General features: G+C 41.8%; 1 long non-coding RNA gene and 2 pseudogenes across 1 annotated transcript; 1 reads left to right on the plus strand and 2 right to left on the minus strand.

The window, feature by feature from the left end:
- The first annotated feature begins 20,166 nt into the window (after positions 1-20,166).
- Positions 20,167-21,143, plus strand: LOC148024432 (uncharacterized). Its single transcript, XR_015693244.1, has 3 exons — positions 20,167-20,589; positions 20,688-20,809; positions 20,938-21,143. It is a non-coding gene; the product is annotated as an uncharacterized LOC148024432 (long non-coding RNA).
- Positions 21,144-37,347: 16,204 nt separating this feature from the next.
- On the minus strand, positions 37,348-38,130 carry LOC148024433 (transmembrane 9 superfamily member 12 pseudogene; annotated as a pseudogene).
- Positions 38,131-69,901: 31,771 nt separating this feature from the next.
- On the minus strand, positions 69,902-70,569 carry LOC148024434 (transmembrane 9 superfamily member 12 pseudogene; annotated as a pseudogene).
- Between the last annotated feature and the right edge of the window lie 1,520 nt (positions 70,570-72,089).

Genomic DNA, 72,089 nt, shown 5'->3' on the forward strand with positions numbered 1-72,089 from the left:
TACAAGATACAAGATGAATTCCAATCTGATCAATCCACTAGTTTTAGGCCACCCGATTTAATTCTGCAGCATTTGTAGATCCTTCTGCTATAATGATCGTATGGATCTTTGAAGATCCTTCTTACATGTTAGCATGTGAAGAAAAACATAGGCAGGATTTTCTTGGGGAAATAAAGACGAGTATTCGTTCCAACATGAGAGAAAGATGCAGGTTTACTGACACAAGTTGGTTTGTTTTTCCCTTTTGCGTTTCTTTAACGGCTGAGAACTCCAAGATTCAGTTGTCAAAGTTCCCTCCTTGAGGATACAGAGGATGACGATTAAGACTTGGAATTAGCACAAGCTCCATTCTACTGTGCAACAGTTAGTCTTCAACTTTTCATCTTCCAACACTGCTTGAACAGTATCGAACTGTTGCAACACCAACTTAAGGCTTCTGTACCCTTTCAAAGACCATCAGGCCATCTGCAATCTCTCAATTTTCTTCTCTTACATCTTCTGCTATCGACCCCAGGACCATGAACAACCAAGAGGTACTGTGTATTTGTAGAGCAGGATCGAGCAATTTCTCCCTGTTTGTGCCCTCCACTGATGATGAGCAAAGAAAATCCTCTCCTTCTATTAACATAAGAAATCAACAATGATAGGTCGACCAGCATAAAAACGCCCAGTCATCCCTTGCAAAGCAGCTGATGCCTGTTGTCACAATTGCGGTGGCTAACTGGACTAACACTACGAGACAAACTTTTACTCTAACTCGGACTTTGGGTGAGACTTCTCTTATACCTTGGTGGAGATCTCTTTATCGGACTGCTTCTGTAGTGTCTTAGAGGTGATCTTTCACAATATCTCCTGTAAGATCCTTATCTGTCGCGATCAATTGGTCTCCTGTTATATCTGATGGTGGGCTCCAACAGGACTAGGACTGATGCTTCTGTTGTAATGCCTATTCTTCTTCCTACTCTGCCTTCTGAACTCTGGAGCTGCAGTCGGAGAGCATTCGACATTGATTTCGACTTTTCCTTGATTTGATCTATTAGAGGTGGGCCTTCTAAGCTCAGCCTGTGGAACCACCCCAAACTCGATGGAGAAAGCGCGATAATCATGACAGCCTCGTCCGTTACTGCGTTTCTGGTGATGTATTCCAAATCTCTATTTGTCTCAAATAATATTTTCAATATGCTGGAAATCCACTCTGAAAGAGTGTGGACAAGCCATTGCGTAGAATCCTACCAGTCTGTTGTTAGCTAGACTGCATTTGGCATATTGCTCAAGGAAAGGCTCAGCCTCTGACAGATACATGTGATCGAAAATCCTAGCATTAAGAGTAGCCAGTGGATGCATGGTGGGTCTTAACCCACAGGTCGTAAGCCCCAATAGTGCTTGTCTTCCCCAGGTCTTCTCGAGATGAGGACATCTCAATTCCTCTAAGGGGAAGAGGATGTAATATCCCCCCCCCCCCCCCCGTACTTCCCCCGTGCCTCCCCCATGAGAACCCCCCTTTCAAAAAATTTTTACTCCCCCTCTCTCTCCCCCTACCGTGTGCATGGCGGGGAGAGAGTGTGTGTGTGTGAGTAATGAGTGGGGGGGCATGCATCCCCCAGGTGGGTGGCAGTGGACAACCGTCTTCTCCCCCCACCTTATAAGAGCCTCCCCCTTCCCTCCATTTGGACAGGGCCCCTCTCGTCGTTCGCAGGCAACAACAGTCCCCCCTTGTCTTGGTCAGCAATGCGCCCCTCCCTCGTGGCCTTGGACAGCGCAGCCCCCCTCCCCCCCCCCCCCCCCCACGTGCTGAAACGAAACCCCCCCCCCCCCTCGTGCTCAACGAAGAAGAGGGAGAGAGAGGAGAAGAAGAAGAAGAAGAAGAAGAAGAAGAAGAAGAGGGGGAGAGAGAAGGAGAAGAAGAAGGAGAAGAAGAGGGAGAGAGAAGAAGAAGAAGAAGAAGAAGAAGAAGAAGAAGAAGAAGAAGAAGAAGAAGAAGAAGAAGAAGAAGAAGAAGAAGAAGAAGAAGAGGAAGAGGAAGGGAGAGAAAGAAGGAGAAAAAGAGGAAGAGAGAGGAGAAGAAGAAGAAGAAGAAGAAGAAGAGGGAGAGAGAGAAGGAGAAGAAGAAGGAGAAGAAGAGGGAGAGAGAAGAAGAAGAAGAAGAAGAAGAAGAGGAGGAGGAGGAGGAGGAAGAGAGGAGAAGGAGAAGAAGAAGAAGAGGAAGAGGAAGGGAGAGAAAGAAGGAGAAGAAGAGGGAGAGAGAGGAGAAAGGAGGAGAAGAAGAGGGAGAGAGAGAGGAGAAGAAGAAGAAGAAGAAGAAGAGGGAGAGAGAGAAGGAGAAGAAGAAGGAGAAGAAGAGGGAGAGAGAAAAAGAAGAAGAAGAAGAAGAGGGAGAGAGAGAAGAAGAAGAAGAAGAGGAAGGGAGACAAAGGAGAAGAAGAGGAGGAGAGAGAGAGAAGGAGAAGAAAAGAAGAAGAAGAAGAAGAAGAAGAGGAAGGAAGAGAAAGAAGGATAAGAAGAGGGAGAGAGAGGAGAAAGAAGGAGAAGAAGAGGGAGAGAGAAGGAGAAGAGTTATGCACGTTTGAAGTCATATTGATTGGCCTTAGATTCCTTGTGAACCCTTGTATCACTTCCTTCTGCCAAGGCAAGAGCGGTCGATTTACCTCAAGGGTTGCAAGACCAAGAACACACAAGGATGGCACCCAAGAGGCGAGTTACAAGGAGCACAAGTGCTGAAGTTGCAAACAGAGCTAGGAACATATCCGATGCAAGCGGAGACATGAATACCACCAACCCTCTAGCAACTATAGCTCATATCCAGGTTGTACCAAGATTTAGATTCTTCTCACGCATCTTGAATTCTTAAATAGAGGTAAAATTGCATGCCTAAAATAGGTAAAAGTCAATAGTGTTACATTAGATGAGAATAGGAAAGGAGACTAAAAAGCAAGTAACAATAGATGATGCATTGAAGGAAAATTGCATCAAATATAACAAGAAGTGTGTCAAGGTTGCATAGGAAGATTGCATCAATTTTAACGTACATTGAAGTGCTTGAATTCAAGTTTTGTATGATAGCCTTGAAATTGTAGGATAAAGTTAAAAGTTGTCTTAGAGAGAAGATGGGCAAGTTAGACCCTAATCCAATGTATCATGAAAAACATAAATGCATGTATTCGCCATTAAAGGGCTTAAGATGGGTTGATCTTCTATCCTAAATAGGTAGCCTTGATTAACAAAGGTCAAGGTGAAATCACATAGATCATTAAAAAGATCTAGAAGATAACCATTAAAGTTGTTCCTTGAGCAACCCTAGATCCCAAGGGGGAGAGTAAACCCTAGGGAGGTAGTATATCAAGGCTGAAAATGATTTAAGTAGGGATAAGCTAAGTTCCAATGCAACGGTGGCTTAAGGGACTTGTTGAGATGGTTTACCGTTGATGTTTCTAATGAGGGTTGACCTTGTTTGAGATGGAAAAGAGGTTAGTAAGCAGAGTGGTTACTTGCTGGATTAGGAAATGATGTTTTCCTAGTTAAAGGATGTTAGGCTGGTTGTTTCAGCTTGATTGTTTCCGAAAGGATACTTAAGGATTGGTTGTGGTTTTGGATGAATATCCAAGTGATTATATTTTCATGGCGGGAACTGTAAGGATAAATTGCCATGGGAACAAAAGGGATGTTTCCCTAGAAAATGTTATTAGGCTCGTTGCTTCAGCTATGGATGATTTCCTAAAGGGATAACTAAGGAAGGATGGTGCTAGCTACCCCCCACGAACCGCCAAACCCTAACCAAGAGGGTTATGAATCTGCACCGCGAATGTGGATTGAACCCGCCGCGAGAGGTCTCTCCATGGAAATTACTTGGCGTAGGAGGATGCTTGGGTGCCAGGGGGCTCTGGCCATAAATCCCAATGCCTCCGGACCCTACACAAGTGTTCTACGTGACTCGAGATGGGATCTCGAGGCCTTGATACTAGTTACAAGCCGAATCTTGGTAGGATAATCCTTCGGGTTTTTATTTTCAGGATACGAACGGATTATTTCTACGGAGGCAGAAAGGGACACTTAATTCTCCTGTATGGACAGGAGACAAACATTAATCTGAAGATAAGTTAAGTGTTTGATCTTGTTTTATCTTGTCTTAGTATCTGTGCCCTAAATTGCGTAAAAGAACCTGTGATTAACGGGTTAATTAAGGAAGCTGCTTTTATGTGTCAAACATAATGTAGTAGATAATTAGATAACTAAAACAACCCCCGAGGGAAGCGTGGTGGATGTGACCAATGGGTCTATCCTACGGAAGGGTGGTCTCGATTAGTCGAGAGCTTTCTTCAAAGGAAATGTTAACGAGAAATGTTAGGAAAAGTAGGACGATGACCTTAGGCAATGTTGGTTAGAACCCTGATTCATACCATTTTAGGGGACCGGAATGGGACTATGCCCTATGGGCAGAGAGGTCGAGCAATGCATCCCTCTCGTTTCCCATTCTCTTTGAACCAAGTGCGGAATGAGTATGCTTGGGTCCAGTTGTGTCTACGCAAAGTGGAGCAATTGTAGACCGACATTAGAAGACTGTTAGGAAGACCCGACTACGAGGAACCCGGACTTCAAGTTGATCCTAGTGGGAACTGCCGGATACTTCCGCGCGGGGCAGACTCAAGAGACCCTAGTTGGCAAACCCCATGTCATTCCTTGGGAGTGCCGGGTGGCATCTTCTAGATATATCTCTCAATGGACTAGTAAGACGTGTCCCGCGATTTGAGGAGTAGACACGTTACACATGTTGCCATGAAGAAGAAGAAGAAGAAGAAGAAGAAGAAGAAGAAGAATAGTGAAGGAGAAAAACCTTCTCCTTCTATATCCCTCACTCTATTTCTTTTCTTTCAAACACAATTACATGATAACTATCTCTTTGAATTATTTTTCCCACCACTTGTGGACTTTTGGTACCTATGTTGTATCTTTGTTATTTCTAATATATATATATATATAATTTTCTTGTTTGGCACTCTTTTTATCTGCAACTAGCCTTGGTTGCTTCTTTTGGTGTGTTAGGTGGTCTTCTCTAGCTCCTTTGACTAATATTTGATTGCTTTAATTAGCCTTTTGACTTTTGACTTGTTCCAAACATTTTGCACCATTTTGCAACTTTCTCCATTTGGGGATAAGGTTAGACCATTTAAAGTGATCTAAGGCACACAAATATCATAATTCCATGTTGCCCACACGTGACAACAAACTTGTTGAAGCAACATAGTTGACCCTTTTGTAATATCCCAACTTGTGACTTTATGCTTTTGAGCTCCTAAATTTATTACTTACATTGAGAATGCATGATGTCTAGATAGTTAATTGATGAGCTCCTAAATGTATTACTTACATTGAGAATGCATGACCTTAAGTCTTAATTATCTAGACCTTAAAATAGCTTCCCTCTTTAGTGATAATAAAAAATGCAAGAAGTAGATAGTTTAGACAAGCTTATGGGACAAAGTACCTTATTAATGAAATTAGATTTTGAAGATACCTATATTTCCATTATGAGGGATCTTGGTAGTAAATTATTCATAAGGGTATTAATCATTAATGGAAAAAAAATCTCAAAATTTTGATTCTCGTTTATCATTTTATCCCATTAAGGGGCTAATATCAAACATTAATCAAATTCATAATGTTCGATAGCATATTCCACTAAAGAAAAAGAAAGTAGAGAATGTGTTCCATGCATAAAACTCATAATTAAGTCCAAATTTGAAATGAGGCTAGAGTGACACACCACTACTTTCTTTAAATTTTGTAAATTTCAAAATGCGAATGTGAATAACAAGTTGGAATTAAAATTGCAAGTAAAGTTGAGATATCTTTCTAAAAAAGGAAACTAAATAGAGAATTTGTTCACTTTTATAAAGTTTTAAGGTAAGCCATGTGTTTTAAATTAGTACCATCTTGTTGATATGTTAAATTCTAGACAAGTCCATATGCCAAGCTAGAAGAAGTCAATGGAGCTCCTACTAAACTATTTCTCCTCCTTATCTACAACTTTGTCAAAAACTTGTTTAGTGTTAAAGAAACATTTTTGTAATCAATTGTTCTTGAGTCGATTCATTCATAACACATGTTTAAAGACTTAAGAAATATGTAATTCAATGTGTGTAATATTTTTTTGCTTACACAAATCAAGATTAGCAAAGTTGAGATATCTTTTAATAATTGAAACTAAATAGATAATCCATTAACTTTTATAAAGTTTTAAGGAAAGGGATTGCTTGTGAGTTAGTACCATTTGCGTGATCTTAAATTCAAGAGAAGTCAATATTAGTATTAGTTCATACTATAGGATTCCAAGCCAAAAAGTAGAATAGAGCTCCTTAGTCATTACTCCTAAAGTATTTCCCCTCTTCATCTATAACTTTGTTAAAATCTTGTTTAGTGTTAAACAATCTTTTTGTAATCAAGAGTTTTACATTAATGCTTTCATCACACACGTTTTAAGAACTTAAGCACTATATATTATGTGTATACGGTATTTTTTGCTAGATACTTTTTAAATCTTTTATTCTTATAGTACGAGTTGATAATATGACATGATATGCCATCATACTCCCACTATATACTATGTGTATACGATATTTTTTGCTAGATACTTTTTAAATCTTTTGTTCTTATAGTACGAGTTGATAATATGACATGATATGCCATCATACTCCCACGATAGAAAATAGTACAATACTATGATATGAATATGAATGTTTCAAATTAAAATTGTGCAAGATCACTATCCCCTTTAACTATATGAGTTGTTGGAGAGAACTATGTAAAATTCTATTATATTACATATGACTACGGTGGTTTCATGTGTTCGTAAATTCAGAGCTTGCATATCAATGTGCTATAAATATCTTTCTTCTACAATAATTGTTTTCCTCATTTTCATTTGTGATATGCAATTGGTTCTCTTTATATGTTTTTGTGTGGTTTATGATATGCAAGGAGTTCTAGTGGAACTTGGTTATGCTATTGCTACCAATAAGTGATGTCATTCGTTGCCATTATTACCAAGAGGCACTTAGACAAGGAGATGCACACCTTAAATGTTTCTCACGTGTGTGCATCATTGAATTAATGAATAGCTTAAATGGTTCTTCTTTAGCACACGGCGTATTCTTGAGGGGATGTGTCCATTCAACGATTCTCCTTTGGGATCAGAGTTGATGTGGACACATATACTTTCAAGTCGTCAAGGTTTATTTGTGTGTATGTGAGAGAAAACAAGTGCAAGTAATTCTATAAATCCCATATTAATTTAGTGATATGTTTACATAATTAAGTGTATATGCTCTCATCGAAATGCTATACTAAGTTTTATGGCTAGGATGTTTATTTTCACGTGTATTTTTTTGTGATAAAAATATATTTTATTTATTGATTCTCATAGTAATTGTATTTATGAATGAATTATGAAATGTATAGAGGTATGATGGATCTTGTCACCTAGCTAAGATATTTATTCAATGAGTTTTACTTGGCAAGCACTCTATATTTATAATTTTGCAAAGGTTCTACACATGACTGACTATTGGATTCAATAAGGTGTGTCAATTATTTATCAATCTTAAATATATATTCTTATTGTAAATTTTTATATTTTCCTAGAAAATTAAATTTAGAACTAATAAGAGCCATTGCATGAAGTTCACATTGTGCAAAAGATATCTGGATTATTTATAAAGGGTTGATTTGGGCAAGAAATCTAATCCATGTTAATTCCATACATAGAGGAGAGCACTGTCTATGCAAAGTGGGAAGACTATCCCAATCATGTATTTGTGCTCATATTTTCTTTTTACATCAACACTATTTAGCCTATTTTGAGAGAGAGAGAGAGAGAGAGAGAGAGAGCTTGAATTGATTGCCATTGTGCTTATCACATCCATTGCACACATTAGTGGTATCAAAGTTGAGCTAAGCTCTTAGGCTTCCAATCACCTAGCATTTTCTACAAAGGCAAGCCCTCTAGAATAATTGGGCTCTATGCTATCATCATTGCAATTAGTATGCTTCAAAACCCCAAAGCCCTTTGAATTATGTTAGATATGCTCAAAGACCACCCTCATAAGATCCATGGTGCTCAAAGTTGTAAGGCCCCCCATTTTGAGAAGAAGCCATATGCGAGCTTAGAAATGAGGTTTATGTGACTAAATGGCAAAAATATTACCTTTGTGGACCTAACATTTGGGTTAGATAGAGTAGTTAAGCTAGTGGCAAGTCAAGGCACATTGCAATGCTATACTCTAACTTACAATCATGATTTTGTTGGAGCTCACTCAAATTCCCACCTCTCAATTACCTGCCTATACTCCACCAAATATTGTAACGGCCCAACATGAGGAGAAACCATGATGGGAAATGGGCATTGGCATGTTTCCCAATTTAGACATTGGAAGGGGTCTAACCTTGAAGATGAAATAGTTGAGATGGCCTATGTGAACTTAACCATTAGGTCAAGTGGGAAAGAGTTAATGCAAGCAATGGTATACACTAAGTGATAAGTTATTAGATGCATTATGTCCATGGGGCTTGGGGTTAGCCCTACCTAAGGGTTCCTTGAGAAGGGGGGGCCATGAGGGGAGGGGAGGGTAACTCCCCTCCCCTCACAAGATACAAAGGCTGGAGCTGTTAAGATTGTGGGAGAGAAGGAAGGAGTCTCACTTGTAGCTTTCTTGCTTGCACAATGGGGGAATACACACAGAGGTGGAGGCTGAAAACAATTTTCCTCTCCTTAGTTTCGTAAGCCAAAAAGAACTCACATACAAAGAAATAGAAGAACCCTATATATGGGTCTCAAACCAAACTCAAATAACTAAGGTGGCATACTAACTGAGCCACGAACTAGAGTGAATAAGGATAGCTATCATCTAGCTATTATTCATGGGCGGTGTACCAACCGCATCTGCAACTGACACGTCGGTGACATAAATGCACAACGGTCACCCTGGCATATCACGAGTGGAGCTCGATATCTCAACACTCCCCCTCGAGCTCAATCCCAATTCATGCACACCAAGCAGGTCTCTGAACTTGTGCAGCTTCTCTGTGCCCAATGCCTTCGTAAATATGTCAGCTACCTGATCCTCTGTGCTGACATAAACTAGATCAATAAGACCTAGTAAAGCCCTCTCCCGCACATAGTGATAATGCACCTCAATGTGCTTTGGTCTAGCATGATAGACTGGGTTATTTGCCAAGTGTATACTACTCATGTTGTCACAATAAATGACAACTGGCCCATCTGTAGACTGATGCATATCATAAAGTAGCTTATGCAACCAAGCTACCTCACATGCAGCCATTGCTGCGCCCCTGTATTCAGCCTCTGTGCTCGACAAGGCAACTGTAGACTGTTTCTTGCTGCTCCAAGTGACTGCAGCACTCCCAAAAGAGAACACATACCCACTGGTAGATCGTCTATCAGAAATACTACCAGCCCAATCAGCATCAGTGTATCCATGCAACTATATATGAACCCCAGTCTCATAAAATAGTCCATACTGCAATGTGGACTTCACATACCTGAGTATGCGTCTAGCCGCATCCAAATGCGGTTTCCTTGGAGCCTGCATAAACTGACTTACCAATCCAACAGCATAGCTCAAATCTGGCCTGGTAATAGTCATATAAATCAAACTTCCTACTATGCGTCTGTACATAGTAGGGTCTTCCAAAATCTCACCTCCATCTGCGCTCAGCTTCACATTCTGCTCCAAAGGAACTGAAATAGGCTTACAGCCTGTCATCCCATATTTGGACAGCATGTCCAATCCATACTGCCTCTGCAAGAGCTGTATCCCACTTGGTGATCTAATCACCTCAATGCCCAAGAAATAACGCAGCTCTCCCAAATCCTTCATCTCAAACTTTTGCTTCAATAGCATTTTCACATGAAGGATATCTTCATCATTGTCACCTGTCATAATCAAATCATCAACATAAATGACAAGCAGCATAATACCTTTCTCTGTTTTTCTCACATAAAGTGAGAAATCTGCCTTGGAAATCTGAAAGCCAATAGTGACAAGATACTGCCCTATCTTGTCAGACCATGCTCTAGGTGCTTGCTTCAAGCCATACAAGGCTTTCTTCAACCTGCAAACAAACTCAGGATGAACAACATGCACATAACCTGGTGGCTGCTCCATATAGACCTCTTCTTGCAAATCACCATGCAAGAAGGCATTCTTTACATCCATATGATGTAAAGACCATCCCTTTGATACAGCCATAGCAATGACTGCTCTTACGGTTGCCATCCTTGCAATCGGACTGAACGTTTCTTCATAATCAATGCCATATGTTTGTGCATACCCCTTGACTACTAATCTTGCCTTGTATCTGTTCACAGAACCATCTGCATTGTGCTTCACCTTATAAACCCACTTACAGCCAATTGCATTCTTACCTTTAGGCAAAGGTACCAATTCCCATGTAGCATTTGCTTCCAAGGCATCCATTTCTTCATCCATGGCTTTCTCCCATTTTTCTTTTTCCATGGCTTGCTCAAAAGAAGTAGGTTCTGGTTCCTGTATCACTTTGACCATATATGCATAGTGAATGGCTGTAAATCCATCGTATTTCAGCCTATCCACAGGATACCTAGCTCTCGTAGACCTGCGCAAAGTAGGTTCACTCCCAGGTGCTCTCAAAACATCCCTGGTCTTCCTTACTCCAGGTGTAACAATAGAAGGAATACCCAACTCATCATCAATGCTCTGTTCTGAGCCACTGGATTCACCATCCACATAAGAGTGACCTGCATTCACATCAAACATGGGCTGATCAACCTTCTCTTTTCCTTTTCGTGATACCTGCATACCACTATCTGCATTGCTTTGAGAAGATTCTCCTGATCTCAATCTGCCTGTCCATGGCGAAGAATGTGAACCACTACTAGAGGACGCTCCAGGTCCATTAATATTTTGTGACTGCTGCTGTGAATTCTGTGCAGCATTACCATTTTGTGCATCTACATCATCAATCACATTTACTGGTTTATACCAGCTACTCATCTCATCAAAAACAACATCTCTGCTCACTGTAAACTTACGAGTAGAAGGGTTATAGCATCTATACCCTTTTTGCTGCAGAGAGTAACCAATAAAGATGCACTTCTCAACTTTTGGATCCAACTTGGATCTCAACTCATCTGGCACATGTACATAGGCAATGCAACCAAAAATTTTCAAATGAGAAATATCTGGTTTCCTACCAATATACATCTCCTCTGGAGTCATCCCATGTATTGCTGCAGTGGGAGTCATGTTCATTATATAGACTGCTGTAGCAACTGCTTCAGCCCAATAAAAATCTGGTAGGTCTTTTTCATTGAGCATGGCACGAGATACCTCTCCAATATGCCTATTTTTTCTTTCTGCAATTCCATTTTGCTGTGGAGTATGATTGCATGAATATTGCTGCTTTATGCCATGCTCCTGCAAGAACCTTGCAAACTCATTTGAGAGGTACTCTCCCCCTCCATCTGACCTTAGGCATTTTATTTGCAGGCCTGTTTCTTTTTCAACCATAGCTTTAAGAGTTTTGAAATGCCCAAAAACTTCACTTTTCTTTTTCATAAAATACACCCAAACTTTTCTGCTATAGTTATCAATAAAAGTGACAAAATAATGACAGCCTCCAAGAGATGCAGCTTTAGTAGTCCACACATCAGAGTGGATTAATTCCAATGGCTTCTTACTCTCTTGAACATGTCTAGGAAATGGTCTCCTTGCCTATTTTCCAAATTGGCAAGCTTCACATACCTTATGCATTTCTGCAACCTTGAATTTAGGCAATCCTGCAACAATATTTTGGGCCTGCATTGATTTAAGTCGATGTACATTAACAGGACCAATGCGTTTATGCCAGATATCAATATCTGCAACTACACCGGTCCCATGTGCAAACATTGTTGCACTCAATTCAGATATGTCTGCATCCAACGTAAACATTCTGCCCTTCTTCTTTCCTTTTGCTATCAAGCGACCTTTATTTTTCATATCCTCAACAAAGCATCCATGAGGATTAAATCTGACCTGCAAGCCCTGCTCAACCATTTGACCAACAGAAACCAAATTCTTGGTAATATTCAGGACATGAAATACATCGGACATGTATTTCTTTTTCCCATCCTGCATAGACAAAGGAATTTTTCCAATCTGCACAATAGGATGTGCAGTATCATCACCAGTCTCCACAAATCCTGGTTTTTCCATTTTCCTTGCATCCTCCATCTATTCTGCATGACCTGTCATGTGGTTTGATGCACCTGAGTCAACATACCATACATCGTTGCTTTCTTCTGCACTTGTCACAGAATTATTCATGTGCTGCACCATAAACAAATGCTCATTTCTGTCATCACCCTGTCTACTAGAAGATGCATAATTCCCTTGTTGTAGTTTTCCATTCATGATGTCATTCTGCTTTTTATAGTAGTCTTTAGCCATATGACCCATTTTACCACAGTAGTAGCATTCAACATTACTGTTTGCATTTTGGCCTCTTTGCCATCCACCACGATCTCTTTGGCTCCCCCTGCCTCTAGAGTTACCATGTCCTCCTCCATAGGACTGGTTTTCTTGAGTTTGCTGCATATTCTGATTTCTACCACGGCCTTCAAATCGGCCTCCTCTACCTCTTCCTCTACCTGTTCCAGCATTTGAGTAGAAGACAGTTTCTTTTGAAGTTCCTCCTGAAGAAGATGCACCACCATTTCTTTGCTCCTCAGAAATTAGAAGAGCAATCAACTCCTCAAAATCAAGAAATCTTTCACGAACTGAAATGGATGTCCGAAACTGTGCATAATCCTTTCCTAGACCATTCAAGGTCACAGAAACTAAATCATCATCTTCCACTGGCGACCCAATGGAAGCAAGTGCATCTGCAATCTTCTTCACCTTCATGTGGTAGTCATTGATGCTCATACTTTCTCTTTGCACATTATGCAACTCTTGCTTGAGCTGCATTTTCCTGGCTTGCGTATTTGTGCTATACATTTTTGACAAAGTATCCCATGCCTCCTTTGGCGTACTTGTATCCTGAATATGCACAATCATAGGGTCTGAAATACTAATAGACAGCCAGTACATAACTTTCCTGGCTCTCTCATGCCATGCTTTGAATGCCTGCATTTGCTGTTGATTGGGAACATCAGGAAGAACTGGTTCCTCTTCATTTCCTGCAACAAATTCCCAATATCCTTTTTCCATAAGGAAATTCATCATTCTAAACTTCCATGCTTGGAAGTTGTTCTTGTCAAGCTTTTCAGTGACAATCTGTGAAAGAGAATCAGACGCCATTACAGAACACTGCAAAAATTCTATCACTGCAAAGAACACAACTTTAGCCTCACAAGGGCTAATCTGCAAAACTGACGAAAGTGGTATTTGACCACACAGTCACTTCCTAGTGACGATTTTGCATCAACAGGCAACGAGGATGATTCTGTAACTCCCAATGTCTCTGCGCACAGGTATACGATGCAATTTCTACAGTAACTTTTCACCGACCTGTAGAACAGTGGCTGCACAGTATAAAACTGGGCCTTTTCCTGAGTGCGTGCAGAAAACTTCCGCCTCCAAAACAAGCCCCGAAACAGGCATATACTGCCCTCTTGCTTCACCGCGAAGGGCGTCTCAACCTGAGACAATGCACTCTTGCAATTTCCGGCTGTGCTACCTGCAGAGATCTGCTCCCAAAACAGAAAATGAAAGCAACACTACTCCTCTTACCAGAACACCGCGAGCTTGGCTTGCTTTCTTGAGCTCCTTACCACGAACAAGGCTCTGATACCATGTCAAGATTGTGGGAGAGAAGGAAGGAGTCTCACTTGTAGCTTTCTTGCTTGCACAATGGGGGAATACACACAAAGGTGGAGGCTGAAAACAGTTTTCCTCTTCTTAGTTGTGTAAGCCAAAAAGAACTCACATACAAAGAAATAGAAGAACCCTATATATGGGTCTCAAACCAAACTCAAATAACTAAGGTGGCATACTAACTGAGCCACGAACTAGAGTAGATAAGGATAGCTATCATCTAGCTATTATTCATGGGCGGTGTACAACCGCATCTGCAACACGTTGGTGACATAAATGCACAACGGTCACCCTGGCATATCACGAGTGGAGGTCGATCTCAATAGGAGCATCTAGCTTGATGATATGGGGAATATTTCCAAGAATATTCCCTATTACCATACATCATATACATGGGTGATGTCTAGTGGGTTGGTTTGATTACATGGATTATGTGTCAAAGCAAATCATCCATGTGTTTTTATGACTAGTCAACCTCCAACATTATATGTGCATAGGTAATGCTACCGTCCTATATATAGTAGTTATTGAGACTCATACCTTCTACATTTCGTATCCTGCACATACCCTTTGTCTAGATTACCATGGAAGCTTTAGGATTGCATAGGCAAATAGAGCCTTTAGTCCCACCAGTCGTATCAATTTGGTAAATGAGAACATTTTTTGTTCTCTTCTATTCTTGTGTGGTTGTGTTTGCTATTATCTTCTTTTGTGTAGTGTTTTCTTTCATATTTCTATGGCTACCTCTCACATGGATTTTTTTCTTAATATCCCTCTTTAATCTCTTTCCAAATCTTCCTCTTAATACTCATTCTTCTTATACAAGCACCTATCCACATGTGAGAAGACTAGCAAGCCCAATGCCTTCAAAAAATTCATTAAGTCAAGCGTTGAAGCTATCTACCATCACTTGCCAAGTCTGAATTGTTGCTTTTAATAATCTCAAATTTCTTTTGAAAGCTACAAATTTTTCCACAAGCCAAAATTTCTATCATCCATTCCTCATCCAAATCATCATTCCGAAATTTTTGAATCTATAAAAAATATCCTAAATTTTTATTTTCTAGCAATCATTCTAATCCAATTCCATAAAGATCCCAAAATTTGAAGCTTTGTCAACTATTTTTTATTAATTCTTCATCTAGCTAATAAAATTTGATCCAACACTAAAGAATTTGGTGATATGTCCTCGATTTTGAGCACTAACCATGGATTAACATATGGATCTTTTGACCATGGAATATGAAGAAAGATATTGTCCATGAGTTCAACTTCAATAATGCATTTCCTCTCTCAAATGTTGAAGTTCTTCAATAATGCATTTCCTCTCTCAAATGTTGAAGTTCTTAACGATCTACTAAACTTGAGGACCCTCTACTTCACACCATCAATGCAAATCTTGCAACTCCAACACTTTGCAAGGAGTCTAAGCAAAAGTAAAATAACTTTTGAATTTTGCACCTATAATGGCACTAAAGATGGATGAAAAGTCTTCTCCTAGATAAGTAGGTTTGAAGGCTATTTGTATAATGAGAATTCTAAATAAAATCAAGTGTGCCTCTCATCACTTCATCAACAATGCTTTTTATGATGGAATATCACTTGTAAAGGTCTAGAAAGACCTCTCAAATGGAATGCATTTTTAAAAAAGGTATTAGAATGTTTCCTTCCCTTGGAATCCAAGCTCCACTCCTAATTGGATTGGGATACTTTCTTATCAAAAGAGAAACCGTTTTGCAATACATCAAGATATTTCAGAATTTCCTTCTACAACATCAAATGGTGGAAGAAGTGGCTGAAACTATCATCCAATAAGGATCTTTGACTAGTTTGAAGTCCTTATCTTCATGATAATATCAACATGTTCGAACTAACAATCCTTACTAATACTATCTCATTGGCCCATAATGTGAGTTCTAATAAAAGTTCCAATTTCAAATTCAATCGTGGTTGTAATAACCACCACCTTTGGTTTAGCAATAGAAATTTTAATTCATGGAAGAGGCCAACCAATTCCAGCTTTCACCCATATATGTTTGTATCTCTTGAAACTACCAATTCCAACTTTCAGCCATATATGTTTGTATCACTCGAAACTACCAATTCTAGCTCTAAGCCATATATGTTTGTATCTCTTGAAACTACCAATGTAAAGTATTCACACCCTGTGCTATGCAACACTTCTTCCAAGCCTATTATATGTTATTAATGTATAGCCATATTACTTTTGTCATTTGTCCTATAGGCTACAAGAACAATTGGAGGAAGCTAACTCCTCATATCAACTATCTTGGAGCAAACACATATGTTGATTATCTACATTATAGTCCAAAGCTTACAAAAGAAATATTCTAAGATGAGTATGCAAATATTACATATAATCTTAATAGATTTTCTATTTATGGTTTATTGAAAGTGCATTACAAAGTAAGTAATTGAGACATGGTTTTCTTATGTGATGGCATTATTTCTCATTATTTTATTATCAAGAATATTATTATAAATTTGATCTAGAAAATATTATATCTAAATAGGAAAATAATGAAACATTTTTGCACACATTATAATGGCACAAATAACTTAAGAATCTAGAAATTTGTATATTTTCTTATATAAAAAATGAATTTTCTTCTTGTCTTGTAATAAAGTAATTTTATTTTGGGTATGCCTTGGATCCATTCAGTCCACAAATAGATTACAATATGTACACGATATATATCATGCACAATAATGAGTTTATTTGTTTGGAGGAAATTAAGAACACCAACAATGATAATAATACATCTTTTTAAAAAGTTTTAAAATTTCAATACAAATTCTAGTTTTGTAACACATGGGATATTTTTTGCTGTTTATTGGGTTTGTGCTTCTAGTTCATGAGGCTCAAAAGATCTAGCAATCAGAGGTATAGATTCCAATTAGGAGGTTTGCTATTTATAGGGTCTATGCTTCTACTTTATGAGACTTGGAAGATTCATCAATAAGTTCCAATTTTTTGACACATAAGACTGGCTTCCTATTTACAGTCTTGATAGATTTGAAAGTAAGAAGTATGGCTCACACTCAATCTTGCTATGGGGGAAGGGACCCCCCTCACCTCACTACCATAGTATCATGTGGAGAAGGAACAATGAGTGGGGTGTCAAAACCCTTGATCTTTTGGCATAGTCTCAATATATTTTGTAAAGCTTTAGGTTCAGTAAAATAAATCCCACTAAAATAGGAATAAGGACACAAATCAAGGAAACTCTTGACTGTCTACTAAGGGAAGGTTTTAAGATCATAGAGCAAGGCAAAAAATTTAGATTCCTAGGGTATCCCAATGGGCTTTGAGTAACTCAAAAGTAGAGATGGGATTGGGTTTGGACAAAATGAAGAAGAAATTGACAAATAAAAAGGCATGTAAAGCACTAGGGGAGTTGTGTTACTCAAACACATAGTTATCCCTATATCCATATATTATGTTGCTTGTTGGAAAGCACCAATTGTAGCATTAAACAACTAAGCAACCTAGGTGAGAATAGTCAAAGTTTACAATTCCCAAGGTAGCCTGGTTCGTCTTCTATACTCTTGAACACATTGCCAACAAAATGGTAGCCAAATGGATAGCTAGAAGTTTCCTTCATGCTAAAGAAAGATGGGTAGAATTCCACACCACAATTGTTCTAGATTCCAAGTTGCACGTCACCCTAAATGGAAAGGGCTCAACTCCATCACTTTGGCCTTTAGCCAAGACAAAGTCATGATTAAAGACTAATTTGAGAAGGCAAATGCATTTGGCAAGCTTGATTCAAATATTCTCACCTATTAACCCTTTCATGGAATCCAAATTACCCTACCATGGATTTGGCTAGACTCCATTTGGTTTAGCTACTTTCACCCTAATAGACATGATCACTATGTAGTAACCCACAAGCTATTTAAGAAAGGGGTAGTAGACTTGAATGACATGTGGGACCATGATTGGCTATAGGCTAAAACTCTCAAAAACAAATTCCATCTCAAACAACATGAAGTGGAGCTACTTCTAAAGAGGATGACACTTTGGAACCAACATTTCAAAAAGGCAATTTGCCTTCACCAATACTAGTATGGTGAGACAACAAACTACTCCTCCCAATCCCATTGCTAGGAACCAAAAATACATAGCTCATCAATAATCTCAACTAGTGATGATACCTAGACTAGAATCACAAACAATGGGGGTATAAATTCCAAAACTTATGGGCCAAATACATATAAGGGAAGGTTGCCTGCCTCCAAGGGCTAATCCTACACAAAGGCATAGGTGTTAGATATGATCAATGCCCCACCCTCATTAGGTGCTACCAATGATCCATGGTGCTCAAAGTTGTAAGGCCCCCATTATGAGGAGAAGCCAAATGTGAGCCTGGACATTGGTTGAGTCCTGACTTGTATATCAGATGAGGTCTATGTGACCGGATGGCAAAAAGGTGACTGTTGTGGGTCTAATCTTTGGGTTAGACGGAGTGGTTAAGCTGGTAGCAACTCGAGGTACATTGCATTGAGTTGCGTGGTAAGGGAGTTAAAAGGGGCCCCTATTGTGGGGTCCGGGGGCCGCGGAAGCGGCCCCTGGCTGGGGGGTCCCAGGGGGGCCAGCGGCCCCCCTGGCGGGGGTCCGGGGGCAGCGCCCCTGGCCCGATGGTAAAGGGAATATTCCCTGGAATATTCCCTGGCCGACTAGTGGAGGCTCATATGGTAGGTCGGTCAATAGGCCGACCTAACGACCTTCGCGGGTTATAAAAGCTAAACCCCTTCGCAGCCATCATACACTCATCTTTCACCCAGTCAGAGTTGTTGTTCCAGCTAGCCTTAAGCTCTTCACCTATCTTCTGTCTAGATCGCCATCTAAGCTTCACACAGTGGAAGCGCACGGGTGGACAGAGCCATCTTTGTATCAGTTGTTTGGAGTTAAAGAATTTACTGATTCTCCTCTTATCTGTTGTGTACTCTCTATCTCTTTCTCAGATTCTGTTCGCTGCGCCGTGTAATATTTTACAATAGGGACCAATGAGATATCAACCAAGGTAGGAGTAGGTTTTGGTTTGTGTCCTAGATGTAGACACAAATTAGAAACTATTCCCCATCTATTCATCAATTGTAAAGCTAACTAGAATATTCTAAACTTTTTTAAAGATCTCGATCCATGAACATCACCGGACTATGCTGAAGATGTAAAGAACTTCAATAGGGGGGAAAGGTATGACATCCCCTTGCAATATGGAATTGGATAAAAGACTTATATGTATGGAATATTTAGATCTAGAGAAACAAAATTCAATTTCAAGATAAATTAGATGAACCAATGATTGGTTTAAGCTTGATGTCTCTATGCATGTTAAGGTTGAAAAGAGTAATCTGATAAAGCAACATGTAAAGTGGGTGAAAGAATGACAACACAAAGTGAAAGCATTGATGGAGGGAATGCTCAAACAAATGCAAGGCATGCTTGAAAGAAATTCAAAGGTAAATTAACAAAGAAAGAGAAGAGAACGAAAGAATCTCAAAATGGATGGATCAAAAAGCATTGGAAGTAGACCCCCTATATTATTTTACCAAGATGGGTTCATTCAAAAGGGGCAATAATATCCCTTGCGCGGACCTTCATACTATCACACAATTAGAATAGAATTATGAAAACCAAGCTAAAGAGGCCTTTAGTTCATAGACGTAGGCCTAGTAGCATATTTGCTTCATGCTTCCCTAGTGAAGCAATTTTTAATCCCATACTTTTGTTATATTGTTTATCACTTTAATAATACAATTTGTAGTTTCTTTGTTTTTGAAAAGCCCTCGATAACCATGATCAACCCTCTGGAAATGGAGGGGGCTATTGACGTTGTAGCAGTACTAAGATTTGGGGTTTCTTAACGAACCGTTGATCATGAACCAACAAACCAATCAACGGGATGTTTCTGAGATGTTGCCAATTGTGTCCTCTTACAAACTAGACACGAAATTAGGGATGGGCTGCATCTCTCACATTAGAGTTGGATCACGCTAGGGCTAACAAGGGGAGGGGAACCCTACTCCCCCTATTGGCCACAAGTGGCACCTTGGGCTTGCAAGGTTTGTGGGATTTGTGCCTCCCCCATCAACCCACAAACCCTCATGAAAAATCATGGGCTAACAAAGTGCTTGCAACATTTAAAAATGATATTTTGACATTTTTGCTTGTGTAGAAGGTTTTCCTATTATTATTCTCTCATGATGCCCCATTTGGTCACTTCCTTGTCTTTCATTTCCTCACTCCACAGCGCAACAACGATATTAGTAGGCGACGGAAAGCTCGCACTTATCCCTGGAGCCCCTGGCACGACCCAGCCCTTACGCTATGACCCTCGATGCGTAACAACATGACGAAGCCCACATTTCGCCGTGTCCCAAGTTCCAACTTGCGCTTGTGTGAGTCAGCCGTAAAGTACAAGATGAGAGAGTGATGGAGATGAGAGAGTGATGGAGTGTCTTGCATCGCTCGAGATGACGCAAAGATATAATTATTCTGAACTCTTCGGAGACAATAACCCAATTGGATGCGCACGTTCATGAGACACCACAAGGAAAGAACGACTGTAGTAGAAGAAGAAGAAGCAGCAGCAAGCAGGGGAACAATTGGAAACAAGCTTGGAGGCCAAGCCACAGAGAGAGAGAGAGAGAGAGAGTGTGTGACTTCGTCCCCACATTCCTTTTCGATCGTGGGTTCTTCTTATACGCACCGGTAAGACGCATTCCCTTGCTGACTTCACCTCACATTCGAACTCCTCCATCATTTTGAGTAATTCCGTGCTCTTGTATTCCCCTTTACTTAATTGGCAGCTACGGCCATGGCATCCCATCCATCAGATCGGCACAGGGCATTCTATCTTTCCTTCAGAGAGCATCATTCTGCAGCACAGCGTCATCAGCACACAGCAAAATGCAGATCCCTCACTTGCCAGGTGAAGTTTTGGGATTGAAATTTCCTGCATCTTCAAACACTGATGGTTTTCCATGGTTTCCCTTGTAATTGGATCAAGATATCGGTGGGTCCAATCAACATTTTCTCATGGGTTCAATGTTTTCTCAGATATGCAACGTATAACTGCATTTAATCTCGGCCAGAGTCTTCCATTATGAAATCTCCATTAGATGAGCAAAACTTCTTCAGTTAGCTTCATGAGAGCCATCGCCTGTGTATAGATGTCTGGAGGCATGCTTATGATTTCAGATTGCAAAAATGGCTGAAAGCAGACAGATTTGCATCTGCTCCAAGAAGGGTTAGTCAGCCCTATTCAAGGTTGGTGCCGTCATGATAAATATTTGGATGTGAACTCTTATGTTTACATTAATATGCCTCACCATCAATGACAAGGTGCTGCTTTACATTGCCGTGACACACTCTTGGACTTCAGTGCATTGCATACCTTTATTTCATAGAAGGGCACAAGTGTACTTGTACCAAGGAGTGTTGTCTGTTTTGTCAGCAGCACATTACACATTGTATATGTGAGCTGTAAAGACTTCTGATGTCGAAGTTATTTTGGTTCCATGGATGGCATCACTGTTATTAATCAGGTGGAGGTGTGGTGCAGGCAATCAACGGCATTTGCTCCAAGTTCAGTTTCATGGAAGCTGAAGAGGGGCTTACAGCAATGGGCCCATCTGCTGGTAAGAGCCCCTGTGGCAATGGGCAGAACAGAGTGCAGTGTCCTTCTGCATCCTCGACAGTGCTCATCATAGTGTTGGTGATGAGCGCTATGATTATTGCGGTCTTGATTGCAATTATCCTCCTATGTCGGTCACATTATACATACAGACAGACGGTGGAGCACCGACAGCAGCAGATGCTGAGAGAAGAACAAAGCAACAGGGCAGCAGTGGTCCCAGTAATTGAAGTGCCTGGCAGCGCTGACAACATGGTCTTGGTGCTGCTTCCAGGTGAAAAGGAGCCGGTTGCATGTGCACACATTTCCCCCCTGCATTCGTAGTCTGATGAGGAACCAATCTCAAGTGGGAAACATGTCAGTTCACCTGATACCAGTCAGGAGCATAGTGGTGATGTGACATGTGAAAGCATCTACGAGTGTTAGTTGCTGTTCCCAGGCTGCTGCAATCTGGGTAAACGGTGCAATTTGTTGATCCTTCAACAGCTCACCTGCACTGGATGAGAGGCCATGGACATGTTTTATATGTGTACTGCCATGTTAGCCTTTTCTGTTTACAGCGCAACTAAGCATAGATAGCTAGCTAATTGAAACAGCTACTAAGTAGAGAGAATGTCTTTGGCTTTCCTGCAAACCCATTGGCACAAGTTGCTTTTATCCTAAATTTCATTGGCACGAGCTTGTGTATATTGATGATCCATTGCACACCTTATTAACTGAGGTAGAATTGCTATTTGTTGTGTATATATGAACACTCATGCTATCCTTGTTATCACCATCTATTGCATATATATGAACACTTGTGCTTCTAGATTAGGCCTAATAGATGAACGATCGAACCTCAACCATGACCTTTCTTCTTGGAAGGCTTTCTTCATTTGGCAACTTTGATGCTGAAGCCAGCTGGGTATAGGAGATGTCATTGCATGAAACAGCTTTAGGGTGCTCAGACCAGTTTCCCAAAAGCATACTTTGTGCATGGCCATCCTTTAGTTCTGATGGTTCTGCATTCTCATAAACAAAACTGCCTGACTTAAGGAATCCACAATGTAAATGAGTGCCGGTGCTTTTGCTGTCAGCTCTTGCCGGATCGTTTGAAACTTTCTAAGCATGCTAAGCTTCCCAGTGATGGAGCCCAGCATCAAGTTCTTTGATGGTGATTCAGCAGCTTTAACAGATATTTCATCTTCCAAGTCCCTTCGTCATGCTTGCAGCATCGACAATTTTGAGCTTCTATTGATGTTGAGGTCGACGTGACTTGCTTCTCTGTACACTGGATCTCAAGTAATCAAGAATACTGCTCACTTCATTCTGCGAGGGTCCAACCAATTTTGTTCATTGCAGACCCCTAAGCTTCTTAGATGCCTCACACGATGATTCATTCTCCTTTTCGGACATAAAAAGATCTTAAATTTAGCTATATATATATATATATATATATATATGTATATATGTATGTATGTATGTATGTATGTATGTATGTATCACAGCCACAAAATGCCAGCACTGGAAATTTTAGCTAGCTCACTATCTTTGATTTTACCCATTTTACAAGATTCTTCCCAATACTATGAGACTTTGTACAGAATTTGTGACCAAGAAATCTGCAATCTGGACCCCATGAAGACTAGGTTGGTTCTTGCTTCCCAAAATGCCTTAGAGGGCACAGATTCTGACTGCATGGAATGCCAGCATTTCCTCCTTGCTTGAGCCATCAATACATCCAAAGATATATGCAAGGATTTTCCTGTGCTCATCCCCTTCGATCCTAAAGTGGCTTAACACTTGAATCCAAACATCCCTGGCTATTCAGCCATTCCAAAAAAGATGCATAAGGGTCTCTTCATTCCGACAATGAGCATTGACCATCAGCAACACCCCTTTTCTTCAATTTCTAGCCTGTCAAAATGGCTCCAACTAGTACTCTCCAGCGAAAGACTTTGTCCTGAAGTGGAAACTTCAACTCCCAGTTTCTTTCTAGGCAGTTAGAATGTAGATCATCTGAGCAATCAATGCCTCAAGCCTTCTTCCTGTAAGGGGAGACTTGAAAATCTTTGAGCAGATGTTTAATGAATTTGGTGTGTAGCCTTGTAATCAAATTCTCCCTGCCAATTACCAGGCTGGGGCCTTCCAACGAAGAGATAAGACATCCAGGGATGGAGGCTTGATAACTTATCAGCAACAGTAGCCACCCAATTCTAAGACAAAGAGAGATTGAATTCCTGTTTGATGTCATCCAAGGGCTTCCAACGGCCATACTCAATCCACTCCAGTACAGCTAAGACCCAGTCTTGATAAAGAAACGCCCCTCCTACCAAGCTGCTTTGCTAGTGGAGGATCAGAAGCCCAAAGCCAAAACACATTGGTGCTCAGATGCAAACACTTATCCATCCTAATCCTTCCCAATTTGCTTAGGATTATCTTCCAAGACTGATTTCAGCAAATACTCCAGAAGCCTTAGCAAATTTGATGGCTTGAGAGAGTAATATTTCCTTGCTTGATAGGTTCCACCTCGGCACAAGTGCTGATTGTTCCTCTCTAAGTATTTCTGACAACAAGTGAGACCAAGGTACCTCTAGCAACAAGCAGTTATTCAGACTTATTCAGCAACTTTGCTCTTAATGCATGCCCAGTCAAGTTCGGTATTAACAGTTGGAGACCTCCTTTATCTCTAGGATGCTTGAGAATCTGCATTAGTAGAGGAGCTATGTATCTGTTGGAACCTCGTTTCCCCAAAAGATAATTGCCTGATTGAGAGTTCTTGTAACGTGTCCACTTGCATCTTCAGGACACGTCTTAGCAGTCCATTGGAAAGGATGTCTAGAAAGCTCCGCCCGGCGCTCCCATGGAATGCTATGGGGTTTGTGATCTAGGGCTTTCTGCGTCTGCCACGTAGCGAAAGTATTCCGGCCGTTCCCACTTAGGATCGACCTGAATTAGGGTTTTCCTTATTGGTCATTTCCTAACGGCAACTAACGTCGGACCCAAGCGAACTACTTTACGCAGAAACGCCAGGTCCAAAGCGGATTCACGTTGCACTTGGTTTAAGGAGAATGGGAAACGAGAATGATGCAAGGCTCAACCTCTCTGCCATAAGGCATAGTCCCATTCCGTTCCCCTAAAATAGCGTAAATCGGAATCAATCATAACTCTAGGTCAACGCTTTTGTTGTTCGTGTTCTTTGACGATCTTCCTGTTATCCATCGTGATTTGAGAAAAAGTTCTCGGCCAACCGGGACCACCCATCTGTAGAACAGACCTATGGCCCATCCTCTGCACTTTTCTCGGGTTGTTTTAGTTATTTAATTACCTAACACATTTGTTGGACATGTAACAATCAGCTTCTTTAATTAACCCGTTAGGCACTGGTTCTTTCACGTAATCATATCACTTGACATAGAAAAATAATATCAGACAAGTTCCTTATTAAAATTTTTCATATTTATCTTTGAAATACAAAAAGTCCAGCTCGTAGGCTTATCCACAATTCGCCCAAAGGGTATCCAGCAATCCACAGGGATCACTAATCCAAGTTTCCACCTGTAGACTAGTATGCATGCCTGGAGATCCAATCCTGAGTCATGTTAACCTCTTGTGCAGGGCCCGGAAGGCGAGGGATTTACGGCCAGAGCCCCCTCTGGCACCCAAGCGTCCTTCTGCTCCAAGTAGCGCTCAACGGAGAGACCTCTCGCGGCGGGTTCGGTCCACTTACCTGGCGCGGTTAACAACCCCCTTAGTTAAGGTTAGGTAGGCAGTCGGGGGTAACTGAAGCTGTCTCTTCCTTCAGGCCTTCAACCTGAAGTATAGATATTCATTTATCTTTTAATTTATTGATCAAACAAAGCCAAACAGTGCTCTAAAATCTGTAGCAAGCACAAACATTTCCATTGATCGTTTTTGTTGGCAAACTGCTAAGGAATAAATCCTTCTTTTCGAATGCGTCCAGCACTCGATCTGGGATGACTTGCAACTTGGCAAGATCCCCTATATCCTGGGTTAGGGCGTACCCTATTAATCCGACTTAGTCAACCCCTTAAGTTCATAGGTTATTTCAATTTATTGGCTGGTCTTTAGCTTCCAATCAATCTTCTTTACTCAAGAAATATACTAAATTAGGATGATTATTCATCCTCTTGCAAGATAACTTGCGTAAGGACTTGCCAACCTCGTTGCGAGAATTTGGCCATTCCCTTGTGATCCAATCACAAGATCATATGACTCTACACTTGCTACGCAAGTGTCGCATCAAACTACGAGACTTATTCTACTCATTGAATGGAGTCACGAAACAATCTGTTCCTGATTACGTTAGGCTGACGTCGTCAGTCCTAGAGTTTCAAGTTCCATCTCGTAAGATTCTTAGGGACAAACCCTAGTTCACTTTCTAATTACATTTCACTATCCCTACATTCAGTGAATGTGGGCAAGTATTTAAGGTATAGGAGTTTCAGTTTTAGCAATACGTACGATTAGGTTACGTATTAATTTTCTAGTGAATTTCTTGGAATTTAACTCATTCTAAAAGAGTACTCCGCAGTTTAGGTGTTTTAGGTTTATGCCAATTTATTTAACTCTAGAGGATAATTACGTAATCATTTCCACATGACTCGTTGTCTATGCGTAAATTGATTTTTCAACCCTAACTTATCGATTTGAGGTCAGGTTATTCCAACTAATCTTCCTAAAATTTTGCGAACAAAATTCATGCTAAACAAGCAACCTTTTACTTGATAATTTATGTAGTTGACAAACGATAATTTCCTAGAGTTATGCATCGTAAGAATCATTTCATGCCTTGCACTTTCCATGATGATTCATTGCGAAGAGGATATGGGTTAATAGTGCGATATGCAGTTTATACTTCTAGGCTTAAACGAAGTATACTATTTTAATGGATATTAATCTAATTTTTAATTCATTTCAAAGCATAAAGCTAATTACTAGAAATGCATTTATGCTCCCTTTATTTTTCTTGTTCTATTGAAACTATTAATGACTAAATTCCTCCGTCGTGAGCTAATTTTTCTAAAGCCTTTAAGACGAAGAATGCATCCTATTTCCAACAATTATCCTTTGCATGATTGAATTATAACAATACCAAATAAAAATTAGGAATGAAAACCTGGACCTGGGTTGAGATGTCCACATGGACACCAGGAGACGACCCTCCCGCGACTACACCTTGGACTTTCTTGGGAGGCATCGCAACTGTAGTCTTTCCATCGTGGAAGCAGCTTTACAACTCCGTTTTGAAATTCCACCGTAGCTCCCTTTTGCAATACCTTGCACCGTCCGTTGAAAGTAGTTTTAGAAGGCTTCCTCCTTGAAGTAGGGAATTCGGAAGGGGATGATTCAAAATCTTTCACGACTAAGACCCATTGAAGCCATGGGAGGGGCTTAATGGCCTTGTAAAGACTCGCACAAATGGGGAATAAAAAGGTGTGGAATCCCTTATGAGAGCTTTTGAATGGGAAAGGGAGGTGTCAAAAGACTCTCAACACTCTCTTTTCTTTTACGTGTGGGGGAAAAAGAAAGCTCCAAGGGGTATTTTACATGGGGAAAGAAAAGGGCTAAGGGGGCCCTTAGGGGGGACTTGAGATACGGGGGGGGGGGGGGGGGGGGCGGAAATAAGGCCCTTTAAGGGAAAAACTTTTGGAGGGAAAAAGGGCTTAAGACCTCTTAAAGGCCCCTCCAAGGAGAATTTGGGGGGAAAAAAAAAGCTTATAGAGGCCTAAAGAGAGGTTTCCAGAGGGGGGGGGGGGGGAGAAAAAGGGTAGTCTAAAAGGTTATAGGAAGGAGGCTTAAGGAAGATTTAAATCACGCAAGGGGGTAAAATAAGACCTTTATGGTCAGTTTCCTTTTGGGGGGAAAGGGGGCTTATAGAGCTCCCTCCCTTAGAAGCTTTAGAAGCTTTTGAAGACACGTGGGGCAGGGGGGGAAAACACAACGCCGATTCGGCGGCGTTTGACGGCTGGGGCGCGGACTGTGAATGCAGAGGGCGACTGGCGTAGATCAGGCAGCTCCTTCCTTGGCACAGGCGGCGATTTGCAGGGTCTCCCCTCAACTCCTCCTCTCCCTCAGACAGTGGTAGCAGCGCCTTAACCTCTCCCGTCCTCACGACATCTCCGGCTCCATCTTCTCCATCTCCCCAAGCTACCCTAGCAGGCTAGCCTCCCATGGTTTATATAAGGGGAGGGGATAGGATCCTCCCCTGCCTGCATGTCAGCGGACATGCCACAACGCCCTGGCAAGCTCCAGCAAGGAGCTTACCTACTTACTAATACCCTCTTCGTCCAGCTCATCAGTCGGCTGGAGGAGAGGGAAAATTAAAAAAAAATTGATTTTATAAAAAAAAAAACCCCATGCCCTATTCACGCGTGAAAGGAGGAAAAATAGAATTAGATCGTTACATTCTCTCCCCGTTAGAGGAATCGAGATGTCCTCATCTCGAGATAAACTGGGGATATTGATGGTTGAGAGTGCCTTCATCTACCCAAGTGGCATCCTCTTCGGGATAATCTTTCCACTGGACGAGGCATTCTCTCAAGGTTCTGGATCTTAATTGTCTCTCCCTAACATCTAAGATCCTGTCAGGCCTTAGTTCAAGGACTTCTTGACTAGGCATTGCAACTTGTTGGTCATCAAGTACATGGTTAGGATTAGGTACATACTTCTTCAATAGGTTGATATGGAATACATTGTGAACCTTTAGGTTCTTAGGGAGTTGCAATCTATAAGCATTAGGTCCTAGGCATTTGAGGACCTTGTACAGTCCACAATACCTTGGACTTAGCTTCTTGCAATCACCTAAGGATAGGGAACTCTTCTTAGAGCGTAGGCAAATGAAGACCATGTCTCCTTTTTCGAAGACTCTATCTTGACGCTTCAAATCCGCGTAGGCCTTCTGTCTATCCTTGGCAGCTTGGATGCCTTGTCTTATTGTCTTTATTTGGTCATCCAACTCTTCCAACATCTGCCTTGAAGCTTCAACTCTCAAGGTTGGATTCGAGAAGTTTAGGGGACTTCGGCAGTCATGACCATATAATGCTTGGAAAGGGGTCATCTGAATGCTTTGTTGGTAAGAAGCATTGTAGGCAAATTCAACTAAAGGCAACTATTGAATCCACCTCTTCGGCTTACGACAGCAGTATGCCCTAAGCATATCCTCGATGACTTGATTCACTCGCTCTATTTGGCCATCCGTTTGGGGATGGTACGCGGTGCTAAAGCAGAGTTGAGTCCTAATGGCTTCAAAGATAGCTCTCCAGAAGTGTGATGTGAAGAGAGAATCACGATCACTAATGATTCTTCTGGGTAACCCATGTATCTTGAATATCTCCTTGATAAACAATCTTGCAATGTCTGAGGCTTTATAGTTTGTCTTTACTGGAATAAGGTGTGCAACCTTAGTAAGCATGTCAACCACAACCATGATGAAGTTGTATCCTCCCTGGACTTGGGGTAGGCCTACAACAAAATCCATACTGATGAATTCCCATTTCATTTGGGGAATGTCAAGCGGTTGCAGCTTTCTTGGCATCTTAACATGTTCGGCTTTGATACGTTGGCAAGACAAACACTCGGTGACATATTTGATAATGTCACCTTTAAGCCTCTCCCAATGGTAGCTCTTCCTAACTGCATTAAGAGTCTTGGCATAGCCAGGATGTCCTGAGAAAGGGGAATCATGAGCTTCCCACAATATCTTCTGCTTAAGTGACTGGCTTGCTGGTATACATAGCCTTGTTCTATAGTAGACAAGTCCACTATTGATAGAAAATTCATGATACTTAGCATGCAGCTTTTGATCCTGATCTTTGATAGAGATTTCCCTTAGCATCTTTTGATAGGCTGGATCATGGCATGCTTCCTCTCTAGCTATCTCAAGTATTGGATTGTTTGGCATAGATACTTTTGTAGCTAGAGATCTAGCTGTTGATGGATTCTGCAAGATTAGAGAATTAAGGAATGCCTTGCGACTGAGTGCATCGGCAACTACATTCTCTTTTCTTGGTCGGTACTTGATTTCAAAGTTATACTCCTCCAGTACTTCTATCCACCGATGTTGCCTCATGTTGAGCTCGTTCTGGGTAAAGATCCACTTGAGACTCTTATGGTCAGTTACTAGTGTAAACTTGTTACCCAATAGGTAGTGTCTCCAAAGCTTTAGAGCATGGATGACAGCTAGCAATTCCAGATCATGGGTAGCATAATTCCTCTCATGACTCTTCAATTTCCTTGAAGAGTATGCTACAGGATGACCTTCCTGCATGAGCACACATCCCAAGGCAAGTATGCTAGCATCAGTTACTACCTCGAACTCCTTATTGAGGTCTGGAAGTTTTAGAATAGGTGATGATACCAAACTTTGCTTCAATCTGTCGAAGCTATTTTGTTCGGGAGTTGACCATGCAATGGAAGTTTGCTTCTTCAGTAAGTCCGTCAGAGGTGCTGCAATCAAAGCATAGTTTTTTATGAAGACCCTATACCATCCTGTCAATCCAAGAAAGCTGCGTATTTCTTTGACAGATGTTGGTATGGGCCATTCTAGCACATCTTTGACCTTGGCTGGGTCCACTGAGATTCCATCTGCTGATACTATGAATCCCAAATATTCAATCTGACATTTGAAGAATGTACACTTCTTCATCTTAGCATACAACTTATGTGACCTCATTGTCTCAAGGACAATCCGAAGTTGGGGTTCATGATCTTCTTCTTGTTTAGAATAGACTAAAGTGTCGTCGAAGAAGACAAGCACGAAATCATCAAGATATGGCCTAAAGATATCCCGTATTAACTTGTCGAAGGTGGCAGGTGCATTCCTAAGTCCGAATGACATAACTAGGAACTCAAAGTGCCCATATCTTGTATTGAAGGCCGTCTTGGGGATAGCTTCTTCCTTGATTCTTATCTGATAGTAACCTGACCTGAGATCAATCTTGGAGAAGATCTTTGCACCTTGAAGACGGTCAAGAAGCTCATCTATTCTAGGAATAGGGTACTTGTTCTTGACCGTTGATTGATTCAATCCTCGGTAATCAATACATAGTCGAAGTGTTTCATCTTTCTTTTTCTGGAACAGTACTGGAGCTCCCCATGGTGAACTGCTAGGCCGGATGTAGCCCTGATCTAGCAGTTGCTTGAGTTGTTCCTTCAGCTCAATTGCTTCTGGTATGGACATTCTGTAAGGTCTCTTTGCAATTGGCGCAGCTCCTGGTACTAACCTAATCTCATGATCCACTTCTCTTTGAGGCGGGAGTTCTGTCAACTCTTCAGGAAATACGTCCACATATTCCTTTAGCCAAGAAGGTCCTTCATTAGACTTTTGCTTCTGATCTAACTTGTTGAGCTTAATTAAATAGACAGGTAATCCTTTCCTGACTCCTTTCATGATCCGAGATGCTTTGGCCAATTGGATTTTTGGCACTCCAACCTCACCTTGAGTTGTGACTAATTCCCTTTCAGAGTTTCGAAAGGAAACTTGACCCTTTCCACAGTGAATGTAGGCGTCATTAGGCTTAAGCCAATCCATTCCGAGTAGACACTCATGGATACCTAAATTCATGACTCTGAATTTGACTGAAGTCTTCTTTCCTCCCAGAAAGAATTCCACCTTAGCAGTTTGCCTGGTACAAGTAACCTCACAACCATTTGCCAATTCCACAAGCAAGGTAGGTGCTTCTACTGTGGCTATTCCTAATCTTTTTGCACAAGCTGGTGAGATAAAGGAATGTGTACTGCCACAATCAATCAAGGTCTTGAAACTTTTACCTTGATAGTCCGACGGTGTCTGAATCACCGAGAACTAGCGATTCAGGCCTTTCTTGTGTAGAGCGGCATGGACTGTCGCCCTTTCAAACTCTGCTTCCATGGTCGGATCTTCTTCTTCTTCTTCTTTGCACAATTGCCTATTGGCAACGCAGGCGGTTCTTCCTCTGCCTCGGGTAGCGGCTCCTTGACCACGGCTCGTTCCTTGGAAAGGTGCTTGGCGATGTCCTCCACCAAGCTTGGGACATTACCTCTTGAAATGACCGGGCTCATTGCAGTGGAAACAATGGAGGTTTCGGCCCTTACTTTGAGTAGGAACAAAGTTGTTGACGTTATTAGTCCTTGCTTTTTTTCTTTGTCCTTGATTATGACCTTGAACTCTCTTCATCTGAGGTCTGAATGCTCCTCTGTTCGGGTCATTATAAGACCAAGTTTTGTTACTCCTTGGTCTAGACTGCACCTCCTGAATTATAGGCACCGCTTGAATGAGTGCGTCCTGAAGATCTGATGGATGCATAGATTCGAGACGGGTGTTTACTGGTGGATTTAAACCAGCACAAAATTTGGACACCTGCTATTTCATGTCCATCTGTAGTGCATACTTAAGAAGTGAGACGAATTTAGAGTAGTATGCGTCAAGAGTGAGCCCCAGCTGTTTTAGCTCGTAGAACTCATTCATTTTCTGCGTGCGATATGCAGGTGGTAAGTATCTTCCCTGCACGGCTTTCTTCAGCTTTTCCCAGGTAACGGATCCCTCTGCGATCACTTAATCCCTGCACCATTGCTTCCACCAAAGCCTGGCTTCGTCGGTGAGCTTTAGCTTGGCGAGCATAGCCTGATTGGCGGATGCAGTACCGGCTGCTTTGAAGTAATCCTCCATGGATTCAATCCAAATTTCAGCATCTGCTTGGACGGACCTGCCTCTCCCGTCAAACTTGGGTGGCTTAATTTTCTTGAGAAGAAACTTTTTCTCCTGGATTACCGCAGTACTTCATATAGAAGGCGAACTAGGAACCTGTACTGGCATTGTGCATGGATAAAGGTTTCTTAACGTTATTATATGATAATCGTTATTGATTTATATTACATCTTCAATTCTGCTATCACGCAAGCAATGTAGCTACTTAACTTTTTATCAATTCTCATGCACAATCAGACATTGAAAAAAAAGAAGTTTTATTTGTATTTATATGGGCATAGCCCTTTCGGAATACAACATTTCTTGCGATGATAATCCAACTGTTACATTTAGTTTGGGGAGACCAACGTTGTATTACATTTATCTACAGGAATTGTATAATAGTATGGTTTCGAGTCATGGATCTTCAGGAATTGGTAAGTCATTGGAAGTTCAGGGTATCCTTTCCTTTGGAACCCATTCTTATCATGGCGCCCCAACACTTTAATCCTGTCGGCGGGGATTACACGGGTTACTTCCTCATATACATATGAGTTCATCTCAACCCTCCGACCTCGAATCTGTAAAGTTGAGTTTACTTGAGCTTCCACAAAAATGAACAGCTTCACGACTTTCAGGTCTTCAAACCACTTGATCCTGTTCAGGTTGGTTTGTAGATAAGCAAACCGGTGGGCGGCTATATAGTAGATTCCTGAGGCACCCGTCCATCTTCGTTCCATGTACAAAGGTGATGTATTATAGATTTTCTCCAAGATGTTCATCATCCCAACCCTTTGTTGATAATGTGGAGAATGCATTGCAGTCATAAACATGACTCGAAATACTAAGAACTTGTTCCACGCTTCGTAATTCTGCAAGATAGCAATGAAAGTAAGGAAATGTTTGGACAATAATATTTACTTTACTTCATCTTATTAAGATTTCATAAAAACAATTCCATTGTTGGTCGGCTCTGATACCAACTGTAACGTGTCCACTTGCATCTTCAGGACACGTCTTAGTAGTCCATCGGAAAGGATGTCTAGAAAGCTCCGCCCGGCACTCCCATGGAATGCTATGGGTTTGCGATCTAGGGCTTTCCGAGTCTGCCACATAGTGGAAGTATTCCGACCGTTCCCACTTAGGATCGACCTGAATTAGGATTTTCCTTATTGGTCATTTCCTAACGGCAACTAGCATCGGACCCAAGTGAACTACTTTACGCAGAAACGCCAGGTCCGAAGTGGATTCACGCTGCACTTGGTTTAAGGAGAATGGGAAACGAGAATGATGCAAGGCTCAACCTCTCTGCCATAAGGCATAGTCCCATTCCGTTCCCTTAAAACAGTGTAAATCGGGTAAGACATAACTCTAGGTCAACGCTTTTGTTGTTCCTGTTCTTTGACGATCTTGCTGCTGTCCATCGTGATTTGAGAAAAAGTTCCCGGCCAACCGGGACCACCCATCGGTACGACGAACCTATGGCCCATCCTCCGCACTTTCCTCGGGTTGTTTTAGTTATTTAATTACCTAACACATTAGTTGGACATGTAACAATCGGCTTCTTTAATTAACCCGTTAGGCACTGGTTCTTTCACGTAATCGTATCACTTGACATAGAAAAACAATATCAGACAAGTTCCTTATTAATAGGTTATCATATTTATCTTTGAAATACAAAAAGTCCAGCCTGTAGGCTTATCTACAATCCACCCAAAGGCTATCCAGCAATCCACAAGGATCATTAATCCAAGTTTCCGCCCATAGACTAGTATACGGGCCTCGAGATCCAATCCCGAGTCACGTTAGCCTCTTACTTATCCAAATTCTGTGTGGTGAATGGCTCCCAAAAGGACAGTAGCGAGAAGTGTAAGTGCCAAAGCTACCAATGGTACCGGTAATGCGGGAAAGGCGAGCGGAGCGACCAATGCAACAAATGCCCCTACGATCACGAATCAAACCCAGGTCCTTTTGATATCCTAAGCTTTATAATTAATTTTGGTTAAGCATATTCTGTATTATTTCAAGAAGAAGAAATAAAGGGGTAGTTACATGCATGGAACAAGAACAAGCCTTAGGATTTTTATTTAATCCAAGTGATAGGTTGCATGCATGAAATGGTAGAGCATGGAGTTAGCATAAGTTTATATGCATAGAATGATAACTTTTCCACACATAGAATGATATTCATAACCAGCAAGTCTATCTTGTTGTCCATGACCTCCTTGTGCTTCTATTTGCTATCCATCATCATTTGGCTAAAAAAAAACCGGCTGATCATCAATTTCAGCCTATGGTACAACACCATGAAGCTCATTTGCTAAAGTAATAGGTAGCTGCAAATTTTGAAATTTGACCTTTTTCATATCTTCATTAGAGGCTAAAGTACCTTTCAGCAAATTTTCCTCATTAAACACAACATTATGGCTGCGAATAATTTTCTTGGACTAAGGTAACCACACTCTATAGCCAAATTGTGAGAAAACCCAAGTTGTAGGCTAGACGATCGAATCTTTGGAAAATCGTTAAAAGTGAGAAAATTTTATATCTGGGAACATTTGAAATATATAAGAGCAGAGTGTGTTCGTATGTGCTTTATGTTAGAGTAGCGCATCTTGGGGCCAATCCTTGAGGTGTAGGAGAGGTGTAGTGGAGCCAGACATTCATCTAGAGGGGTGCCTCCTTATATTTGTATTACATTGGTGTACTACACCAAGATGTGTGGGAGTGTAGAGTGTTATTATGAGTATCTACATGCTCGAGTGTCAATACCCATATCACCCATTTTGTTTTGTAACTACTTGTGAGACTTCTCCCCAACATCACTCTCATTGGTTGTGGGGAGCCTTTAAAAGATGTTGTGGCACTATTGGCACCCAAAGAGGCACATGTGGATGACTATGCTCATACACATAAGGGATATTTCTATGACTTACAATATGAAGCTCATTTTCTCAATTCATTCTTTAAACATTTCTTCTTCCTTTTCCACTTAGAAGTAGATAAAGATCCAATGAAATGCACCTTTAGATCCACTAACGGCAAATTGTCAATCCAAAAATCCAACTCTTCACATCAACTATTTGGGAGCGACAAAAGATGAAGAACATGAAGAAATTGCAGATTTCATGGAAGACGATGACGATAACGGTACTACTTCAGATACTTTACCAGGTATGCCAAATCCCCATTCTTTATTAATGATGAAATGTCTTGTGCATGATAGAGAAAAGACTGTTTTACATGATGATGGGAGCACACACGATTTTATTTCTGTAAAATTGGTCAAAGAATTGAATTTACATACTGTTTCCACTCATTATCGCATCAAGGCTGCATTCTTAGGCATTAGATACAATGGAACACAAGAAGTGTACGACTTAGAAATTAAAATTGGTAATTATGTTGAATGTAGAAATTTCTTAGTTGTGCCTTTGCAATCTAGTGACATTATTTTAGGAATGCCTTGGCATAATCAGTATAATCCTGATATAGATTATTCCATGCATTCAATGAAGATTCAATCTAATGGGAAACAAATCACATTGCATGGTATGAATACTTTCAATAAATTTCCATTGCTTAGTCATACACAGGCTAAATGTGCATTACAATGTCGAAGGGTTTTCGAAAGCAAAGTCGCGTCTACAGAAGACCTTGACAAATTTCAAGATAGAAGATCAATCTAGCGAGATCAGATTCAATTTGAAAGCTCAATTTCAGATAATATGAGACATACAGTCAGCTACATCTGATTGGGAGCATCTCCAATAAACGTCTTGACAAAAATGTCTATTACTTCAGGTTCAGTTGAAGGCTTATATAATATGTCAACCTGCTGGTCATTTACATATGTTTTGTTTCTATATGCCTACTCCACTAAGATCTTTATGATATTCTCCTTTTATCTAAATCTATTAAACAGAAAATCTACCACATGATGCCTCTAAAAAAGGATACTCTATAGCAAGAAATATTGGTGATAATAGACGGATCAATGGATCATCCTATGTTAGATCCTTTCTATTCATAGCCCTACACAGTTCAGAAGCACGAGGCCTCAAAATAAATTCTCCCCAACTTGTCTAGCATCTCCAATCATTTCCACCCTGAATTGAGAAAGAAATAGTGCCTCAATAACACTCACATTAATCTCCCCATTTGATCCTGGTGAACCAAAAGCTACAGCTGGTTCTATTGGACTTCTTGTTTAACTGTTTTCTTTTCTGAACATTGTAGAATCAGAAACAGAATCACCTGTGATTCATAAACTCAAGGTCATCTTCAACACATGATCCCTATTTATCTCTCTAGATTTTTGGGACACATATACTCACTGTCTCTACCATGAACATGATCAACTTCCTCTCTGGAATACATATTGTTAGATGGGAATTGCAACCTGAAAAATCTGTCGAGTGCACATAGAAATTTGGCATCCTTTCTCTTTATAGTGATGCAGGAAGTCTCCAACCACAGGCACTTCAACAGTGGATCAACGACGGCTGCAACCTTAAATACCGTCTCAGAAGTTTCGTTGTTCAAGACCTTGCAGATGAAGGCACTTCCACTTTGCATTGCTTGCAACACCATCCTCGAAAATCTCATTAGAGTGTTCAGTGAGCAATGAAACTGTAGATCTTTGTCTTTCAGGAATAGAAGAGTTGCCCTTAGTCGGAGTTGTGCTGCCAATATCATCATGTTCTATTTCACCTCAGACAAACTTTGCCCCATTACATCCATCCTGTCGACTGACAGTCTCAATGCTTTTTGATCCATGTGTCCCTTTTACAAGATTAGGATTCAAAAACCTTTTTCCATCGATGCAAGCCTTGAACATTCGTTCAATCTGGAAAGTACTCAGCTCCCTCTCAGTTTTGCTGTTGTTGCCCATTCGAGCTTCCTTCCACAGTAATCCCCAAAAGCATCAGCTTCAGCTCCCTTTGATTATCCTATATCGACTATAAGCTGAGCTTTACTCTCTTCATCATGTCTTCACGAACATAGTCATAGTGCATAATTTGTTTTATCTTCTCGACGTTGTCCCAGGATTGTGAAGGAAAGGAGACAAACAGCGACTCGTCGGATGAATTTCCTGCCACCTCTGGTCACGCAGGCATCCCTACGATAGGTTAATGTCTTCAATATCCACAGAAGATGTCGATTACTCCTTATTATACGTTCCTTTTGTGATCTTCAATGTTCGTTCCTCTAAGCTGCAACCACAAGAGGGGTTCCTCCTTTTTGACCAGAAAAGTGGCCTAGTTGTTTTCCACATTGCCAAAATCTTGGCTGCCAAGTTCTCTGGCTGCCAATCACCACCGCCACTCCTCCATGCATAGATGCATGTATGTGAGCACCATAGAGACAAGAGCCATGGAGGGTATTTCTGTTTTGGGATTTCCCTTGGAATCTGATTAGTGCGTACGGGGGTACTGAATATGCTCTGCTCTTGTGCCAATAAAGCCTCCAAGTAAGGTCAAAGGGACTGAGATCCAAAACCAAAGGGCCAGAAGCCTGAAGAAAAGAGAGATGGGAATAGCACCCGTGCTCTTATTAGCCCAGAGAAGAAAGTTTAAAGCCATGAAAATCCCAAAAGCAATCCCAGGAAAAAAATCAAGCCACGCGCCATGCTATTGATCTCCAGCCAGATGTATCTCCTTTCATAGTCCTCCACAACCGCATTGCAACATACCCTGAAGCTATTCCAAGAATCAAATACAGCATAATCATCCCAGAAAGAAGCATTCCTCTTGAAGCAGGAGACAAATTCAAATGTTGCAAAGAGGATCGTTACAACTGCCATGCCAGTAATCTGAACCCCATCCCCGACCATGATACTCAATAGCTCAGCATGTGGTGGAGCCCTGAAAACATCCCCAACCACAAGTTTCCATCCAGAAAGTTCCTCTGTCATCTGGGCTTGCTCTATATAGGTTGAAAGCATTGTACTCCTATGACATGCTGTTTCGAGCAGACATTCCGTCAAACATATCTTCCGCTTTCACAATGCTTCCACACTTGTTGTACATATTCAAAATTGCATTGTAGAGAAACATGTTTGAAAGAAAACTGCACTTTTGTGCATCAGCATCTGATAGGTTTCCATACTTGGCATACATGCCAACTAGAGCATTACAGATAAGTTCCTCTTGCTCCAACCCCCTCTCCACTATACTGCCCATGCAAAACAAAATGCAAACACAACAACTAAGTATGTACAAAGTAACAAATGTCACACACAAAACTTTTTTTTGGTGGATTCCACACCTCGAATGTGCAGCAGTACGACATCCACCCCCTCTGATCCTGCGCATCCTCCGGATGGGCCAACTACCCATGATCATTATCATCAAGATCCACAAACAGATCAATCTCTTCATTGTATATTTCCTGTATATCAGCAAGATTATCTATCATATCATTTGTGTCTTCTACTGGAGTTTCTTCTCGTTGCTCTTCTTTTGCAAATTCCTCCAATGTATAATCCTCATCATCTCTTTTCTTGAAAATCTTGATTCTTTTTCCTGCTATAGGGACTCTAAGCATTGTCCCATCCAATTCTGTCAGCTCATATGTTGCATTGTCAAAGACATGTCTGACTATGTATGGCCTAAACCATCTTTTCACTATCTTCCGAAGAATCTGCAATAACTATCTTCCGAAGAATCTGCTGTGTGTGCAAAATGGGGTATCCAAATCATGTAAAACACACAGGCTCCAATGAATCTCCGTACCTATGAAGTGGTAGAACAATACTCCGTAATCTTGCCTATAGCATCCACCTTCTCAGGTGAAGGTTTCCTAGTAAAGATCACCATAGAGGCAACAATATCTAGATTCACACATCCAATCTCATGGGAGAAAAAAGCAAACCCCCTTCATGTCGCTCAAGCATATCCTAAAAGCACTGCTTCTCTGAGGATAGCAAGAAATCACCATTTCCAATTTTTAATTCAGCAAGAGTCTCTACTGAAAATTGATGGCCTATATGCTCTGGATTCCTCAAAATTGGCTGTTTGGCAGCCCTCTCTATTTGCTGATCACTGTCAAGTGGAAGTAGTACAGCTACTGGCTTCACCTTCTTATCCATAGTCTTGTATTTCGTGTCAACCCTAGCTTCATTATGATCCTCTACATTACTCAAATCTTGCTGTAAATCAGCAATTCTGCACTCTGGTTGGCTGAATATCCTCAGCCCCCTGCTCTATGGACTACATAGGAATAGCCCTAAACTCTGGATGCTGAAATATTTCAGCAGTAAACTCTGCTGGCTGAAGTTTTCAGCCCTCTGTGTCTCTGTAGGCTGATCATAATCAACCGGAAACTTTGTTTGCTGAATTTCTTCAACACTCAACACTTTTTGCTGAGTCACCTCAGCCTCTGACTCTATCTGTGATACAAAATCTGAAATTTCATGAAACATGTCCAGGGGCTGCACTGATACATTACTGTGACAACTCTGCATATCAGTTTTTAGCATATTTTCCATCTCTGTCATCGTATCTGCACAAACCATACTATCATACATCCCATCTCTATATGCTCATCATCCTCTAAAACACCTGCATTTTTCAAATCTTTCTCCTTCCTGCATATGTACTGCCTGGCAGCTCTAGGCAACTTAGAAGTCTTCTGATAACTCATCGAACTGTTTGCTGAAATTCCAACAAAATTGTTGAGATATCGAGCTCCACTCGTGATACGCCAGGGTGACCGTTGTATATTTATGTCACCGACTTGTCAGTTGCAGACGCGGTTGGTACACCGCCCATGAATAATAGCTACATGATAGCTATCCTTATCTACTCTAGTTCGTGGCTCAGTTAGTATGCCACCTTAGTTAGTTGAGTTTGGTTTGAGACCCATATATAGGGTTCTTCTATTTCTTTGTACTTGAGTTCTTTTGGCTTACACAACTAAGAAGAGGAAAACTGTTTTCAGCCTCCACCCTTGTGTGTCTTTCCCCATTGTGCAAGCAAGAAAGCTTCAAGCGAGACTCCTTCCTTCTCTCCCACAATCTTGACATGGTATCAGAGCCTTGTTCGTGGTAAGGAGCTCAAGAAAGCAAGCCAAGCTCGCGGTGGTCTGGTAAGAGGAGCAGTGTTGCTTTCATTTCCTGTTTTGGGAGCAGATCTCTGCAGGTAGCACAGCCGGAAATTGCAGGAGTGCATTGTCTCAGGTTGAGACGCCCTTCGCGGTGAAGCAAGAGGGCAGTATATGCTGCGGGAGAGGGCTTTAGCCCACGGCGACCTTGTTTTTTTGATTTGAGGCCATTTCGGGGCCTGTTTTGCAGACGGAAGTTTTCTGCACGCACTCAAGAAAAGGCTCAGTTTTATGCTGTGCGACCACTGTTCTACAGGTCGGTGAAAAGTTACTGTAGAAATTGCATCGTATGCTTGTGCGCAGAGACATTGGGAGTTTCAGAATCATCCGTGGTTCCTGTTTATGCAAAATCGTCACTAGGAAGTGACTGTGTGGTCAAATACCACTTTCGCCAGTTTTGCAGATTTGCCCTTGTGAGGGTGAAGCTGTGTTTTTTGCAGTGACAGAATTTCTTGCAGTATTCTGTAATGGCGTCTGATTCTCTTTCACAGATTGTCACTGAAAAGCTTGACAAGAACAACTTCCAGGCATGGAAGTTTAGAATGACGAATTTCCTTATGGGAAAAGGATATTGGGAATTTGTTGCAGGAAATGAAAAAGAACCAGTTCTTCCTGATGTTCCCAATCAACAACAAATGCAGGCATTTAAAACATGGCATGAGAGAGCCAGGAAAGTTATGTATTGGCTGTCTATCAGTATTTCAGACTCTATGATTGTGCATATTCAGGATGCAAGTACGCCAAAGGAGGCATGGGATACTTTGTCAAAAATGTATAGCACAAATACGCAAGCCAGGAAAATGCAGCTCAAGCAAGAGTTGCATAATGTGCAAAGAGAAAGTATGAGCATCAACGACTACCACATGAAGGTGAAGAAGATTGCAGATGCACTTGCTTCCATTGGGTCGCCAGTGGAAGATGATGATTTAGTTTCCGTGACCTTGAATGGTCTAGGAAAGGATTATGCACAGTTTCGGACATCCATTTCAGTTCGTGAAAGATTTCCTGATTTTGAGGAGTTGATTGCTCTTCTAATTTCTGAGGAACAGAGAAATGGTGGTGCATCTTCTTCAGGAGGAACTTCAAAAGAAGCTGTCTTCTACTCAAATGTTGGAAGAGGTTCTAGGAACGGTCTTATGCTTAGGTTACTTCTGATTCTGTGAATTCTCAGGATGTTGATTGGGAGCATAATTAAAAAGATCTAGAAGATAACCATTAAACTTGTTCCTTGAGCAACCCTAGATCGCAAGGGGGAGAGTAAACCCTAGGGAGAGGCAGAGGTAGAGGAGGCCGATTTGGAGGCCGTGGCAGAAATCAGAATATGCAGCAAACTCAAGAAAACCAGTCCTATGGAGGAGGACGTGGTAACTCTAGAGGCAGGGGGAGCCAAAGAGGTCGTGGTGGATGGCAAAGAGGCCAAAATGCAAACAGTAATGTTGAATGCTACTACTGTGGTAAAATGGGTCATATGGCTAAAGACTGCTATAAAAAGCAGAATGACATCATGAATGGAAAACTGCAACAAGGGAATTATGCATCTTCTAGTAGACAGGGTGATGACAGAAATGAGCATTTGTTCATGGTGCAGCACATGAACAATTCTATGACAAGTGCAGAAGAAAGCAATGATGTATGGTATGTTGACTCAGGTGCATCAAACCACATGACAGGTCATGTAGAATGGATGGAGGATGCAAGGAAAATGGAAAAACCAGGATTTGTGGAGACTGGTGATGATACTGCACATCCTATTGTGCAGATTGGAAAAATTCCCTTGTCTATGCAGGGTGGGAAAAAGAAATACCTGTCTGATGTATTTCATGTCCCGAATATTACCAAGAATCTGGTTTCAGTTGGTCAAATGGTTGAACAGGGCTTGCAGGTCAGATTTAATCCTCATGGATGCTTTGTTGAGGATATGAAAAATAAAGGTCGCTTGATAGCAAAAGGAAAGAAGAAGGGCAGAATGTTTACATTGGATGCAGACATGTCTGAATTGAGTGCAGCAATGTTTGCACATGGGACCGGTGTAGTTGCAGATATTGATATCTGGCATAAACGCATTGGTCATGTTAATGTATAGCGACTTAAATCAATGCAGGCCCAAAATATTGTTGCAGGATTGCCCAAATTCAAGGTTGCAGAAATGCATAAGGTATGTGAAGCCTGTCAGTTTGGAAAACAGGCAAGGAAACCATTTCCTAGACATGTTCAAGAGAGTGAGAAGCCATTGGAATTAATTCACTCTGATGTGTGGACAACTAAAGCTGCATCTCTTGGAGGCTGTCATTATTTTGTCAGTTTTATTGATGACTATAGCAGAAAAGTTTGGGTGTATTTTATGAAAAAGAAAAGTGAAGTTTTTGGGCATTTCAAAACTCTTAAAGCTATGGTTGAAAAAGAAACAGGCTTGCAGATAAAATGCCTAAGGTCAGATGGAGGGGGAGAGTACCTCTCAAATGAGTTTGCAAAGTTCTTGCAGGAGCATGGCATAAAGCAGCAATATTCATGCAGTTATACCCCACAACAAAATGGAATTGCAGAAAGGAAAAACAGGCATATTGGAGAGGTATCTCGTGCCATGCTCAATGAAAAAGACTTGCCAGATTTTTATTGGGCTGAAGCAGTTGCTACAGCAGTCTACATAATGAACAGGACTCCCACTGCAGCAATACATGGAATGACTCCAGAGGAGAGGTATACTGGTAGGAAACCAGATATTTCTCATTTGAAAATTTTTGGTTGCATTGCCTATGTACATGTGCCAGATGAGCTGAGATCCAAGTTGGATCCAAAAGCTGAGAAGTGCATCTTTATTGGTTACTCTCTGCAGCAAAAAGTGTATAGATGCTATAACCCTTCTACTCGTAAGTTTACAGTGAGCAGAGATGTTGTTTTTGATGAGATGAGTAGCTGGTATAGACCAGTAAATGTGATTGATGATGAAGATGCACAAAATGGTAATGCTACACAGAATTCACAGCAGCAGTCACAAAATATTAGTGGACCTGGAGCGTCCTCTAGCAGTGGTTCACATTCTTCGCCATGGACAGGCAGATTGAGATCAGGAGAATCTTCTCAAAGCAATGCAGATAGTGGTATGCAGGTATCACGAAAAGGAAAAGAGAAGGATGATCAGCCCATGTTTGATGTGAATGCAGGTCACTCTTATGTGGATGGTGAATCCAGTGGCTCAGAACAGAGCATTGATGATGAGTTGGGTATTCCTTCTATTGTTACACCTGGAGTAAGGAAGACCAGGGATGTTTTGAGAGCACCTGGGAGTGAACCTACTTTGCGCAGGTCTACAAGAGCTAGGTATCCTGTGGATAGGCTGAAATATGATGGATTTACAGCCATTCACTATGCATATATGGTCAAAGTGATACAGGAACCAGAACCCACATCTTTTGAGCAAGCCATGGGAAAAGAAAAATGGGAGAAAGCCATGGATGAAGAAATGGATGCCTTGGAAGCAAATGCTACATGGGAGTTAGTACCTTTGCCTAAAGGTAAGAATGCAATTGGCTGTAAGTGGGTTTATAAGGTGAAGCACAATGCTGATGGTTCTGTGAACAGATACAAGGCAAGATTAGTAGTCAAGGGGTATGCACAAACATATGGCATTGACTATGAAGAAACATTTAGTCCGGTTGCAAGGATGGCAACCGTAAGAGCAGTCATTGCTATGGCTGCATCAAAGGGATGGTCTTTACATCAGATGGATGTAAAGAATGCCTTCTTGCATGGTGATTTGCAAGAAGAGGTCTATATGGAGCAGCCACCAGGTTATGTGCATGCTGTTCATCCTGAGTTTGTTTGCAGGTTGAAGAAAGCCTTGTATGGCTTGAAGCAAGCACCTAGAGCATGGTCTGACAAGATAGGACAGTATCTTGTCACTATTGGCTTTCAGATTTCCAAGGCAGATTTCTCACTTTATGTGAGAAAAACAGAGAAAGGTATTATGCTGCTTGTCATTTATGTTGATGATTTGATTATGACAGGTGACAGTGATGAAGATATCCTTCATGTGAAAATGCTATTGAAGCAGAAGTTTGAGATGAAGGATTTGGGAGAGCTGCGTTATTTCTTGGGCATTGAGGTGATTAGATCACCAAGTGGGATACAGCTCTTGCAGAGGCAGTATGGATTGGACATGCTGTCCAAATATGGGATGACAGGCTGTAAGCCTATTTCAATTCCTTTGGAGCAAAATGTGAAGCTGAGCACAGATGCAGGTGAGCTTCTAGAAGACCCTACTATGTACAGACGCATAGTAGGAAGTTTGATTTATATGACTATTACCAGGCCAGATTTGAGCTATGCTGTTGGATTGGTAAGTCAGTTTATGCAGGCTCCAAGGAAACCACATTTGGATGCGGCTAGACGCATACTTAGGTATGTGAAGTCCACATTGCAGTATGGACTATTTTATGATACTGGGGTTCAGATACAGTTGCATGGATACACTGATGCTGATTGGGCTGGTAGTATTTCTGATAGACGATCTACTAGTGGATATGTATTCTCTTTTGGGAGTGCTGCAGTCACTTGGAGCAGCAAGAAATAGCCTACAGTTGCCTTGTCGAGCGCAGAGGCTGAGTATAGGGGTGCAGCAATGGCTGCATGTGAGGTAGCTTGGTTGCATAAGCTACTTTATGATATGCATCAGTCTACAGATGGGCCAGTTGTCATTTATTGTGACAACATGAGTAGTATACACTTGGCAAATAACCCAGTCTATCATGCTAGAACAAAGCACATTGAGGTGCATTATCACTATGTGCGAGAGAGGGTTTTACTAGGTCTTATTGATCTAGTTTATGTCAGCACAGAGGATCAGGTAGCTGACATATTCACGAAGGCATTGGGCGCAGAGAAGCTGCGCAAGTTCAGAGACCTGCTTGGTGTGCAGGAATTGGGATTGAGCTCAAGGGGGAGTGTTGAGATATCGAGCTCCACTCGTGATACGCCAGGGTGACCGTTGTATATTTATGTCACCGACTTGTCAGTTGCAGACGCGGTTGGTACACCGCCCATGAATAATAGCTACATGATAGCTATCCTTATCTACTCTAGTTCGTGGCTCAGTTAGTATGCCACCTTAGTTAGTTGAGTTTGGTTTGAGACCCATATATAGGGTTCTTCTATTTCTTTGTACTTGAGTTCTTTTGGCTTACACAACTAAGAAGAGGAAAACTGTTTTCAGCCTCCACCCTTGTGTGTCTTCCCCCATTGTGCAAGCAAGAAAGCTTCAAGCGAGACTCCTTCCTTCTCTCCCACAATCTTGACAAAAATTGGAGGAGAAAACACTGCTGCCAGGAGGCGAGAACTCCAATCTCCTCTGCTTTATACCACTGTCATCTCGCGGAACAATGGTACCTAATGAAAACCCAAATCCCTCACAGTGGGCAAAGGTGCATCTCGAAGAGTGTCCTTGTTTCTAGCATGGTTTACACATACAGTCATAAACTGGACTGCTCTCATACCACTTTACTGCGAATCCGTGCATAAGCAGATCCATCATCCATTACTTTCGTTTCCATACGCATCTCTGTGATGAATGGCTGTCCAAGAATTATGGGATAAGAGCATGAAGCCTGCACAAAGAAATGGAAATCCTCCTCTACATCTCCAATAGAAATCCTGACACTAGGACAGGCAGCATACAAATCACCTGCAGTGTTGTTGGGGGCTCTCATACGCCACCCATGCTCTGCATCCATAGGCCATCTATTACTTTCATAAACTCCACGAACTATGAGATTAATCTCTGAACCATGATCCACCAAAGCAACATAAGGCATCTGTTTCTCTCCAATTTTAACCATTGTTTCTGTAGTTGCCCTAGCCCAATGACTCCGCGAAAAGTGACTACACAGTACCAAGATAGGCTCATAAGTTTCAGCATAATGCATAGGCTGAACCCTCTTCTCTGTCTACGGAAAAACAGAAGCATTCTCAACCATAACCTCATCCTCATCCTCATCCAACTCCCCAATCAAAACTCCCTGTGTATCAGTAGTAGGCAATGCATGTCATTTTCTCTTCAGGACTTCTTGGAACTGATCTTGAAACTCTCTTTTCGAGATGCCCAAAACCTTAGAAATAGTGAAAGTCACCTCATTGCCAAGTATCTTGTCATTACAGATTTTCTTCATGTCCGTAGATGTCTCAATATTGGACATCAATCTAAACCCTGGCTGCTTTCTCTCTCTAGGCTCTTGCCTCTTTTCTTTCTTTTGAGCATATTCCATCTGTCATTCTGGCCCTGGTCTCAAAGACGGTCCTGTAGTAGGTGGAGTAACAAACTCACCCCCTCTAGTCTTTTTAGCTGCATTTGGATTCTCTTCATCCCTCTTACGCTTCTTCTCAACAAGTATATCTGCTCCCTGAGACTTAGCCAAGTAGGCATAAATAGTGTACCTGTCAACAGGCGAATCCCAACCTGTCTCACATCTGATGCTAGAACCTGCACTAGTCAAAACAATCTGTTGAATTTTCCCCTTATTTGCCGTCTCTATAGTGTTAAATGATGCGGATCTAGAACATGACACAAGCTATGGTGGATCAAAGATGAAGACCAAGTTCGTAATGACATGGACAAGTAGAGATAAACTATTACACAAGTGAATTAGGTTCTAAGATAGATTAGCTTGGACTCATAAACACAATCTTGTGTAGAATTGACAATGACAGACACTTAACTGAAAGTACAAAGCATCATGATATTGTGTTCATTTCATAGTCAAGTACAATGCTTTATAGGCTTTGAGTTGTTCCACTCTCCTCATTGTGCATATGGGATTCAGGACAGCTCCTCTTGGAGCATACATCATTTGTCTATTTCTCAACACCCCCCCTCAAATGATGAGTCCCTACACTTGCTGGCTTTTGCCCCCCATTCATGATGACATGGCCCGGAAGACTAGCTCATAGGCAGCCTAGTCAAGTTAAAGCTTGAGACTTTACATCTTGGCAAGGGTTGTACAAATCAAATTCACTAACATATGAGAGATACAATGAAAGTTCTTCAAAACAATCTGTCAGAGTTGTTGATGGTAGTGGAAGCATATTCTTCTTCTTCTTTTTCCTCCATGTATTGGTTCCGGTGATGATCACTTTGCAATTGTTGGGCTCTCTTCTTGTGGAAACATTCACTGGCTACATGGCCAGTCTTACCACAATAGTGACATGTAATCCGATCCTTGTCATTGTTGTTGATGAATCCTCGACCTCTTCCTTTAGGTCCAGCAGCTCCTTTGGTGTACAAAAGATTGTCGCTAGATGATGAGACATTGTCTTTTGCATTCTTGGTTTTTACTTTGCCTTCTTCATCGAGTAGTGAGTGTTCAATATCTTTAAGTGTGAGGCTTGGAACATTACTCAAAGTGGACACAAGATTTTCATATGGATCCTTGTTTACACTTGCAAGCAGTACGGCTATTGCTTCATCTTCCTCAGTATTCTTTTTAAGAGATGCAAGTTGAGTTTTTAAACTCTTAAACTTATTAATGTGTATGGTCATAGAAGCACTGTCTTTGATATCCAATTTATAAAACTGCATGAGAAGTTTTACCTTTGAATTCTTTGCTTGAGTACCAAACATTTTATCAAGTTCCTCCCAGGCGGTTTTAGCATTTCTAATGCCAGATATATGATGTAACACATCATCACTTAGTCCCCAGGCAATGATGCCTAGTGCCTTATTATTCATCTTCTTCCATTCTTTGGATTTGAACTGTTCTTCTTCAACGAACCCGTCTTCATCATCTTCCTTCTTGTTATCTGCATCATCTTCAAACATGTCCCACAAGTCTTTCCGCATTAGGTGATACATGGTCTTTTCCTTCTAGGCATGGAAGCCTTCTCCATTGAACTTTGCTATTTGCTCAAGCTCTGCCATGTTGCTAATCTTCAGTTAACCAGCAAAAAATTGTATTTTAATGTGTCAAGAGACACAAGAGAATCAGTGTCAAATTGACACTAGTTGAGTGTTAATGGATACTAGTCGGTACTTGATCTGCTTCCTCTTAGGAACTTCGTGGGTGGCTTCTGAGCTTCCTTGGACACTTCCAGACTAGTAATGAGATTCAGAGAGTATTCCTCAGTGATCAAAATCACTGTTGATGATGGTAATGAGAAAGAGGAATAAGGTTTCCAAGCTTCCAAATTTCTGGATATGGCTTCCTGGATTAGGGTTTCTATAGTAGCCTGGTTTTTTGGTTTGTGTGCATTACACACTTGATCATTCTCAGAAATTTTTACATGGCCATGAAGCTTATGTCATGGGCTACAAAATCCCTATAGTTGCTGCGTCGATTGCACTGCGTGTTGTGCGTGCAGCTGTACGAACCGTCACGTAGTTTCAGACTGCGCCGTTTCTGGAAATCGCGCAATGCTGCCTGCTGTGGATGCTAATGTTGCTGTCCGATGTGATAGGCTGAAGCGCGTGGAGCAAGGGAACATACTTCCAGAAGGATTCACTTGAAGATATGGCCTGTAGAGAGAGATCCAAGTGCTCCAAGGTGGGTAGATGCAGTCTGGCTATGGCTGCCACAAGGTCCAACTGAGATTTGAAGTTGAGACTGAAGGTATGAGCTGAATGTGGGTTGGTTAGAGATTACCAGAGGTGAAGGGAGACTAGAGATTCAGAGTATGAGCTGTGCCATGCCCAACTGGGCTCTGATACCATGTTAAATGATGCGGATCTAGGACATGACACAAGCTATGGTGGATCAAAGATGAAGACCAAGTTCATAATGACATGGACAAGTAGAGATAAACTATTACACAAGTGAATTAGGTTCCAAGATAGATTAGCTTGGACTCATAAACACAATCTTGTGTAGAATTGACAATGACAGACACTTAACTGAAAGTACAAAGCATCATGATATTGTGTTCATTTCATAGTCAAGTACAATGCTTTATAGGCTTTGAGTTGTTCCACTCTCCTCACTGTGCATATGGGATTCAGGACAGCTCCTCTTGGAGCATACATCATTTGTCTATTTCTCAACACATAGCATAGGTCCATAATGCTGACTGATTCTCTGATCCTTTCTCAATCTAGACTCCATATGCAGAAGCATCTCCTCTAGCTGCCACATAAGAAGTACGCGCAGCCATATCATCTACTAATTTCTTCATTCCGCCTTTCCCAAAATTGGTAGCAAGCGGAGCTCCTGTTTCAGTCAACTAGATCTTCCCATCTTGTCCCCAAAATACTAAATTCTTCCTCCTTGCATCTTGAAAATATTCACAATCCCTGCAATGCTGATGGTCCGTACTATCACACCAAATACATCTTCGATCTCTCCTAGGTGCACTAGGAGCACTCCTAGGTGCACTAAGAACACTAGAAGAAATAGTAGGCGCAGTTGAAGCAAACTACTCTTTCAATTTTTCCACCAATTTTTCTTTAACTGACTCCAGTGTCAAATCCGTTATGCCTTTGATTATGCCATCAAGAGAGGAAGGAACCTACGGAGCGGATGGTTTTGGAGTAGAAGGAGCCGGCATCGGTCTTGGAACAGGAGGATTAGAAACAATAGGCACTAGCATAGGCCAAGAAATTGGCTGAGGAAGAGAAAAAATGACAGGGGTAGAAGCAGACTATAATATTCCGCGTAAAAAAACGAATTGGATAAATAATTTTTTTTAATTTCCCCCCTATCCCTCCACCCGACTGACGAGCTGGAGGGGGAGGGAAATAGAAGGAGCCATTAAGCTCCTTGGTGGAGCTCGGGATTAGGGAGGGGAACATGCGTGATGACACGCAGGGAGGGAAGATCCCCCTCCCCTCCACTATTTAAACGAGGGGGCCGCTGGACATTGGAGGCTGAAAGCCGTGAGAAAGAGAGGAAGAAGGGTCGTAAGAGGCCGTCCCTGTGCTGCGTCGTGTTGCTGCTGATAGGGAGGAGTGGAGTCACTTCCATCACTGCCGTAGAGGTCGAAGGGATTCCGGTCGTAGCTGGTGTCAAGAGGGGGGGCCGTGAGGCTGCTAACATCGCCACCGAGAGTGGAGGGAGGAATTGTTAGACTCCTAGTCGAGCGTGAAGAAGAGCGTGAAGCCGCCTCCAATTAGCCGTCAAGACGGACGGCCATAACCACCCCCCCAAGCTTCTGGAAGCTTGGAAGCTTCCAAAGGGGGGCCTCTTTAACCCCCCTTCCTATACCTTAAGCCCCCTTGTTTCCCACCCCATCCCCGCGCCCCCCCCCCCCCCCCCCCCCCCCCCGAGTTTAATCCCCCCTAAGCCCCCTTGTCCCCCCCCCCGGGTTTAATCCCCCCTAAGCCCCCTTGTTTCCCCCCCCCCCCCCCCCAGGTTTAATCCCTCTAAAGCCCTTTTTCCCCCCCCCGGTTTTAAACCCCCCCTAGGATTTTAAATTCCCTTTTCCCCTTAAGCCCTCCCTTGACTTTGGGAACCTACCCCTGTGTTTTATTCCCCTAAACCTTATCACCCCCTTATAACCCTTTTAACCCTTTTTCAACCCCCCTCATAACTCTTTTTTTTTTCCCACAACTCCCTAAGCTTTCCTCTTAATCCCTTGTATCCCCCTTATTATTTTCCCCCCCTGAACCAAAAAATCCAAATCATCATCATGGCCTCGGATGATATCCCGTAAGGGAAAAGTAGCCGTGAGATAAATTATAGGGAGGGAAAGTAGAGGGAGTGAAAAGAAGGAGTGAAGGAGGAAGAGTGGGAAAAAGATAAAAGAAAGGGAAGGAAGGAGAAGACGGTGGAATTCCAGAAGAAAGAGGAAAAGGCTATCTCACATTCGAACTACGATGCCGTCGAAGAAAGTCCAAGGTGTAGCTGCGGGAGGGTCATCTCCCGATATCCATGTGGATATCTCACCCCAAAACCAGGTTTTTCTTCTTGGCTTTAATTTGGTTTTAAGTGGATCATGCAAAGAAAAATTGTTAAGGATAGGTTATATTTGTTCGAGTTATTTGTAACGAAGGAGTTTAGCTTATGAATGACAATGTATACAACTTAGCTTTCTTCAAATTGCATCAAGCATTATAAATTACGAGCAAGATTAGCCATTTACTATAGTAGTATATTTTAGTTAAATCCTAAGGTGTTGAAATTATGTCTTGCACCATTAGTCTTATTCCTTTCGCAAGGAATCGTTGTAAATGGTTAAATTCATGAAAGGTTTCTTTCGATGCTCAAATCACTAGGAAGTTATCTTTGCTAATTGCACATCTTAGCAAGGCAAATGTTGTTATTTGGCATGAGTTCATCTATAAGGAAAACGGAAGTTAAAATTAAGCTGTATTGACTGGAAAGTAAATTATCACAAGGATAGCAAAACCGTGACAAGAAGATTAATGTTACCTTCCGAAAGATAACTAAACCAATCTAAACATAGAAACATTCATACCCTAAGCACTTGACTACTTTCCTTACCGTAGGGACAATAAATTCGTAAAGATAAGAAACTAGGGTTTGTCCCTAAGGTTCTTAAAACAAGAAACCCTAGGCCTGACATACGTCAGCTTAAAGAATCTAAACAGATTATTCCATCGCAGGACTTGCACAACATGTATGAAATCATTTAGTCTTGTGATTGATTCACAAGGAGAAAGGGTTAAAACCCTCATCAAGGACGGCAGATCCTTATGCAAGTTATCTTGCAAAAAGACGTATTTTTGGATATCCTTCTAAATAAGGAAAGTTGTAAACCGGAAACTAGTATATCTAAGGAACTTTAGGGTTAACCAAGTTGGGTATTCCCTACACCGGAATGTAAAAGATCTTGCCAATTTACAAGACACCTTGGGAACGAGTGCTGATACACTCAAAAAGGGAAGAACACTTCCTTAGCAGTTTGCCATACAACTAGGTTGTTTAATGGAAATGTTTGTGCTTGCTAGAGATTTTAGGGCTCTGTTTGAATTATGAATTACAAATTAAATGAGTACCTATACTTCAGCTTAAAGGCCTGAAGGAAGAGGCAATTTCAGTTACCCCCGACTACCTGGCTAACCCTAACCAAGGGGGTTGTTGAGATCGCGCCGGGAACGTGGACCGAACCCGCCGCGAGAGGTCTCTTCGTTGAGTTCTACTTGGAGCAGGAGGACGCTTGGATGCCAGGGGGGCTCTGGCCGTAAATCCCTCGCCTTCCGGGTCCTGCACAAGAGGCTAACGTGACTCGGGATTGGATCTCGAGGCCCGCATACTAGTTGACGGGCGGAAGCTTGGAATAGTGATCCCTGGGGATTACTGGATAGCCTTCGGGCAGATTATGGACAAGCCTACAGGCGGAACTCCTTGTATTTCAAAGATAAAATGATGAAATGTTAAAAGAACTTGCTTGATATTGTTTTTCTATGTCACGTGATAAGATTACGTGAAGGAACTAGTGCTTAACAGGGTTAATTAAAGAAGCTGATTGTTATATGTCAAATTAATGTGTTAGATAATTACATAACTAAAACAAACCGAGGAAAGTGCGGAGGATGGGCCATGGGTCCGTCCTACGGTTGGGTGGTCCTGGTTAGCTGGGAACTTTTCTCAAAAATCTTGAAGAACAACGAGATGATCATCATCATCAAAACAAATAACGAGAACGATGACCTAGAGTTACGTCTTACCCGATTTACACTGTTTTAGGGGAACAGAATGGGACTATGCCTTATGGCAGAGAGGTTGATCCTTGCATCCCTCTCGTTTCCCATTCTCCTTGAACCAAATGCAGCGTGAATCCGCTTCGGACCTGGCGTTTCTGCGTAAAGTAGTTCGCTCGGGTTTGACGCTAATTGCTGTTAGCTAATGACCAATCAGGAAAACCCTAATTCCAGTCGATCCTAAGTGGGGAACGGCCAGGATACTTCCGCTACGTGGCAGACACGGGAAGACCTAGATCGCAAAACCCGTAACATTCCATGGGAGTGCCGGGCGGAGTTTTCTAGACATCCTTTCCGATGGACTGCTAAGACATGTCTTGGAAGATACTAACGGACACGTTACAAGTTGGTATCAGAGCCGACCAACAACAGAATTGTTTTTATGAGATCTCAATAAAATGAAGTAAAGAAATTGTTGCTGTCCAAACATTTTCTCATCTTCAAATGCTATCTTGCAGAACTATGAAGCGTGGAACAAGTTTTTGGTATTTCGGGTCATGTTTATGACTGCAATGCATTCTCCCCTTTATAGACAAAGAATTGGGATGATGAACATCCTGGAGTAGATTTATAATCCATCACCTTTATACATAGAACGAAGATGGACGTGGTCTTCAGGAATCTACTATATAGCCGCCCACTGGTTTGCTTATCTACAGACCAACCTAAAGAGGATCAAGTGGTTGGAAGACTTGAAAGTCGTGAAGCTGTTCATTTTTGTGGAAGCTCACGTAAATTCGACTTTACATATTCAAGGTCGGAGGGTTGAAATGAACTCATATGTATATGAGGAAGTAACCCCTGTATTCCCAGCCGACAAGATTAAAGTGTTGGGCCGCCATGAGAAGTATGGATTCCAACGGAAAGGGTATCCTGAACTTCCAATGAATTATCGATTCCTAAAGATCCATGACCCAAAACCCTACTATTACATAGTTCCTTTAGATAAATGCAATACAACGTTGTTCTCCCCAAACTGAATGTAATGATTGGATTATCATCACACGGAACGTTGTATAAGGCTATGCACATGTAAATACAAATAAAGACTTCTTTTTATCAATATTTGGCTGTGCATAAGAGTTGTTAAAAAGTTAAGTAGCTACATTGTTTACGAGATAGTTGAACTAAAAATGAAAGATAAGCTAACATCGATCATCATATAATAACGTTAAGAAAACTTTTAACCAGGCACAACCCCAGGTACAGGCTCCAAATTCGCCTCCTACATCAAGTACTGCTGTGACCCAGGAGAAGAAGTTCCTCCTCAAGCAGATAAAGCCACCCGAGTTTGATGGGAGAGGCAGATTCATCCAGGCTGATGCTGAAATTTGGATTGAATCCATGGAGGATTACTTTGAAGCAGCTGGTACTGCACCTACCAATCAGGCCATGCTCGCCAAGTTAAAACTCACCGGCGAAGCCAGACTTTGGTGGAAGCAATGGTGCAGGGATCAAGGGACTTCAGAGGGGTCCGTTACCTGGGAGAAGTTGAAGAAAGCCGTGCAGGGAAGATATTTGCCACCTGCATATCGTACGCAGAAAATGAATGAGTTCTACGAGCTAAAACAGTTAGGACTCACTCTTGACGCATACTACTCTAAATTCGTCTCACTCTTAAAGTATGCGCCACAGATGGACATGACACAGCAGGTGTCCAAATTTTGCGCGGGCTTAAATCCGCCCATAAATACCCATCTCGAATCTATGCATCCATCAGATCTTCAGGATGCACTCATTCGAGCGGCGCCTATAATTCAGGAGGTGCAAGCTAGACCAAGGGGTAACAAAACTTGGTCCTATAGTGACCCGAACAGAGGAGCATTCAGACCTCAAATGAAGAGAGTTCAAGGTCACAATCAGGGACAAAGGAAGAAAGCAAGGACAAATAACGTCAACAACTTTGTTCCTACTCAAAGTAATGGCCGAAACCTCCGTTGTTTCCACTGCAACGAACCCAGTCACTTCAAGAGGCAACGTCCCAAGCTCAGCGGAGGACATCGCCAAACGCCTTTCCAAGGAGCAGGCCGCGGTCAAGGAGCCGTTACCCGTGGAAGAGGAAGAACCGCTTGCATTGCCAATAGGCAAAGATGCGAAGAAGAAGAAGAGGAAGATCCGACTATGGAAGCAGAATTTGAAAGAGCGACAGTTCATGCCGCTTTACACAAGAAAGGGCCGAATCGCTAGTTCTCGGTAATTCAGACACCGTTAGACTATCAAGGTAAAGGTTTCAAAACCTTGATTGATTGTGGCAGTACACATTCCTTTATCTCACCAGCATGTGCAAAAAGATTAGGAATAGCCACAGTAGAAGCACCTACCCTGCTTGTGGAATTGGCAAACGGTCGTGAGGTAACTTGTACCAAGCAAACTGCTAAGGTGGAATTCTTTTTGGGAGGAAAGAAGACTTCAGTCAAATTCAGAGTCATGAATTTAGGTATCCATGAGTGTCTACTCGGGATGGATTGGCTTAAGCCTAATGACGCCCACATTCATTATGGAAAGGGTCAAGTTTCCTTTCGAAACTCTGAAAGGGAATTTGTCACAACTCAAGGTGAGGCAGGAGTGCCAAGAATCCAATTAGCCAAAGTATCTCGGATCATAAAAGGAGTCAGAAAAGGATTACCCGTTTACCTGATCAAACTCAACAAGTTAGATCAAAAGCAAGAGTCTCATGAAGGACCTTCTTGGCTAAAGGAATACGCTGACGTATTCCCTGAGGAATTGATTGAACTTCCGCCTCCAAGAGAAGTAGATCATGAGATTAGGCTAGTGCCTGGAGCTGCACCAATTGCAAAGAGACCTTATAGAATGTCCATACCTGAAGCAATTGAGTTGAAGGAACAACTCAAGCAATTGTTAGATTAGGGTTACATCCGGCCTAGCAACTCACCGTGGGGAGCTCCAGTACTATTCGAGAAAAAGAAAGATGGGACACTTCGACTATGTATTGATTACCGAGGGTTGAATCAATCAACAGTCAAGAACAAGTATCCTATTCCTAGAATAGATGAGCTTCTTGATCGTCTTCAAGGTGCAAAGATCTTCTCCAAGATTGATCTTAGGTCAGGTTACTATCAGATAAGGATCAGGGAAGAAGATATTCCAAAGACAGCCTTCAATACAAGATATGGGCACTTTGAGTTCCTGGTTATGTCATTCGGGCTTACAAACGCACCTGCCACCTTCAACAGATTAATGCAAGATATCTTTAGACTATATCTTGATGATTTCGTGCTTGTCTTCTTCGATGACACTTTAGTCTATTCTAAACAGGAAGAAGATCATGAACCTCAACTTCGGATTGTCCTTGAGACAATGAGGTCTCATAAGCTGTATGCAAAAATGAAGAAGTGTGCATTCTTCAAGCGTCAGATTGAATATCTGGGATTCATAGTATCATCAGAAGGAATATCAGTAGACCCAGCCAAGGTCAGAGATGTGCTTGAATGGCCAATACCGGTATCTGTCAAAGAAATACACAGCTTTCTTGGATTGACAGGATGGTATAGGGTCTTCATCAAAAACTATGCTTTGATTGCAGCACCTTTTACAGATTTACTAAAGAAGCAGACTTCCATTACATAATCAACTTCAGAACGAAATAGCTTCGACAAACTGAAGCAAAGTTTGGTATCAGCACCTATTCTAAAACTTCCTGACCTCAATAAGGAGTTCGAGGTAGTAACTGATGCTAGCATTCTTGCCTTGGGATGTGTACTTATGCAGGAAGGTCATCCAGTAGTATACTCTTCAAGGAAATTGAAGAGTCATGAAAAGAATTATGCCACGCATGATTTGGAATTACTAGCTATCATCCATGCTCTAAAGCTTTGGAGACACTACCTGTTGGGTAACAAGTTTACTCTAGTAACCGATCATAAGAGTCTCAAATGGATTTTCACCCAGAACGAGCTCAACATTAGGCAACGTCGGTGGATTGAAGTATTGGAGGAATATGATTTTGAAATCAAGTACCAACCAGGGAAGGAGAATGTAGTTGCCGATGCACTCAGTCGCAAGGCATTCCTAAATTCCCTAATCTTGCAAAATCCATCAACGGCCAGATCTCTGGCTACAAAAGTATTTATGCCAAACAACCCTATACTTGAACTAGCTAGAGAGGAAGCATGCCATGATTTGGCCTACCAAACAATGACAAAGGAAATATCTACTAAGGAGCAGAATCAGAAGTTGCAAGCTAAGTATCAGGAATTTTCCATTGATAATGGACTTGTCTACTACAGAACAAGGCTATGTATACCAACAAGCCAGTCACTTAAGCAGAAGATATTATGGGAAGCTCATGATTCTCCTTTCGCAGGACATCCTCGCTATGCTAAGACTCTTAATGCAGTTAGGAAGAGCACCATTGGGAGAGGCTTAAAGGTGACGTTCTCAAGTATGTCACTGAGTGTTTGTCTTGCCAACGTATCAAGGCCGAACATGTCATGATGCCAGGGAAACTGCAATTGCTTGACATTCCCCAAATGAAATGGGAATTCATCAGTATGGATTTTGTTGTGGGCTTACCCCAAGTCCAAGGAGGATACAATTCCATTATGGTTGTGGTTGACATGCTTACCAAGGTTGCACACCTTGTTGAGATATCAAGCTCCACTCGTGATACGCCAGGGTGACCGTTGTGTATTTATGTCACCGACTTGTCAGTTGCCGACGCGGTTGGTACACCGCCCATGAATAATAGCTACATGATAGCTATCCTTATCTACTCTAGTTCGTGGCTCAGTTAGTATGCCACCTTAGTTAGTTGAGTTTGGTTTGAGACCCATATAGAGGGTTCTTCTATTTCTTTGTACTTGAGTTCTTTTGGCTTCAACAACTAAGAAGAGGAAAACTGTTTTCAGCCTCCACCCTTGTGTGTCTTCCCCCATTGTGCAAGCAAGAAAGCTTCAAGCGAGACTCCTTCCTTCTCTCCCACAATCTTGACATGGTATCAGAGCCTTGTTCGTGGTAAGGAGCTCAAGAAAGCAAGCCAAGCTCGCGGTGTTCTGGTAAGAGGAGCAGTGTTGCTTTCATTTTCTGTTTTGGGAGTAGATCTCTGCAGGTAGCACAGCCGAAAAGTGCAGGAGTGCATTGTCTCAGGTTGAGACGCCCTTCGCGGTGAAGCAAGAGGGCAGTATATGCTGCGGGAGAAGGCTTTAGCCCTTGGCAACCTTGTTTTTTTGATTTGAGGCCATTTCGGGGCCTGTTTTGGAGGCGGAAGTTTTTTGCACGCACTCAGGAAAAGGCCCAGTTTTATGCTGTGCAGCCACTGTTCTACAGGTCGGTGAAAAGTTACTGTAGAAATTGCATCGTATGCTTGTGTGCAGAGACATTGGGAGTTACAGAATCATCATTGGTTCCTGTTTATGCAAAATCGTCACTAGGAAGTGACTGTGTGGTCAAATACCACTTTCGCCAGTTTTGCAGATTTGCCCTTGTGAGGGTGAAGCTGTGTTTTTTGCAGTGACAGAATTTTTTGCAGTGTTCTGTAATGGCGTCTGATTCTCTTTCACAGATTGTAACTGAAAAGCTTGACAAGAACAACTTCCAAGCATGGAAGTTTAGAATGACGAATTTCCTTATGGGAAAAGGATATTGGGAATTTGTTGCAGGAAATGAAGAAGAACCAGTTCTTCCTGATGTTCCCAGTCAACAGCAAATGCAGGCATTTAAAGCATGGCATGAGAGAGCCAGGAAAGTTATGTATTGGCTGTCTATCAGCATTTCAGACTCTATGATTGTGCATATTCAGGATGCAAGTACGCCAAAGGAGGCATGGGATACTTTGTCAAAAATGTATAGCACAAATACGCAAGCCAGGAAAATGCAGCTCAAGCAAGAGTTGCATAATGTGCAAAGAGAAAGTATGAGCATCAACGACTACCACATGAAGGTGAAGAAGATTGCAGATGCACTTGCTTCCATTGGGTTGCCAGTGGAAGATGATGATTTAGTTTCCGTGACCTTGAATGGTCTAGGAAAGGATTATGCACAGTTTCGGACATCCATTTCAGTTCGTGAAAGATTTCCTGATTTTGAGGAGTTGATTGCTCTTCTAATTTCTGAGGAACAAAGAAATGGTGGTGCATCTTCTTCAGGAGGAACTTCAAAAGAAGCTGTCTTCTACTCAAATGTTGGAAGAGGTAGAGGCAGAGGTAGAGGAGGCCGATTTGGAGGCCGTGGCAGAAATCAGAATATGCAGCAAACTCAAGAAAACCAGTCCTATGGAGGAGGACGTGGTAACTCTAGAGGCAGGGGGAGCCAAAGAGGTCGTGGTGGATGGCAAAGAGGCCAAAATGCAAACAGTAATGTTGAATGCTACTACTGTGGTAAAATGGGTCATATGGCTAAAGACTGCTATAAAAAGCAGAATGACATCATGAATGGAAAACTGCAACAAGGAAATTATGCATCCTCTAGTAGACAGGGTGATGACAGAAATGAGCATCTGTTTATGGTGCAGCACATGAACAATTCTGTGACAAGTGCAGAAGAAAGCAATGATGTATGGTATGTTGACTCAGGTGCATCAAACCACATGACAGGTCATGCAGAATGGATGGAGGATGCAAGGAAAATGGAAAAACCAGGATTTGTGGAGACTGGTGATGATACTGCACATCCTATTGTGCAGATTGGAAAAATTCCCTTGTCTATGCAGGATGGGAAAAAGAAATACCTGTCCGATGTATTTCATGTCCCGAATATCACCAAGAATCTGGTTTCTGTTGGTCAAATGGTTGAACAGGGCTTGCAGGTCAGATTTAATCCTCATGGATGCTTTGTTGACGATATGAAAAATAAAGGTCGCTTGATAGCAAAAGGAAAGAAGAAGGGCAGAATGTTTACATTGGATGCAGACATGTCTGAATTGAGTGCAGCAATGTTTGCACATGGGACCGATGTAGTTGCAGATATTGATATCTGGCATAAACGCATTGGTCATGTTAATGTACAGCGACTTAAATCAATGCAGGCCCAAAATATTGTTGCAGGTTTGCCGAAATTCAAGGTTGCAGAAATGCATAAGGTATGTGAAGCCTGTCAGTTTGGAAAACAGGCAAGAAAACCATTTCCTAGACATGTTCAAGAGAGTAAGAAGCCATTGGAATTAATCCACTCTGATGTGTGGACTACTAAAGCTGCATCTCTTGGAGGCTGTCATTATTTTGTCAGTTTTATTGATGACTATAGCAGAAAAGTTTGGGTGTATTTTATGAAAAAGAAAAGTGAAGTTTTTGGGCATTTCAAAACTCTTAAAGCTATGGTTGAAAAAGAAACAGGCCTGCAAATAAAATGCCTAAGGTCAGATGGAGGGGGAGAGTACCTCTCAAATGAGTTTGCAAGGTTCCTGCAGGAGCATGGCATAAAGCAGCAATATTCATGCAGTCATACCCCACAGCAAAATGGAATTACAGAAAGAAAAAACAGACATATTGGAGAGGTGTCTCGTGCCATGCTCAATGAAAAAGACCTGCCAGATTTTTATTGGGCTGAAGCAGTTGCTACAGCAGTCTACATAATGAATAGGACTCCCACTGCAGCAATACATGGAATGACTCCAGAGGAGAGGTATACTGGTAGGAAACCAAATATTTCTCATTTGAAAATTTTTGGTTGCATTGCCTATGTACATGTGCCAGATGAGTTGAGATCCAAGTTGGATCCAAAAGCTGAGAAGTGCATCTTTATTGGTTACTCTCTACAGCAAAAAGGGTATAGATGCTATAACCCTTCTACTCGTAAGTTTACAGTGAGCAGAGATGTTGTTTTTGATGAGATGAGTAGCTGGTATAAACCAGTAAATGTGATTGATGATGTAGATGCACAAAATGGTAATGCTGCACAGAATTCACAGCAGCAGTCACAAAATATTAGTGGACCTGGAGCGTCCTCTAGCAGTGGTTCACATTCTTCGCCATGGACAGGCAGATTGAGATCAGGAGAATCTTCTCAAAGTAATGCAGATAGTGGTATGCAGGTATCACGAAAAGGAAAAGAGAAGGTTGATCAGCCCATGTTTGATGTGAATGCAGGTCACTCTTATGTGGATGGTGAATCCAGTGGCTCAGAACAGAGCATTGATGATGAGTTGGGTATTCCTTCTATTGTTACACATGGAGTAAGGAAGACCAGGGATGTTTTGAGAGCACCTGGGAGTGAACCTACCTTGCGCAGGTCTACGAGAGCTAGGTATCCTGTGGATAGGCTGAAATATGATGGATTTACAGTCATTCACTATGCATATATGGTCAAAGTGATACAGGAACCAAAACCCACTTCTTTTGAGGAAGCCATGGGAAAAGAAAAATGGGAGAAAGCCATGGATGAAGAAATGGATGCCTTGGAAGCAAATGCTACATGGGAATTGGTACCTTTGCCTAAAGGTAAAAATGCAATTGGCTGTAAGTGGGTTTATAAGGTGAAGCACAATGCAGATGGTTCTGTGAACAGATACAAGGCAAGATTAGTAGTCAAGGGGTATGCACAAACATATGGCATTGACTATGAAGAAACATTCAGTCCGGTTGCAAGGATGGCAACCGTAAGAGCAGTCATTGCTATGGCTGCATCAAAGGGATGGTCTTTACATCAGATGGATGTAAAGAATGCCTTCTTGCATGGTGATTTGCAAGAAGAGGTCTATATGGAGCAGCCACCAGGTTATGTGCATGCTGTTCATCCTGAGTTTGTTTGCAGGTTGAAGAAAGCCTTGTATGGCTTGAAGCAAGCACCTAGAGCATGGTCTGACAAGATAGGACAGTATCTTGTCACTATTGGCTTTCAGATTTCCAAGGCAGATTTCTCACTTTATGTGAGAAAAACAGAGAAAGGTATTATGCTGCTTGTCATTTATGTTGATGATTTGATTATGACAGGTGACAGTGATGAAGATATCCTTCATGTGAAAATGCTATTGAAGCAGAAGTTTGAGATGAAGGATTTGGGAGAGCTGTGTTATTTCTTGGGCATTGAGGTGATTAGATCACCAAGTGGGATACAGCTCTTGCAGAGGCAGTATGGATTGGACATGCTGTCTAAATATGGGATGACAGGCTGTAAGCCTATTTCAGTTCCTTTGGAGCAGAATGTGAAGCTGAGCACAGATGCAGGTGAGCTTCTAGAAGACCCTACTATGTACAAACGCATAGTAGGAAGTTTGATTTATATGACTATTACCAGGCCAGATTTGAGCTATGCTGTTGGATTGGTAAGTCAATTTATGCAGGCTCCAAGGAAACCACATTTGGATGCGGCTAGACGCATACTCAGGTATGTGAAGTCCACATTGCAGTATGGACTATTTTATGAGACTGGGGTTCAGATACAGTTGCATGGATACACTGATGCTGATTGGGCTGGTAGCATTTCTGATAGACGATCTACCAGTGGATATGTGTTCTCTTTTGGGAGTGCTGCAGTCACTTGGAGCAGCAAGAAACAGCCTACAGTTGCCTTGTCGAGCACAGAGGCTGAGTACAGGGGTGCAGCAATGGCTGCATGTGAGGTAGCTTGGTTGCATAAGCTACTTTATGATATGCATCAGTCTACAGATGGACCAGTTGTCATTTATTGTGACAACATGAGTAGTATACACTTGGCAAATAACCCAGTCTATCATGCTAGAACAAAGCACATTGAGGTGCATTATCACTATGTGCGAGAGAGGGTTTTACTAGGTCTTATTGATCTAGTTTATGTCAGCACAGAGGATCAGGTAGCTGACATATTCACGAAGGCATTGGGCGCAGAGAAGCTGCGCAAGTTCAGAGACCTGCTTGGTGTGCAGGAATTGGGATTGAGCTCGAGGGGGAGTGTTGAGATATCGAGCTCCACTCGTGATACGCCAGGGTGACCGTTGTGTATTTATGTCACCGACTTGTCAGTTGCAGACGCGGTTGGTACACCGCCCATGAATAATAGCTACATGATAGCTATCCTTATCTACTCTAGTTCGTGGCTTAGTTAGTATGCCACCTTAGTTAGTTGAGTTTGGTTTGAGACCCATATAGAGGGTTCTTCTATTTCTTTGTACTTGAGTTCTTTTGGCTTCAACAACTAAGAAGAGGAAAACTGTTTTCAGCCTCGACCCTTGTGTGTCTTCCCCCATTGTGCAAGCAAGAAAGCTTCAAGCGAGACTCCTTCCTTCTCTCCCACAATCTTGACACACCTGATACCAGTAAAGACAAACTATAAAGCCTCCGACATTGCAAGATTGTTTATCAAGGAGATATTCAAGCTACATGGGTTACCTAGAAGAATCATTAGTGATCGAGATTCTCTCTTCACATCACACTTCTGGAGAGCTATCTTTGAAGCTATTGGGACTCAACTCTGTTTTAGCACCGCCTACCATCCCCAAACGGATGGCCAAACAGAGCGAGTAAATCAAGTCATCGAGGATATGCTTAAGGCATACTGCTGTCGAGAGCCTAAGAGGTGGATTCAATACTTGCCTTTGGTTGAATTTGCCTACAATGCTTCTTACCAACAGAGCATTCAAATGATCCCTTTCCAGGCATTGTATGGTCATGATTGTCGAAGTCCCCTAAACTTTTCTGATCCAACCCTAAGAGTTGAAGCTTCAAGACAAATGTTGGAGGACATGGATGATCAAATAAGGTCAATAAGACAAGACATACAAGCGGCCAAGGATAGGCAAAAGGCATACGCAGATTTGAAACGTCAAGATAGAGTCTTCGAAGAAGGAGACATGGTCTTCATTCGTGTATGCCCTAAAAAGAGTTCTCTATCCCTAGGAGAATGCAAGAAGCTAAGTCCAAGGTATTGTGGGCCGTACAAAATCCTCAAATGCCTAGGACCCAATGCTTATAGATTGCAACTCCCTGAGAACCTAAAGGTTCACAATGTATTCCATATCAGCCTATTGAAAAAATTTGTACCCAACCCTAATCCTGTACTTGATGACCAACAAATTGTAATGCCTAGTCAAGGAGTCCTTGAACTAAGGCCAGATAGGATCTTAGATGTTAGGGAAAGACAGTTAAGATCTAGAACCCTGAGAGAATGCCTCATCCAGTGGAAAGATTATCCCGAAGAGGATGCCACTTGGATAGATGAAAGCTCTCTCAACCATCAATATCCCCAGTTTATCTCGAGATGAGGACATCCCGATTCCTCCAAGGGGGAGAGAATGTAATATTCTGCGTAAAAAAATGAATTAGATAAATAAATTTTTTTTATTTCCCCCTATCCCTCCACCCGACTGACGAGCTGGAGGGGGAGGGAAATAGAAGGAGCCATTAAGCTCCTTGGTGGAGCTCGGGATTAGGGAGGGGAATATGCGTGATGACACGCAGGGAGGGAAGATCCCCCTCCCCTCCACTATTTAAACGAGGGGGCCGCTGGAGATCGGAGGCTGAAAGCCGTGAGAAAGAGAGGAAGAAGGGTCGTAAGAGGCCGTCCCTGTGCTGCGTCGTGTCGCTGCCGATAGGGAGGAGTGGAGTCACTGCCATCACTGCCGTAGAGGTCGAAGGGATTCCGATCGTAGCTGGTGTCCAGAGGGGAGGCCGTGAGGCTGCTAACATCGCCATCGAGAGTGGAGGGAGGAATTGTTAGACTCCTAGTCGAGCGTGAAGAAGAGCGTGAAGCCGCCTCCAATTAGCCGTCAAGACGGACGGCCATAACCACCCCCCCAAGCTTCTGGAAGCTTGGAAGCTTCCAAAGGGGGGGCCTCTTTAACCCCCCTTCCTATACCTTAAGCCCCCTTGTTTCCCCCCCCGGGTTTAATCCCCCCTAAGCCCCCTTGTTCCCCCCCCCCCCCCCCCCGGTTTAATCCCTCTAAAGCCCTTTCCCCCCCCGGTTTTAAACCCCCCCTAGGATTTTAAATTCCCTTTTCCCCTTAAGCCCCTCCCTTGACTTTGGGAACCTACCCCTGTGTTTTATTCCCCTAAACCTTATTACCCCCTTATAACCCTTTTAACCCTTTTTCAACCCCCCTCATAACTCTTTTTTTTTCCCCACAACTCCCTAAGCTTTCCTCTTAATCCCCCGTATCCCCCTTATTATTTTTCCCCCCTGAACCAAAAAATCCAAATCATCATCATGGCCTCGGATGATATCCTGTAAGGGAAAAGTAGCCGTGAGATAAATTATAGGGAGGGAAAGTAGAGGGAGTGAAAAGAAGGAGTGAAGGAGGAAGAGTGGGAAAAAGATAAAAGAATTACGATGCCGCCGAAGAAAGTCCAAGGTGTAGCTGCAGGAGGGTCATCTCCTGGTATCCATGTGGATATCTCACCCCAAAACCAGGTTTTTCTTCTTGGCTTTAATTCGGTTTTAAGTCGATCATGCAAAGAAAAATTGTTAAGGATAGGTTATATTTGTTCGAGTTATTTGTAACGAAGGAGTTTAGCTTATGAATGACAATGTATGCAACTTAGCTTTCTTCCAATAGCATCAAGCATTATAAATTACGAGCAAGATTAGCCATTTACTATAGTAGTATATTTTAGTTAAATCCTAAGGTGTTGAAATTATGTCTTGCACCATTAGTCTTATTCCTTTCGCAACGAATCATTGTAAATGGTTAAATTCATGAAAGGTTTCTTTCGATGCTCAAATCACTAGGAAGTTATCTTTGCTAATTACACATCTTAGCAAGGCAAATGTTGTTATTTGGCATGAGTTCATCTGTAAGGAAAACGGAAGTTAAAATTAAGCTGTATTGACTGGAAAGTAAACTATCACAAGGATAGCAAAATCGTGACAAGAAGATTAATGTTACCTTCCGAAAGATAACTAAACCAATCTAAACATAGAAACATTCATACCCTAAGCACTTGACTACTTTCCTTACCGTAGGGACAATAAATTCGTAAAGATAAGAAACTAGGGTTTGTCCCTAAGGTTCTTAAAACAAGAAACCCTAGGCCTGACATACGTCAGCTTAAAGAATCTAAACGGATTATTCCATCACAGGACTTGCACAACATGTATGAAATCATTTAGTCTTGTGATTGATTCACAAGGAGAAAGGGTTAAAACCCTCATCAAGGACGGCAGATCCTTACGCAAGTTATCTTGCAAAAAGATGTATTTTTGGATATCCTTCTAAATAAGGAAAGTTGTAAACCAAAAACTAGCATATCTAAGGAACTTTAGGGTTAACCAAGTTGGGTATGCCCTACACCGGAATGTAAAAGATCTTGCCAATTTACAAGACACCTTGGGAACGAGTGCTGATACACTCAAAAAGGGAAGAACACTTCCTTAGCAGTTTGCCATACAACTGGGTTGTTTAATGGAAATGTTTGTGCTTGCTAGAGATTTTAGGGCTCTGTTTGAATTATGAATTACAAATTAAATGAGTATCTATACTTCAGGTTAAAGGCCTGAAGGAAGAGGCAGTTTCAGTTACCCCCGACTACCTGCCTAACCCTAACCAAGGGGGTTGTTGACCGCGCCGGGAACGTGGACCGAACCCGCCGCGAGAGGTCTCTCCGTTGAGTTCTACTTGGAGCAGGAGGATGCTTGGGTGCCAGGGGGGGCTCTGGCTGTAAATCCCTCGCCTTCCGGGTCCTGCACAAGAGGCTAACATGACTCGGGATTGGATCTCGAGGCCCGCATACTAGTTGACGGACGGAAGCTTGGAATAGTGATCCTTGGGGATTACTGGATAGCCTTCGGGCAGATTATGGACAAGCCTACGGGCGGAACTCCTTGTATTTCAAAGATAAAATGATGAAATGTTAAAAGAACTTGCTTGATATTGTTTTTCTATGTCACGTGATAAGATTGCGTGAAGGAACCAGTGCTTAACAGGGTTAATTAAAGAAGCTGATTGTTATATGTCAAATTAATGTGTTAGATAATTACATAACTAAAACAAACCGAGGAAAGTGCGGAGGATGGGCCATGGATCCGTCCTACGGTTGGGTGGTCCCGGTTAGCTGGGAACTTTTCTCAAAAATCTCGAAGAACAGCGAGATGATCATCATCATCAAAAGAAATAACGAGAATGATGACCTAGAGTTACATCTTACCCGATTTACACTGTTTTAGGGGAACGGAATGGGACTATGCCTTATGGCAGAGAGGTTGATCCTTGCATCCCTCTCGTTTCCCATTCTCCTTGAACCAAGTGCAGCGTGAATCCGCTTCGGACCTGGCGTTTCTGCGTAAAGTAGTTCGCTTGGGTCTGACGCTAGTTGCTGTTAGCTAATGACCAATCAAGAAAACCCTAATTCTGGTCGATCCTAAGTGGGGAACGGCCAGGATACTTTCACTACGTGGCAGATGCGGGAAGACCTAGATCGCAAAACCCATAACATTCAATGGGAGTTCCGAGCGGAGTTTTCTAGACATCCTTTCCGATGGACTGCTAAGACGTGTCCTGGAAGATACTAACGGACACGTTACACAGACATAGGAGTAGAAGATGGCGTCGGTGTCATGGATCCATTTTGTAGGCGGGTCTTCCATATCCTCCTCTTGGTCAAAGTCGAGACTGCATCCTGGGCATCTTGCCAATCCGTTTTAAGACCCATAGGCTTTGTGAGATCCTCAAGAAGCTCTCCTAATTCTTTTTGAAGAGTAGGATCTGGAGCTTGCAAGAAAAGCTCAACTTTCTCAACATCCAATGCTCTTTGTTCAATAGCATCAAGCTGACTATACCTCTCTTCAAATTCTCGTATCAATTTTGAAGCAGCTAGACCTTTGTTTGGCATGTAGACCCACTCTCGGAATGACCGCCATGTAGCCATTCCAAATTCCTCAAGAAAATAATCCTCTTTCAAGGCCTTCTTAAAATATTTCCAATGTGAATTTTGAAGGAAAAGATCAGTCACTTTTACCCTCAAGGCAGGTGTGACAAGGCGAAGGAAATATTTACTCATAAGTCCTGTCGGTACTCCAAAAAATCCCATCTTGATCTCATATGTCTTCAAATAAGCCGATACATTACGGCCATCAAATAGCTTCTTTTCATTCTCAACTACTTCAATCGCCTTAGTTGCGCTGATTGCATTCTCTTGCTCCGAATATAGTTGCCTTTGCTGAGACAACTATTGTTGATGCAACTGCTGCTGCTGCTGCATATACAATTGTGTCTGTTGATTTTGAAGCTGCATATACATAGACATATTCTGCAAAATCTTCTTTAAATAATCCGTAGAAGTACTTGAAGTAGAAGTCGATGATGAAGCTGAAGTAGAGGACAAAGCAAGAATCGTAGAAGAGGCTGAAATGGATGCTGAAGTATCTCCCATCCTAAAATTTAAATGCGATGCTTTCACGTCGGGTTCACCAAAGATGTCGAAGGGTTTTCGACAGCAAAGTCACGTCTACAAAAGACCTTGACAAATTTCAAGATAGAAGATCAATCTAGTGAGATCAAATTCAATTTGAAAGCTCAATTTTAGATAATATGAGACATACAATCAGCTCCATCTGATTGGGAGCATCTCCAGTAAACGTCTTGATAAAAATGTCTATTACTTTAGGTTCAGTTGAAGGCTTATATAATATGTCAACCTGCTGGTCATTTACAGATGTTTTGTTTCTATATGCCTGCTCCACTAAGATCTTTCTGATATTCTCCTTTTATCTAAATCTGTTAAACAGAAAATATGCCACACGATGCCTCTGAAAAAGGATACTCTATAGCAAGAAATATCGGTGATAATAGACGAATCAATGGATCATCCTGTGTTAGATCCTTTCTATTCATAGCCTTGCACAGTTCAGAAGCACGAGGCCTCAAAATAAATTCTCCACAACTTGTCTAGGATCTCCAATCATTTCCACCCTGAATTGAGAAAGAACTGGTGCCTCAATAACACTCACATTAATCTCCCCATTTGATCCTGGTGAACCAAAAGCTACAACTGATTCTATTGGACTTCTTGTTTAACTTTTTTCTTTTATGAACATTGTAGAATCAGAAACAGAATCACCTGTGATTCATAAACTCAAGGTCATCTTCAACACATGATCCCTATTTATCTCTCTAGAGTTTTGGGACACATATACTCACTGTCTCTACCATGAACATGATCAACTTCCTCTTTGGAATACATATTGTTAGATGGGAATTGGAACCTGAAAAATCTGTCGAGTGCACATAGAAATTTGGCATCCTTTCTCTTTATAGTGATGCAGGAGGTCTCCACAGGCACTTCAATAGTGGACCAATGACAGCTGCAACCTTAAATACAGTCTCAGAATTTTCGCTGTTCAAGACCTTGCAGATGAAGGCACTTCCACTTTGCACTGCTTGCAACACCGTCCTCGACAATCTCATTAGAGTGTTCAGTGAGAAATGAAACTGTAGATCTTTGTCTTTCAGGAATAGAAGAGCTGCCCTTAGTCAGAGTTGTGCTGCCAATATCATCATGTTCTGTTTCACCTCAGACAAACTTTGCCCCATTACATCCATCTTGTCGACTGACAGTCTCAATGATTCTTGATCCATGTGCCCCTTTTACAAGATCAGGATTCAAAAACCTTTTTCCATCGATGCAAGTCTTGAACATCTATTCAATCTGGAAAGTACTCAGCTCCCTCTCTATTTTGCAGTTGTTGCCCATTCGAGCTTCCTTCCACAGTAATCCCCAAAAGCATCAGCTTCAGCTCCCTTTGATTATCCTATATTGACTACAAGCTGAGCTTTACTCTCTTCATCATGTCTCCATGAACATAGTCATAGTGCATAATTTGTTTTATCTTCTCGACGTTGTCCCAGGATTGTGAAGGAAAGGAGACAAACAGCCACTCGTCGGATGAATTTTCTTGCCACCTCTAGTCACGGAGGCCTCCCTACAATAGGTTAATGTCTTCAATATCCGCAGAAGATGTTGATTACTCCTTATTATACGTTCCTTTCGTGCTCTTCAATGTTCATTCCTCTAAGCTACTGCAGATCAGAGGCGAACTTATGCGAGTCCCAACCACAAGAGGGGCTCCTCATTTTTGACTAGAAAAGCGGCCCAATTGTTTTCCACATTGCCTAAAGCTTGGCTGCCAAGTTCTCCAGCTGCCAATCACCACTGCCAATCCTCCACGCATAGATGCATGTATGTGAGTACCACAGAGACAAGAGCCATGGAGGGTACTTCTGTTTTAGGATTTCCCTTGGAATCTGATTAGTGCATACAGGGGTGGTGAATATGCTCTGCTCTTGTGCCAATAAAGCCTCCAAGTAAGGTCAAAGGGACTGAGATCCAAAACCAAAGGGCCAGAAGCCTGAAGAAAAGAGAGATGGGAATAGCACCTGTGCTCTTATTAGCCCAGAGAAGAAAGTTTAAAGCCATGAAAATACCAAAAGCAATCCCAGGAAAAAAAGCAAGCCACGTGCCATGCTATTGATCTCCAGCCAGATGTATCTCCTTTCATAGTCCTCCACAACCGCACTGCAACATACCCTACAGTTATTCCAAGAATCAAATACAGCATAATCATCCCAGAAAGAAGCATTCCTCTTGAAGCAGGAGACATAAATTCAAATGTTGCAAAGAGGATCGTTACAACTGCCATGCCAGTAATCTGAACCCCATCCCCGACCATGATACTCAATAGCTCAGCATGTGGTGGAGCCCTGAAAACATCCCCAACCACAAGCTTCCATCCAGAAAGTTCCTCTGTCATCTGGGCCTGCTCTATATAGGTTGAAAGCATTGTACTCCTACGACATGCTGTTTTGAGCAGACATTCCGTCAAACATATCTTCCGCTTTCACAATGCTTCCACACTTGTTGTACATATTCAAAATTGCATTGCAGAGAAACATGTTTGAAAGAAAACTATACTTTTGTGCATCAGCATCTGATAGGTTTCCATACTTGGCATACATGGCAACTAGAGCATTACAGATAAGTTCCTCTTGCTCCAACCCCCTCTCCACTATACTGCCCACGAAAAACAAAATGTAAACACAACAACTAAGTATGTACAAAGTAACAAATGTCACACACACAACTTTTTTTGGTGGATTCCATGCCTCGGATGCACAGCAGTATGGCAACGAAAAGGTAGCAAATCCTACTTAATATGGGTGAATGAAATTGAAGTTAAAGAAAATCAGATTCATCCTAGGCACACACAATTTCTTTCATAATTTCAAGATTGTTTTGCTGCTGACTTACCACCTGGCTTACCACCTATACGTCTCGAAGATCACAAAATAGACATAATTCCTGGATCACAACCACCATGTAAAGCACCTTATAGACAACCAAATTGAACAGAAAGAAATTCAAGTCCAAGTTGAAGAACTTAAGGACTCATTAGGCCAAGTAGTTCTCCATTTGGTGTGCCTGTCCTATCAGTGAAGAAGGAAAACAATACTTATAGGATGTGCATTGATTATCGTGCCCTAAATAAGATCACTGTCAAGAATAGATATCCGATCTGTGCACCCAGTGATGCCAAGAGGCATATTCCACAATTGCGGTGGATTCCATAAAATTATATTTATTACTGGGGCTCATACACAAGGTGGATTCCTTGTGAGAAAAGTCGATGGGGACGCCTGTCCTTTTCGAGTGTCTCGTTAATTTAATGTGCAGGTGGGTGATTCCATAGCTAGTGATTCCGCAAAATACATATTTAAATTAATGGACGTTTATGAGTTTAGAGTGCGCACTCGTAATAAATTAAGGCTAGGACTGAGTTCTAACCAACTTATTTATTTTGTAGCTAAAGATTGCTAGGTATTCATTTTTTTCAATTTAATTTTATTATTTTTCTAACAATTGTGAATGCTTCAGTTGATGTATAGAGCATACAGCGGTGGCGTTGGTGGGAAGCACTGGGCGATAGTGTATATTCAAGTTATTTAGAAGAAATTATCATTTTTGATGGGCACGCTTCTTGGGCATGGCGCTAATATTTATTTTGACATGCTTATTTATTGAAGCGCTTGATATTTATTTATTATTTTATATGCGCATGGGCACACGATTTAAATATTTATTATTGAACATTGTATTTGGGCACAACCCGACTCTTTGGACACCCAAATCGCTTTATTCTTTATTTGGACAAAAGCAAACACAAAAGCTAAAGCGTGCTAATTGTAAATTTGGGCCATTTTTGAGCTTGGAGAGGAATAATATATTAAATACATACTTTATGGAGTGCTCACACAAGGCATGGGGAGAGATTGTACCCAATTAGTCTTTTGCTTCATGTCATGC

This window comes from Lygodium microphyllum, chromosome 15, assembly GCF_053477565.2.
Source record: "Lygodium microphyllum isolate KBCC chromosome 15, Lygodium_microphyllum_v1.1.10, whole genome shotgun sequence".
Taxonomy (NCBI): Eukaryota; Viridiplantae; Streptophyta; class Polypodiopsida; order Schizaeales; family Lygodiaceae; genus Lygodium; species Lygodium microphyllum.